The sequence below is a fragment of the Juglans microcarpa x Juglans regia genome, chromosome 1D, assembly GCF_004785595.1.
Source record: "Juglans microcarpa x Juglans regia isolate MS1-56 chromosome 1D, Jm3101_v1.0, whole genome shotgun sequence".
Classification (NCBI taxonomy): domain Eukaryota; kingdom Viridiplantae; phylum Streptophyta; class Magnoliopsida; order Fagales; family Juglandaceae; genus Juglans; species Juglans microcarpa x Juglans regia.
In genome coordinates, this window is record NC_054594.1 from 11,244,021 (window position 1) to 11,316,109 (window position 72,089).

Consider the following 72,089-nt stretch of genomic DNA (forward strand, 5'->3'; position numbering starts at 1 on the left):
TCGAGTACCCCCCCCACCCCGCGCGGGCGCGCACGTAGAGCTAACAGCAACATTCATAGGAGGGTCCTCCTCGGTCATCACCATGGGCTTTGACTATTCCTAGCTAGAAGGAATGACCAAAATCACCCATTCTTCAACTATGGGGTCTTCCAACGTCCTTGCAACGGCCAAAGGAGGAGCCACCTCAACAAATCCTTCCAAGGCTGTGGTTTATACAACCTCGACCTCAGGGCACACAAAGATGGGGGACTCCAAGATGGAGACCCTATCCTCATCAAGATCCATGACCTAAGTACGGCTTAGAGATGACCCCATATTTGAGTCAGGGTGTGAGGAAACGACTTCCTCGATGTTGCCTAAGCACGTTGTCATTTTGGCATCCCCAGCTGCTTTGAAATCCCCTGCATTGGTGGAGGTTACAAACTCTAAGGGGACCTCAGGCGGTGGAACGAAAACTTGAGAGTCCTTCAGGGGAGGTTCAAGAAAGGCCACAAAGAAGGCCATCTCTAACTCTTCTTCCCCACAGTTGAGGATTCCTGTTGACCCCATGTTGTTTAGCGGGGTGGGATCTTTGCACGCTACTGGTGAGGTGGGAGCTCGGGGTGCCATGGAGGCAGAGCCCGCTCGGCTCGAGAAGCACTGGCACTCATCGAAGGATGCAGTTGTTCATGGACGGGCTTTGTGGCTCTTGAAAAAGGAAGGGTCGTGGGAGAATTGACCCACAAGAGCATTTCTTCGAGGCGCGAAGTTGCTGCCACTGTCACCCGACCTCGATGACTTCTCCTCAACCTCAATGCGAGGTTTCTTCCCCCTTCGTCCCCAAGAAGACGATTGGCTCTCCAGTAGCCCTCTCCCGTTGAAGCAAGATTGGTCTAGGGAAGTCAGGAAGTAGTCTATATTGAACCTAATCAGCAAGGCCTCAGAGTCGACATCATATGGGTGAGCTCTTTCCCAAGTGTAGACTGCTTCTAACCAGGCTTGCTCATGCCCGATCAACTTCAGGTTGATCTCTTTATCGTCCAGTATGATGCCCCAAATGGCGTAAACAAGGAACTCTCAGTGGGCTGCCTCCTCGGCAGGAAACTCACAACCTTTGCCCATCACGAAGAATAATCGTTTGAACCAGTCCTTGATGTGTGAAAAATAGGGTTCCAAGAGAGTGACCTTGCATCTCGCCCAAGAACGGAAATTGCATAGGTTGTTGTTCAGGTGCAACACGTTGTGCGTAAATAAGAACTCCCTGGCGGTTAGGTATGGGTAGACTTCACCGAGGGGTCCTAGGACCATGTGTCAAACTATACAACAGTACAACAAGATCCTCCACATGTTGGAGTGGAGCTAGGCTAGAGCCAAGCGAAGGATGTTCAAAATCTCATGGACTAGGCGGCAGAAGGGCAACTGTAGCCCGTTGGTATACATCGAGGGTTATAGGGCCACCTTTGTGGCAAACCACTCCGAGTCCACTACCCCTTGGCAGTTTGCCAGGGCCTCGAAGTTTGTAGTGCCAACATTCCAAAGGAATTCCTGAATGACCTCAAGTCTGCGAGAGTGATTGACGAGGCCTAGTGACACCCATCAAAATGTTGGGACTCATCGTAAGCCTCAAGGAGATTTGGACCCCCAAGGACTCTTGCAGATCCCTCTGGACGGGATGAACAAGCGCTCTTGGAAGCAAAACTAAAGGTGTTCTTGAGTGCCATTGATAGGGCTTGGAGGGAGAGGAAGAAAAAGATTAGGAAAAGTTTGAGAAGGGAAGTAGACAATGGGCTCAAAGAAGTGAGGAGTGCGCAAGAAGACTGGAGAAAGAAAGTAAAAAATGAAAGGGGGGTTTAGTTTAAATAGGTGACTATGACAATAGAGTTGCCTAGACGGAGAAGTGACAAGTGTCATTTGGTGAAAAATCATGTGATTTTCTGCTGCACAGGAGAAAGTGGGGCCATGCCATTACACACAACCTCCAACGTGGGAAGGAGAATTGTCGCGCGTGACAAGTAGCCTCCCACATCAGATGTCACGACCTGCCAAAAGAAGGAAATGATTATAAAATTCTTATTATACGCGTACAGTGGGAATTGACAAGGTAACTGGAGATGATGCAAATCTTATACTTTGTTGGTCTCGAATGGGAAGGGATGCTTATATCCCACTTGAGCTGGGCAGAGTCTATGCTGAAGGCACTCCACACATCAACCCCCCTTTGTGCCCCAACCACGGGTTTTGTAAAGGATAAGCCGCCTAGAGCCTAAGGAAGAAGAAGCCCAAGGCCAGGGCCTAAGGAGAGGTGGTTCTATGGTGACGGGGCGCTGACATTCTTGACAGCACCCTGCACACGTGCATAATGATAGGGTCACACCGTCAAAAGATAAACGCCTACACTGGCAGATGTCACAGTAAGCCGACATTTCTCCCATAGTGTGCATGACACGACCCCTTGCCACTAACAGGAGCACACTGGGAGCAGCCGTGCATACCAACCCACCGCGAGTACGACCCTTTCCCTCTTACATGGGATACAAGGGACCACCTTAACTAGCAGTATAAAAGCCAACCTTCATGCTCTCTGATTTATTAAAATTCTCCTAAAAATAAAGGAACACTAACTTAGGCATCGGAGGTTACCCATACACCGAGCCACCGCCTTACTTGTATTGCAGGTAACTTGCCCAACAATAATATTATCTATAAGTCACTTCCACACCATCATTAGTAATATTACAAACCATAAATTGTTCGTCACCCAAATCAAAAGATTAGTGGTATTACAAACATTTATATCTTCTCATAGATAGGCCCCCGAACTATTCCTTAGGTTGCACTTGCTCCTCCTCTTTGTATTTGCCTTATTACTTACAACTGCATCAAAGTCTACATTTTCGAGGAGTGAAACCTTAGTGGCACTCCCATAGTGAGATTTCAAGGAAATCTCATTAAGTTATAACCCAGAAAACAACTATAAATGCAAGATGTGGAGATGAATATGAAGTAATGAATTTCAAATAAAATCGAAGAAATGATATACACACCGAGGCTCCCGTCTCTGAGCAATTAAAGTAAACATAAATCACCATAGTAATTTCAGAGCACCCAATGTCCAAAGTATCTCATAACATTTTTCGGACCCCAAGTCCAAACTCATCATGAAAACCATCAACGTTGGACTTAGGTCCATTCAATAACATGAAATCCATATCATCAACCATTTCCATTTATTAACATGCATGCTACGATCTCTCCTTTCTCATGGTCTTACGTACATCCTAGCTCTCTTTGCTACACTGCAAATAACTTCACACTTCGTACTTGATCATGGCGCCTTCTAGCCCCTGTCAGTTGAGAGACCAAGACTTTGACCCGAGAGCATTACCATCTCGGCCGAGCCAATTGTTGCCTAGCAACAACCCATGTGACATCATTTAATGCCCCAAGTAATCAAAGAAACTCCACCAAGATAATGTTTCATCTCGGCTTGGGGTCGTGATCCACTTATAGATCCAAAAAATCCTCTTAAAATAGGAAATAAGAAACTTTTTACCGGATAATATCAACTCTTTAACAAGAAAGCCAGTAAATCAAATGAAGTATCATGCATGCAGAAGAATATTAAAAGAATGGGAAACAAAAATGTAATAGATCGTAACCCGACATGCCAAAAGTCATTAACTGACATTTCTAGTGTTATCGTAGCAAAAAATCTACATGCATCGTGAGCTTTCACCAAATTTTGTTGACGATCTGGCGGCCTCCCTCTATTCAATGAGGGTTCTGGTGTCTAAAAGCGTGAAATTTTGAGCATTTCCCTCATACTCAGAGCTTGTGCCTTCACTCGAAATTTAGAGCAAACAACAAGAAGGGAGAGAGAGAGAGAGAGTTTCTCTTAGTTATGCAGAGATCCCAAAGCGTGAAGATCAAAGATGTCGACGAGACAAGGCTTTTATACCAAGTGTGTAGTCTATCACGAGTCTCACAGTTCTCAATGTGGATTGGCTGATAAATCTGTATGTCCTCCACTGTCTAGGTGTAAGTCTGCTAGAGAGGGTAACTGCAATGGAAAGAACTTGCCTCTGCGTGTCTCAAAATTTCAACCAATGAGACAAGAAGTGAAATCTGCCTGTTGTGAATATATTAACTCAATTGCATATATTATTTAATTTTCATTTTAGTTCTAAATCAATTTGAGGGATGATGTGGCTTTATAAGAATAATTTTTTCATGTAATGATAATTAAATAAATGAGCGGATAATGATGCTTCATGAGAGCAAGAAATAGTAATGCTAGAGAGAAGCCACTATAGCAGTGCGCACTTTGCACTCACTTCGTGGCTGCTTCTAGTTGATTGTTCCCACCACTCACTTGGAGAGATGTGTGGTCTACATGATGCCACATCATATGTACAAAATAGATACTCCCAATAATGGCTTCTATCTATATTTATTTCTTTAGAAATTACATGGTATTAGTCGCAGATCCACAAGAATAATTTTTTTCTGAAAAATAAATGAAAAATAATTATTTCTATAGATTAGGACTAAGCGGGTAAAAAACAATGGAACGAAAAAGAAATGCGACCAGCAGTAGGTAGTCGTAGTTTGCAAGAATTGGCGGGAATGATGATTCCTTCAAACGAGACTCCATTTCCAACCAACCCCTCCCCCACCACCCAACCAATCATCACCACCAACCATACACCTTCAAACCAAGATATTTAGACCCCTCAACAGCATTCCTTCACAGTCACATTCCGACCCCTCCCCGCTCTCTCACCACCAACCATACATGACCTTCAAACCCATGGGATATAGACTCCTCAACCGCCTCAACAACATTCCTTCACAATCACATTCCGACTTCTTGTTCTTGTAAGGCTTTGTTTCCAGAATCAACACTTCGCTAATAGTTTTCTGAATGGCAAATCTGAGATCTTGGGTTCCGAATCAACTTGTCGTTGTTGGGTTTTGTGTTTCGATTCTTGTCTTGGAGCTGAACGTTCCTGCATTAGCAGATGAGAGTGGTAACATTGGTGGTGGTGGTGGCCGTGCTGAAGTGCCGGAGCTTTGTGGGACGGATTTGAGTTTCCTTCCTACGCCATATGGAAACTTATCCCATGTCTTCTGTAAACCTATTTGGAATACTTTTGTCTTGAGGGTAAGTCCGATGCTCTAATTTAATCTTCTTAAGTTAGTGTGATTAGCATACTTTGAGGTCAGATCGATGTAGCAAGTTAATCTGTTTATGATCTTACATATGATGGTTGCCATTATATTAGTTTGGCGTGAACTTTTTCCTTGCTTGGTTCCTAGCTTTTGCCTTTGTTTCTGTTGCTGAGCGTGTCCTTTGGTTGGCTAAAATACTCAAATGTTAGGCTTTGTTGGTGAAAAACATAATCATGTTTCCAAACTTTCACACGTAATAAAAAAAATTAGCTTTTATAGAGGTCATGATTCCGATTGAGATCCTTTTCAATTTCTTAAAAGAATTGAATGGTCCAATATAAACACATAAATTAACACAACATGATATTAAATGTTCATGTGAAGTTCCTTGTGCTCGAAATCATATATGGGCAGTATTAAATATTTATTGTAAAACTTGTGTCTATGTCTCTCTAGAATTGAATAATTCAATTCGGTCAGGTAATAAGAAAGGATCTCTATTCACGTGTCCTACTAATAAAAAGTGGCCGCAGTGTCGTTTTGGTAGATCCATACTAATGTACTGACATCTTTTGCTGCAGCACTCCCAGAACGAAGATCATGTAGTAAACATTATATTGTCGGCTGTATACACCACTGGTTGGGTGGGATTGGGGTTTTCCAAGGATGGTATGATGGTTGGTTCCAGTGCCATGGTGGGATGGCTTAATAGAAAAGGTCATGCAAAAATCAAGCAATACTATTTGCAAGGTTCCAAGGAATGGCAAGTCATACCAGACAAAGGTGAATTGCCACTAACTGGTATTCCTACATATGTGGGGATTCATGGGGCCATGATTCACTTGGCATACCAGATGAAATTTGAAAATAAACTTGCTCGGCAACCAATTATATTGGCTTTTGGAAGCGCATCCCCAAAGCATTCCCACCTACCTAAGCATGATGACAAAACAACCATCATGTTTGACTTCTCTCCAGGTTTTTTCTCACTACTGTCACTTGAGTTCTTTGCGTTAGAAAAAATCTATTTACAAGCCTGCTTATTGGCACATGCACCCAATACACCATTGATGTGGAAACCTTCCACATCAACCACCGTAAAAAGTACTGGTATTTTGGCTTTTTATAACTAATGAGGTTTGTAACGAGTTCCATAGAAAGTGGTGTGTTTATATGTCAGTTCATAAGAAGCAGAACTCTGATATCAAATGTTTCCTTCTGCTTTTCTGCATGGTAAAATCCTATGTATATAGTCATTACCCTATTCACACCTCATGTGGCCCTTTTATCTTGACTTTTTAAGTACCTTTGGATGCAATCAATAACAAGTCTTGATTCTTTCTGCAGTGCAGAACACAGACTGATACTGCTTCTAACTTTCACAGGTTCTCATGCGGCCGTTGCATCCACTGATTTTGGCCCGATGAAAAAGAACCATGGGATATTGGGTATAATCGGATGGGGTCTGATCCTTCCTATTGGAGCAATCATCCCAAGATACTTCAAGCATAAGGACCCCTTATGGTACTACCTTCATTCGGTTTTTCAAGTTGTGGGGTTTGTCATCGGGCTTGCTGGCGTGGTACTCGGACGTCGACTTTATAATATGATAAAAGCTGATTTTCCAACGCATAGAGGCATAGGAATCTTTGTTCTTGTTCTCAGTATTCTTCAGGTTCAACCTCAACACTATGATTCAATCTAAGAGTTCTCTAGTATCTATTCTATTTGTTAAAAACTAACACAATGCAACTTTGAACTACTTGAAAGTAATAATTTTCAATCTCATGATTGTACTCAGTATTCTTCAGGTGCATTTTTCCTTTTTAATATATTGGTAACTTGCATATACACAACTTCTAGACGAACTCGGATATTAACTATCAGGATTCTAATGGAGAATTATGATTGATGTTCAGATTCTGGCTTTCTTTCTACGGCCGAACAGGGAGGCCAAGATTCGGAAGTTCTGGAATTGGTACCATCATTGGGTTGGAAGACTTGCCCTCTTTTTTGGAGCTTTGAACATTGTGTTGGGAATCCAGATTGGAGGTGCAGGGAACGATTGGAAAATAGGCTACGGATTTCTTCTGAGTGTAGTCATCCTCACAGTCATTGTTCTGGAAGTATTGGCGTGGATGAAAAAGTCAGAGAAGGCTACTGACATGGATCAATCCTTCCAAATGAATCCGGTTGAATAAGTTACACTCAATTACTTGGTCTAGAAGGTTTGATTTTCTCTTCACAAAAATGTTCATTTGATTATTTTATTTATGAAAGTATTCATTCTGAACTTTCATGACCACTTTACTGAAACAGGATCATTGATGCTCGATGTTGCATTTCGGACAAAGCGGTCTGAAATTATATATGTTTGTGTTGATTTCTGATCTTGAAAATGGGCAAGCTGGTTGAATCTCACTCTGGTCAATTTCCACTGCAACCTGTTCGAACTGGGTTTTTGATCCTATCTCGATTTCTTATTCTTTGCCAGATTGGACAATACCAATCAATCTCAGCTTCCCTTTCAAGGTAACTAACAAGAGTGATGAACTTCCGCTTTTTGATGTGGTCATTGTTTTCTTGATGTCAACAGAGGTTGTTCTTGATTTTGATATTTTGAGGATTTTTTGCTCTTTTTCTGTACAAAGTCTGTATATAGAACGTAATGAGCAAGCGAGAATATTGTTTTTATGAAAAAAACACCGATTCTGAGTGGAAGAGTTATAAATCATACATGTAGTAGCCACTGAGTGCTGTTCCCCCACAAGCTGTCTAATTTTTATTTTTATTTTTATTTTTTGCTTTTAAATTGGGGACAAGGGATTGTGGGTGATGGTCCTGGATAGGCAAGGCTGATGGGAGGACAGTCTTCAAAATGGTCCCAGAAATATATACTGCACGGAGACCAACTCGTGAACAGTTACAAAAATTATATTCACCATGTTGTAAATAATAGTGAGATTATTAGTTGAAATTAAATAAAATGATTTCATCTCACCTCTATATCCAAACGGACCCTTCAGAGATGAGATGAGTTGAGATTAAAGTTAAAAAGTTGAATAAAATATTATTAAAATATATTTTTTAATATTATTTTTATTTTGAGATTTAAAAAAGTTGAATTGTTTACTTTATTTTGTGTGAAAATTTGAGAAAGTTGTAATGATGAGATGAGAAGTTTTCAAAATTTTGGATTTTAGTCTTGAAAACAAGCCAACCCGCCTTATATGAGTTTACTTCCATAAATTACCACTTCAAAAGTTTGGATTTCTTTATTTTTGGGCAACATTGTTCATTGTAAAAAAAGACAGAGGAACAGCTACAAGTCAACTTTAATAAGAAGACTGCTAAAAAGTGAATACCCAACCAAGCAAAAAAAATAATGAAGTCATATATGATTGAACCAAATTAATTATCAAGTTTATTGCCCATGGGAATGGAGGGGAAATTGAAAAAAACCAAGTCCTTAGATGTTGTGACCAATTTGTTAAAATTTCCTAACCATATAAGAACCAAAATTGTCACCTCAAAAGTTGATCCATTAAAGTCCATCAAATTCCCTATTGTAAACCTGCATATCGAACAAAACCATTGATTAGCCCAAGGAAACACGTTCAATATAACAGAGAGGAAGGTCAATAGATTCTACTCTTGTACCAGTTTAAGTTTTTAACAAACCTTAACCCTATGGCACTCAAAATGACATGAATGAACTCCCAGTCTAGAATCTGACGTCACTAGGGGACATTCTCCAGATAAAATGCGAGCAAAACTCAATGATCATTCAGTAGTATGACACATTTTCTAACACTTAATGGTCGTTTTAGAGATAGATCAACAAGAAATTAACTTCCACCACAAGAGAACACCTAGCCTACAAAGATTGTCTTCACTCCAATGAGGGCAAACATATTACTAGAAAATTGAATCATTTGCCAGAGGAGTAAAGGTATAGAGATTGTAAAGATTACAATACTTACATAGGGAAACCATCCTATATTCCTTCATCACCAATTTCCTTTTGCTGATTTAAGATTAACTCAAATAAAAGCACATCTGCAAGTTTTTCCAAGCATTAATATCATCTCTTAAAACAAATCTGACACTTCTTTTTACCCATCCAGCAGTTGGTGAACAGAAAAAGATTCGGGCCACTTAATTGTGCTTAAGGATCTAACACGTGCGCACAAAAAACGAAAAAAAAACAAAAGTCACAGATGATATTTATTCGTGAGGATAAAAGAGGTAACCAAGCAAAGTAGGCCACGACAGACACGTTGTTTCCAAAGGATTTCAACTCAAAAAAAAATGTTGATATGGAGAATAGAAAAGTCACCTGAATTTTTCCAAAAGGTGGTGCAATCAAGAACCGATGAGACAAGGCACTTCATGATTATAAGAGCCAGGCTAATCCAAGACACCTTTTCCCCTTTCACGTAGCATAAATGAAGGTCTCTATCTTCTACTTTTTCTCTCAACAATCCTGCTATGCTTGACTGGTACAAAGAAGAAAAGACTGGGTTACGTAGCACTAGCTGTACAGTCATCTCTTGAAGGAAAGCTGGAAGACTTTGGGGTTTCGCTTCCCCTGAGTACTCTGTTATAAATAACTTTAAAAGACTGTGAGCCGTATGGTCGACTGAGCAAACTTATTGGCATTCGAAGGGTCTGCTTTCGATTTCTTCTCCCCCTGATCAAAATACTAAAAGTTCTTTCTCCATCAATTTTCCTTTCATCATTGTTTCCAGCATATTCGTCTGAGCTACTGCTCAAAGTTGGTTCACTAAGAGCATTTTCGACGTTAGACAGGTTTGGATGACCATTTTCCTTTGTATTCTCACTACTGCTCAAAGTTGGTTCACTAAGAGCATTTTCGACGTTAGACAGATTTGGATGACCATTTTCCTTTGTATTCTCCAACCTTATCTCAGCTACTTCATCTGCATTATGTATTTCCTCTGATGGTAGAGGATTCACTTCTTTTCCTGCCTCCCCTACATTGTTAATTTCCACTGGCAGAATTGCTGAACTTGGGCTTCCAGATTCGTCAGGCTGCAGTTTTGTCTCCAACTCAGGATCACAAATTGGCTCAACAACAGGTGGTGGGACAGAGAACACTGGATGGCATCCATGCCAAACTGTACCTGGAATAAACTCTGATACAGTTGGGTTCACATTACACTGCCATGTGAAATGAGTGGGATGAAAGGTACTACTCGTTACAGGAAATGTGCTGGTTGGAACTGCTTGGTTTTGAGTATAGGGAGGATACACAAAGGGCAATGGCGGCATCATGTTTGGGGTTGGTGGAGGTGATGGGTATGGGTGGTGAGGGGAGGAGCAGATAGGACTAACTGTGGGTAGGACAGTTGCAGGCCCAGGGTGAACATTCATGTTTACTGGCCAAGGCGCAATAGCTGGAACAGCACCAGGACCCGAAGGAAGAGTAATATTCATGGCAAGCGGCGTAGGACGTGCAATGACTGGCGAGGGATTGAATGGAGCTGCTGATGCAGACAACTTCTTATTTGGAAATCCTCGAGGATCACTTGAATTCGGAATCAAGGGTTTCTCCTTCAAATCCTCTACTGCTTGCAATATTGAGTTTGAACTTTGATGGATTTCAGAACTGATAGATGAATCCTTCCCACTCACATCCCTTTTCGGTGAACCAACAGAGTCTGGCACGCCATCAATCAATATGCTAGCCTCTACCACATCTTGAACCTCAACACTACCAGATTCAAGTCCTTCCACAATATCAGATGCTTTCAAAGAAGAGTTATTTTCGATTGTATCAGTTAACTGAGTGTCTTCCTGTTTCTCAGCAATTCCTATTTCCTCTTTCAAATGATCTGTAGAATTCAATATAGAATTCTCATTCCCTTCTGATATACTTTCAACCCCCATTTGGATGAGCTCATCGTTTCCTTTTACTTCATTAATTCCCTCTTCGTGTTTTCCAAAGCCAAGTTCCTGGTTATCTGAAAAATCACTTTGGGGCACCCAGACCTGAAATTTACCAATGGTGCCTGGTGGGGCCAATGCGACTTCCTTGTAGGAAGGAGATTTTCCAAGACCTACAATTGAATTTTTCACTGGACCAACATCATTTTGTGCAGAAGTCGTACCAGGTGATGGAGAACCTACTAGCTGCCCACTATTTCTAGGGGCATTTGTTGTAATACTTTTGGTAGATGAAGGAATTGACTTGACCCGGTATGTTACAGCTTTCACTATTCTCCGTCCAAATTTGGTAGCTTGGGCAGGGTTCACTGCTTGGTGATCTGTATAACTCCCATGAGAAATTGTCCGTTTCTTTAATAGGTAATACTTAGTATTCTTTTGAGTATTCTTAAATGGAAAATACTCCATATCAGTGTCCACATTCTTTTTCTGATAACTATAGACCCTGCCAATACTGGCACGGCGCTGCTTCAGTCGCCGAACATGTGAGCCAGCCGATCTTGGCCTTTGAACTGGTTGCCATCCATCCTCTCCTTCAGCATGCGTTTCAGAAAATATTTCATTGGCTATATTTGGATTTTCCTCTTCATTCTTTTGCACAACAGAGTTTTGGGACTCAACAGGTATGGAGCTATTCTCTTGGTTATCATCTGCACTACCTTCTGTTTCAAGCATAGGTGTCTCTTCATCTGAAACTTCTTTTGAAACCTCTTTTGGGGTTTCTTTTGGAGATTCATCAGAACCTACTAGGCTTATATTTTGATAAGATTTTCCCTTCACCTGCAAAAGAACGTGGAATTTTTTATGATGTTCATTAGATTTGAGTACAGACATATATACGCAAGATTGCTGCATGTTTGCTGACATTATGAGAATTCAAAGACTCTCTTACATGCAGTCGGAGGTTAAAATACAGGTTAGTCAGTCTGCCCAATAAATTTTCTCCTCAATCTATGATCCATCATGGCTTTCCCATTTTTAATACAACTTCAATATATATTGCAGCTCATTTAATCTAGACTGAAACATTCATGTCGTTATCTTTTTTTAGTAAAAGGGGAAAATTCTAGATATGTTTCAAAGAAAAGAATGCCTGATATGTTTGAAAGAAAAGAATGTGTCTTTGTGTTGGAAAATGCTGCCCCTCACATATGTTTGAAAGAAAAGAATGCGTCTTTGTGGAGGAAAATGTTGCCCCTCACATATTCTGGATAACTTAAAGAGAAATACTACAGCCACAATGATATCCCACAAAAATAAATCCACAATTTGACATGGCTTCATATGATACATTAGATCTACTTTACAATAAAAGTAGCTTTATAATCTAACGTATCACATCAAGCCACATTAGTTTGGGGGTTTACTTTTGTAGGATCTTTTTGTAACTAAAGCATTTCTCAAACTTAAAAGAGTTCATGGCCTGGTATAGTATAGTAGGGAACATTAATTTCGGGCTTCCAACCACTAATAAAATGTGATGGGTTTGACCAAATTTTATGGACATCATGAATATGGCTTTTTTGGTTAATTTCAGATCTTTATAATTGCTATATCCCTTTAATTGGTCTTAACCTTTCAATGAAAGACTGCCAATGGCATGACAAACAACCAATTCCTGGAAAATACCCCAGCCCATCCACACCAGAACTTGGACAGTTAATTATACACTCAGTGTGAAAAGAAAAACAAGTTCACATTTATTCCAGATATAATTGGCTCAATAATTTGGTGGGTTTGAATTTATATTGACCAACCGTGATCTAACTCCAACATACCTTTGTAATATAGCTTCTCCTCTTTACTGCCCATCTCTCCCTTTGGTGTCATCATTTGGATTGATGTAGTCAAGCAAATCCGACACACTGCCACATTTAAAAATCATCTCCATTGGTAACAAGGATATGACTTTAATAGGAAACACAATGCGTGATATGCCTGGCCTCTAGCACACAGCAGTCTAATGCAGTTGTACAATGGGGACAACACAACAGGATTCTTTGGTTAAATATTCCAGTGCATCTTGACCAGATTAATATAAATCTCAACAGTCTTATCATGCACGGAAAGACCACAAGGAGTAATGTACAGAAGAATTACATTCAACTCAATTTAAAATACTTGAGTCTGAATCATATAAGGGGAAGCAACTGACTGTTAGACTAAACCAGTAAACTTGAAACTTGCTCCTACATGACCAGATTGCATTGGTCATGTAGCCAAAAGCATCACTAGCTTACACTCCGACCAGAGTAGCATCAGAGTCATTGCAAAGCAACATTGAAGCATGAAGCTGGGCAATAGGTCCCACTACATTTTCATGTTTACATTTCCAAAGCTAAGATTTTGTAACATCAATTAATATTTCAATAACTATTGGCCAATTAAGAAAGCAACTCGACAATAGCACTACATGAAAAATATAAGAATAGCTGCATAAAGCTCCATGTTATCAAGAAATCTGACGAATAGTAATGCAACCCAATGGAGTGATTAGCCAATATACTTTTTTTATGAATATTTGGTGAAAAAAAAAGTAAATATACTACAGTTGAAACTGCATGCATCAAAACTAAACAACAATTACATGAAGGTCTAAATTATGGAGGGCAATGCTAACTTACCTTAGGTGGCCTTTGCTGGCTATGGATGCATCCGGCTTTCGAGTACCATTCCGTGCAGCTTCTTGCTGTTCAAGAGCCTTGGACTCGAAGTACTCAAGCCAAGCAGCAGCATCCTGAATGAATTTATTGCAATATCTAAAATAACTATATGTATGAAAAGCTTAAATGGGCTTTAAAGAAATTAGAAAACATACTTACCAGAGAGGAAAGGAGGGAGAAGAAAAATTATATGGAATTATATAAATTCCAACAAAAACTCAATATGAACGGTGCTAATACCATTGCTTCTATTGTAGTAGTTATGACGTGGCCATAATAGTCTACCAAAATACCTGAGTACGCAGGTCATCTGGGCCAAGCTTTGCTCGTAGAATTTGCAAGGTTGTTTGCTCATGCTGAACACTTAAAGGATATGCTTCCATCAATGACAGTGCTATTGCAATTGCATGGTAACTTGCTGCTGTCTGTATGATTAACAGAAAAAGGGGTTACTTATAAGAAGTAAAATTTGAGTGTACAATGAAATTTAATTCAGAGGTTTAGTAAAAAATTAATCATTTGCAAGCATGTAAGAAATAACAAACTTTCTACCACCTAACTTCACAGATTAGTATTTCTCTCTTGCAATTAGGGTGAATCACTTGAGTGCAATCTGCTACAAGTGATAGCCTAGTCCATCATCTCTATCAGTTTCTGTTGTTCAGTTACATAATTTTTTACAGTATCCCCAGTAGAAGGTGTTTGGCATCAGTTTGAGAACCAGAGAAATTTTTCTTCATTGACAAGAATTAAAAACAAAAATCCTAGTTAGCCTCTTAGTTTTAGTGATAAATGACACTGTGTAATTACTTCAGATTTTACTTGAAAAGATATCTGGATGGGCCACCCCCAAATGCAATAACAGTTGCCAGAAAATGCTAGTTCACGTGTTATATTTTATCTGGATTTTGAGAAATTTAATAGTTACTACTCCAAAATATTAAGGCATCAAATGAGTTTTCTCTTCTTTTAGAAAGAGCATCCCAACGTACCTGACTGAATTGGGATACCTCTTTAATAAGGGGAGGCAAGGCCTCAGCAACTATAACCCAAATGAAAGTCCGAAAACCTATGAGCAAATACCAGATTTTGCAATAATGATGATTACCTATTCATTCAATCATTTCAATATATGTCTGGCCTATGACCTTTGTGTTTGATACTTTGAAAAGAAAACCCAATTTACAGCAGGAACTAGAACTGAATATCTAGCAACCCGACCGCATTTTACCAAATAGAATAACAGTTGTACCACATTCCATTGCACCTATAACACAAAACAACAACAGTCTCTTCTAGGGCTGGGCTCCGACTCCAACGTCGGAAAGCCCAACTCCGACCTCCGACTCCAACCACAGTCAAAGACCAAGTTGGGCTCCAACTCCGACTCCGATCGGAGTTGCCGGAGTTGGAGTCAAAGGTCGGAGTTTCGATCGGAGTTGAAGGAAAGAAGAAAAGCAAAAAAAAAAAAAAAAAAGAACAGAAAAGAAAATAGCATCTTTAACCTTGTACTGTGTTGAATTAGTATTCACACCTTCACAAACAAAAAATTTAAGAATCTTACAACATGATCCCCCAACAAAAGCCACAGCAGCAGCCGAAGAAACAGAACATTTCACAAAAGTTTAACAAAGATGTTGTTCTTTTTCTTTCCTTAAAATTCTCCATTACATTTTATGTACAAAGAAATCAACAAAAGAATTTGGAACCCTAAAAATCACGTGAAAAATTGCAGCTTTCAAACAATAAAAGTACTGGAACACAGGGAAGCCATGGACCTACGTACTACTTGCTAGACTGACTTTTTTGAGAGAAATTTCTTTCCCTTTCGCTTTTGGGCTAAGCTTTTGGAACACAGAGTGCGAAGAAAAAGAAAGCAACGAGAAGAGGGAAAAATTGCAGTTTTGGAACCTGATTATCAGCTGAGGAGAAGAGAGAAAACAATGTCGGCTGAGGAAATCCATAGGAGAAAGAACTAGGGTTTTAAGATGAATATATAGGATGAGAAAAATTTCTCCTTTTCTTAAAAAAAAATTTGCAAAACAGTGTCTCAACCGTTAGGCCACTCAACTGCCTATTACTTATATTACAATATCAAAAAATATATTAAGTACAAATATCGGAGTCGGAGTTAGAAGGTTGGAGCCCATATAGGCTCCGACTCTGACTCTGACCATTTTTTCCAGAGCAACTCCCACTCCAAACTCGGCTAGTTTGGTTACACAAAACCAAACTATCTCATCTCATATAATCACTACAACTTTTCCAAACTCCCACACAAAATATAATAAAAAATTTAACTTTTTCAAATCCCAAAACAAAAATATTAAAAAATTATATTATAACAATATTTTATTCAACTTTCAACAAAACATCTCATCTCATCTTATTTGAACTGCGTAACCAAACGAGGTAAATTTTCGGACTCCACCGGAGCCGGAGTCGGAGTCAGAGTGGGTGTAAACCGGAACCCCCCCCCCCCAAAAAAAGTCCCTCCCCACCCTGTCATAAAGGAGACTTATTGGGTAAAATATATGAAGGGAATAGGGAGGGAAGCCTACCAACACCTCTTTGGGGTATAATTGCAGTAGGATAGAAAACTATAAGGTATATATAGACTGTATCATATGTACTTTAGTACAGATCGAGAAAGAAAATAACCAAAACAAAACCTGAATATGGTCTGGGCCGAGTAGCCTTTGGTTACACTTCAGAGCTTTGTGGAGATATCTGAGGGCAACATGCACATTCCCGAGGCCTTCCTCCATCATAGCCACATTGATGTATGTTGCAGCAGTGTTTGGATGAGATGGACCGCACGTGAGATGTAGAAGATACAATGCCCTCTTTACATACCTGTTCAACAACAATTATGGACTATGTAGAGAAAACCATTATAACAGCTAGAGGCCGGCTAATTACACAAGTCCAAGCAGCAAATTTATACAATAGGAGTGTGCATAAAACATAACACAAACAATGACTATTCAAACAATTACTATAGTAGTAATCAGATGTAATTAGAATAAGAAAGAAACCAGACCAATAAGGTAACCATGAAATAAAACTGGAGTCAGATACCAGATCAAACCCTGAAAAGTAGTAACCATGAAATCCTATGAAAATTTCTGCAGCCCTATTCATTAACTATCACATCAGGCAAGAATAAAGCATACTTGAGAGCCAGCTCCGTGTGTTGAAGTCTGTAATAGAATACAGCAAGATCCCCATAACTCTTCATTGTATCTGGATGATCTAGACCCAGCTCTCTCTCATTGATGTCCAAAGCTTTCTGTTGATAAACTGTAGCCTGTGATTGGGATAAATTAGCTAATTAACTTTCACTTGAAACCCTTATTACCAAGAAATGAAAACACACTGTTTTTATATTTCAGTTGTATGTAATATACCAGCCTATAGTGCAGATTTATTACATGCATTTCCTAAGAATATTGTAACATTATTTTCGAATGATAACAACAACATTATACTATCACAGAGATGCCCCAGTAATACCAATACAAAAGGAAGCACAAATAGACCTGATTAAAATCTCCAGTGTGATACAAAACAACAGCAAGGAGGCTGTAAGCTCCTGCTGTCATCCGATGGTAGGGACCACAAACTGCTACCAGCTTCGCAAGAGCCTGCAAAACCACAAAAGTAAAGCAGCTAATATATGACAAAGACCAGCTGAAAGGGACAGAGAATATCTGTTGAAGCCCTCATTACTAGATCATATGATGAAAGGATATCAAAGTCATGACTTTGGAATCCTTATACCTTTGTCCCATAGACAACAGCATCCTCAAGTTTTCCCTTATCTAAAGCTGTTTTCGACGATTCTAGGAGTTGCCTCCCATCTGCTGATGAACAGGCTGCTTGCTGCAAATAAACAGAAAATGCAGTCAAATACAAAATCTGGAGAAATAAAATCAATCTGGCACACAAAGAAAAGAACATGTGTCCATTATTCTGTCTACTTCATCACCTTATGCACTGGGACCAAACCGACAACATCTGATTTCCGAAACGGTTGTGGAGAGTCCATATCAAAATCCCTTGGAACCAGCTCTATACCAACCTGAAAGAGGGCGAAGGGACAAACAAGCTGTCACTGAGGCAGCATTGATCTTTCCTTGACGTCTATAACACCTATAATCTAAACATTACAAGTCATGGAAAATACTAGATATACCATCATAATACCAAATATTATGGTCTCTCATAGATCAAAATAAACCCACTAAGGATCTTGTTTAAAAAATCACTGCCTGACCTCCTTCGGAGGCCTTCTCCAGGGCAGAAGCCCCAACTCCTCCCTTCCCAGCCGGTACTGTACATCAGTTACCAGTCAGTCGACTTTTTTTCAGTTTTTTGAGGAACCTTCAAGCCCAAATCTATGAAACTCCACACCAAACTGCCACATATGTGCCCTATTGGGAGGTCTCCAAAAGCCCCCCATGCAACTTCCCAACTGATCTTTTTGTCTTTTTTGTCAATTGTGTGGCTACCCCCGCCTTGTTCTGCCAAAAAAAACTGATTTTTTGTGTTCTTTTTGCTAGGAGCTTCATACTACTTTCACCCACAACGTGTGCCTGAAATTCAACAGCACCTTACTGCAGTCCATCTCTGCAATGTTTCAAAAATCGTCCTGATGGTGATCTTCTTGGCATTAGGCCAAGAAACATGGGAACAACTCGACGAGCCATTTACCTATTCATGTATTTTTATTTTCTCTGCTCTTTATTAGCTGCATTAAAGTGTTTGTTGAGGTTCCCCTCCCACACCATTGTAATTTTTACCTAATTTAATATACTTCTACCTTGCCCAAAACAAAAAAGTTCCCCTGTTGTGGTTTCCCCTAGTTTGATTGCCATATCAATTTTCTTCGCAATATATACTCAACATAACAACTTATCAAACAAATATATACAAGCTACCCATTATAGAAAATTCTATGTGAAACCATTGCAATTACAAGAAAAAATAAAGTCAGGAAGGAAAAAGGGCACGCAATACATGAATCAAGGGAGACTTCGCAACCTCTTTATTACAAGGTACAAAAAAATATTGCAAAAAGCTATGAGATTAAGCAAGGATCATGAATATCATCCATTTAGAGGACACGTCCAACAATTCTATATGCATCCGAAGCATTCAGAAAGGGTAAGCAGCAAAGTAGAGAGTAGAAGACAATGATTTATCACAAAATTTAATACAATGTAATCCAAAAGTCCGGAATAGTATGAATCTTTAAGAAACTAAAGAATGCAAATTCTTAGACAAAAATATAATAGAATGCCAGCTATTCTCAAAAACATAGAATTTATGGTCTAGTATTAAATACCTTATGACATAGTCCACGTAGAATCACAAATTTTCTAACATCTTTGTGGTTCAAGCTACTAAGATCCCATTCATATCGCTTCCTCAAGAAGACCTCCAGCCACCTCCACACAAGGGAATGGGCATTGCAAGATCTATTTGATTCCTCATTTTCTGGAACCCCAAGCATCATATTCAATGCAGCAGCTATTAATACTGCTATTTTCTCCGTGTTGTCAACAACAGCAATCACTGCCTGAAGAATGTGCTTAAATGCTCGCACAATCATCTCATGAATACAGAGTGACTGGACATGCGGCAGCTTTTCTGAAAGCTTGACCTGTAGAGAAAACAAAAGGAACAAATTGTTAAATGAGGAAAAACACATACAAGTAGCAGCTTAAGATTGAAGTTGGTGCAAGTTGGATGCAGCTATAATTGAAAAGAAAATATTATGCAAACAGAACAAGGAATGAGATTCAATTCTGATACATTACAATAATGACAGGTTAGTCAATATTGTTTCAACAGTCATTAATGTATCACTAAGACATTAGTACAGTATATGACAAGGCACATCCTCTAGATTTATAAGACCTATTTTCAAAGTGAATGAGATAAATCTCATTTAGGTGAAGATAATAAAACAGTAAAGAATCAAAGGCCTGAGTCAGAAAAAACACTTACTACATGTCCCAAAGACCGCATTCGAAGACCTCTGGTATGCATGAAATCAGTAAGAGTCCGGCCATCAACTGGCGAGAGCTCCAGTGAGCCAAAATCTGCTACCTAAGTGGCATGAAAATTTCAGGAGACAGGGTCACTGACTCACTATAACCATAATAATGTGCAGATTGATTAGGAAAAAAATAGTATTCCGTAATTACCAGTTTAGGAAGAGCAACTTCAGTGTAATATTTCCGAGACAAGTCAATTAGTTCTGGCAAAGACTGTCAATCACATACTGTCAGTTAGTTCAAAATCTACCCTGCAAACAAGTACGCAAACAAGAATTTACCTTGCAATGAAGACCAGTTTCTGATTCTTTTAGTCGAGTAAAGGCTGTTTCGGACAACATCCTCTTCATTGTAAGCTCGTTTTCTTTCACATCACTCTCAAGCTGAGATTCTATCAGAGGCAAAATAGAACTTTTAACTTCCCCAATAACACCTTCTGGATGGGATATTGAGTTTTCAGACTGCACTTTCATATTGCTTCCATCTGATTTCTTCTTGTTGTTCTTAAGGTATCTGAGATTTGTCCCAAGCCCCTCAACCTTCATTTCCTTCTTTAAACCAGATGGCTTCTTATCTTTTTCTGTATTTTTTTGGTCTCGCAAATGTTGTATCCAGCAGGCTCCAAGTTCCCACCGCACAACATGGTCCGATCCTATTTCCTCTTCCTCGAGCTTAGCAAGACTTTCTTCCAAGAGTCTCTCTACAGAAGCTTGGGAAGCACTAAGCTCTTCATGCTCCAAAGTTTGGACATGTGATACTGGTTTATTGGGCTCTGAAGGTGCTGTCTTGTGGAGAAGTAATCTCAAACTGAAAGGAACAAAGTCATATTTAGAGTCTGTCAGCATAGCCAAATGACTTGAAGAGGACCGCAAACTAACAAACCATGGCATCAGGGTAACAAATTAAGGTGGAATATAAGAAACTGATAGCTCTCTAAAATTTGTATCTCATTTTTTTTTTTTTTTTCCAAGTAAGAAAAGCTTTATTTAATGAAACTAGGCAAAGCCCACATACACAGGAAGTATACAAAAGAAGCACCTAATTACATTCTAGAAACTTGAAAAGAAAACAAAAACTCATGAGCATTTCCTCCCTTGAGGACAATAGCCGAGAACCACTGCAGCAAAGTACACAAACAATTTCCAGATATCCTCAACAGTTCGCTCTTTGTCGTTGAAGCACTGCTCATTCCTTTCTATCCATAAACACCACATTATACACAAAGGGATCATCCTCCACGCTGCTGCCAACTGAGAGCTTCTGTGCCGCCTATTCCAGCATGCTAGTAAATCCACCACTCTTATTGGCATAACCCAACTCAACCCAGCTCTACTAAGAACCCCAACCCATAACTCCCTAGCCACCTCACAATGTAAAAATAAATGATCAATCGATTTGCCATTTTTCTTAAACATGAAACACCACTCCACCACAACCATACCACGTTTCCTCAAATTGTCAATCGTCAAAATCTTCTCAAGTGCAGCTGTCCAAGTGAAAAAAAACAACTTTAGATGGCACAAACGCCCTCCAAATACTCTTCCATGGAAAAGGGAATTGCTGCTGGCCATGTAACACCTTATAATAAGATTTAACAGAAAATTTTTTGCTCCTAGTGTGTTTCCACAACATTCGATCCCTCGCATTTCCTCCTAAATTCAGAGAATACAAGAAACTGAAAAAATCTGCAATCTCATCAAGTTCCCAATCCTGTACATTTCTGGTGAAAGTAACATCCCACTGCACAGTCCCATTAGCACAGCTCAACATCTCTGAGACAGCAGCTTGTTGATTTCCAGTCAAGCTGAAAGCAACCGGGAAGATAGAATGGAGGGCTCTCTCACCACACCATTCAGCAAACCAAAAACGAATTCCTGCGCCCTCTCCAACCTCAAACTTAGTATGTTTTACAAAGCTGTCCCACCCCTTTCTAATATATTTCAATAAACACACACCATAAGATCCCCTACCCTTCTTAGAGCACCATCCCCCCGATCACCTCCATAGTTTCGATCAATAACCTCTCTCCACAATGAGTCTCCTTCCATTTGATACCTTCATAGCCACTTCCCTTACAGTGCCTTATTAAAATTACTCAAGTTCCGCAACCCCAGGCCTCCATTTGCAGTCGGACAGCACACCCTATACCAACTCACAAGGTGGAATTTATTCTCCTCTCCCATAAGAATGCTCTAAACAACTTCTCAATCCGGTTTGCCACCCCAACCAGTAAAGGGAATAAGGAAAGATAATAAGTGGGAAGGTTGGAAAGGGTGCTTTTAATGAGGGTTAGTCTTCCCCCTTTCGATAAATATAGACACTTCCAACCTAACAGTCTTTTCTCAACCTTTTCTACAACACCATCCCATATGTTCTTTACTCTGAACGACGCCTCCCAACGGAAGCCCAAGATATTTCATTAAAAGAGAAGCAACTTTGCAGCCCAACAAATCCACTAAAAGGTTAATATTCCTCACATCTCCCACCGGTACCAATTCTGACTTGCCCAAATTCACCTTGAGGCCCGAGACAACTTCAAAGTACAATAAGATAGCCCTTAAAGCTTGAATCTGTCCACTGTCAGCATCACAAAAAATGAGAGTATCATCCGCAAATAACAAATGGGAGATTGAAGTAGTACCATTGTTAATATTACCCACCGAAAAACCAGAGAGAAACCCCCCCCTACAGCAGCTTCCACCATACGACTTAATGCTTCCACCACTAAAACAAAAAGGAAAAGGGATAACGGATCCCCTTGTCTCAAACCCCTCGAACTCTGAAAAAAGCCACAAGAGTTGTTATTAACTAAAACCGAGAACCGAGCGGTCGATATGCAATGTCTAACCCATCCACACCACTTATCCCCAAAGCCACATCTTCTTAGCATATAGAAGAGAAAATGTGAGCACACGTGATCATATGCCTTTTCCATATCAAGCTTGCAAAGAACCCCCGGAATACCAATCCTTATACAGCTATCCAAACACTCATTAGCAATCAGAACTGAGTCCAAAATTTGACATCCCTTAACGAAAGCGTTTTAAGGTTTGGAAATGATTTTATCCATCACCGTACTCAGGTTAGCTAACACCTTCACTATGATTTTATAGATCCCACCTTCACTCAGGTTATCCATCACCGTACCCGCATAACATCTACTTTCACTATATCCCAACATTCCTGAAAAAAAGCCATGGAGAAGCCATCCAAGCCCGGAGCTTTATCTTTACACATTCCATTCACCACCTAATGCACGTCGTTTTCGTCAAAAGGCCTCTCTAACCAGCTAACTGCACAGAAGTCTAGCTAGTCAAAATTCAAACCATCCAGCCCACTCCTCTGTCTCAATTAGAAGATCTTCATAATACTGCACTATGTGATCTTGAATCTCATTAGGGGTGTGAAGCACATTGGTACCGGAATGAAGTACCTCAATAGCATTGTTGCGTCTATGTGAATTAGCCATCCTTTTTTTTTTTATAAGTAAAAATATTGTATATATCAAAAAGAGAAACCAAGTACACTGAATGTCTACAAGAAAACACTTTGCCCAAAATGACCCAAGCCCATAAAAAAAAAAAAAAAAAAAAGCCCCAAAATACACCAAACCCAACCGCAACCCCTTGTTTCCCGTAGAACTAAAACTCTACCCGAACACCGACTCCAACCCCTTGTTTCCCGTAGTACATCTATCCCTCTTTCAACCAAAGCACCCTTGATTTTTGCCTCCAAGAAACTTCGTCCATCAACAAAACCTTCTCATTTTCAGTCACTACCTCCTTCTTCCTCAACAATAACTCCTCATTTACCTCCCCCTCCTACAAAGCATGCAACTCATCCCAAAGCAGATTTTTCTTAACTTCAGTGTACCTAAAGACTTCATTATTCCACTTCTTTAAATCAAACTTTAGAGCTTTAAGTTTGTTAAGATATAAAATAAATAATAAAATCTACATCTTCCCATCAGTTTCAACTTTTGGGACAAATGGTGATTTCACATGGTATCATAGTCAGGTTAATGTATGACCAATGATGGGCTCCTGCGACCTACCCACGATAATGGTACCAGAAATACCGGCCCACACGTGAGGGAGGGCATATTGAGAAGTCTCACACTGCTTAGAGACAAACTCATCCTGGGCTTTATAAGGAGTTACCTTACTCTTATTATGCCTTTTATGGAGAGAAATTGGTGTTTCTATATAGTATCAGAGTAGAATTCCTGAGTTCGAATCCTGACTACACTCTACTCTATTTAATTAAATATTCTACGTGTTGGGCCACCCATTGAGAGGGAGTCTGACTCACACGTGAGGAGTGTTAAGATATAAAATAAATAATAAAATCTACATCTTCCCATCAGCTTAAACTTTTGGAAAAAATTGTGATTTCACAAAGTTTACCTGCCAAAATAAAGCTAGGAGTTCCATAAAAGGAGTACAATACCCACCAGTTCGTAACCTTCTCTACAAATCCATCAACTGCAAACCACATATTCTCGAATTTAAAATAACGCCTACCCCCAAGTAAGCCACCGCAATCAAGCAAAATGGGATAATGATCAGAACAAAAACTAGGCAACCTCTCTTGACATAAATCCAGGTAGTGAGTCTCCTACGAAAGAGAGACTATAAGGCCCGGTTTGTATTCGCAATCCATCTCAACTCATCTCACTACTATTCATTACTATTCATCAACTTTAACTCACAAATCTCACTACTATTCACAACCCATCTCAACTCATCTCAACTCATCTTCGAATCCAAACGACACCTAAATCTATCCAACCTTGACCCCCCTCTACCATTAGACCAAGTATAAACCCCTCCTGCCAAAGGAAGATCCACAAGATTCAGATCAAAAATCAGCTCCGAAAACTCTTCCATAGCTACAGATAAAGTAGTTGCACCCGCCCTCTCACTGGGAAACCGAACAATATTAAAGTCCCCACACAAGCACCAAGGCACATCTTACAAATGAAACAAACCCGCCAACTCCTCCCACAAAAACCTTCTCTCCCTATCCACATTAGGGCCATACACACCCACAAGAGCCCATCGCCATCCTCAATGGTTTTAAAAGAACCAGCCACAGAATAAGTCTCAATGCGGTCCTCTACTAACTTCACCACCCTCTTATCCCACATCAACAATACACCTCCTGAAGCACCCAATAAAGCAAGACAACTCCACCCCACAACAATTTGTATCTCATGAACCAGGGGATTCTTTTTTTTTTTATCTTCTAATAAATTATTTACTCAACCATAGACAGAAGGATAGGGGGGAGAGAGAGAATATGCATATATATTAAACATGCATCAAAATCAAAATAAATCAAGATGTAAAATGTGCTTAAGGGATGTAAGAGTTTATACTTCTATATAATGCAAGAGTTGATAATAAATAACAACAAAGTATCCCGGGGCCTTAGTAGCAAGCACCACGCACATGCAGCATCAAGTAACCTACCCATGTGATGATTTCCATTTCAGGGAATCTAAAGGCAGGAAAGAAGCCTAGTTTTAATCTTTCAAGAAATTTCCTTAAAAGAAAACTAGAATATAGTTCGATCCAATGCTCTATCATTTGTACAAATAAGTAACATCAAGGCCTTGGATAGATCCTAATTAATCTTTGAATCTGTCACAATGTTTAGCAAAATAAGACCTCCAACCTTAAAATAATTATCTGAAATGCTCCACCTGTTTCTAAGAAGGATTAAATTGACCTATCAAAAACTTGACAACTGAAATGACCAACACTATTTTTTCTACTAAATCGATATTATCAATTTAAAATGAAATAGAAAGAATCTCTACTAATCGAAACATTCTAAGGGTAAATAAGTACCTATTAATATTGAGGGCATTAGCACCTCCTTCAGGCTGATCAAGGAGTTCAATGCTTTGAGATGGATTACTGGCCTTGTCATTCTCTATCTGTGCAACTTTTACTACAGCGGTGTAACCACAATATCTTACATTAACAACACCTAGAGTGGCAATGTCCTGCACTCAAATTCAACACATTTTTCAACCGTCATAGCAGAAACTACCTAAATGGTACCAATTTTACAAAGCATCATTGATCAATCACTATTTTCAGAAAGTATCTTACATGGGCTGCAGTATTTTCATCAGCAGTGATCCCTTTCAATAGGTTTCTTTCTACTAGATTCTTTTGATCCAGTCCAGTTGCTTGAATTCCATCAATTTTAGTATCTACCTTACAGCTTGCATTAGAAGCATCTTTCATGACCACGGTGCTCAAATCTCCTACTCTATCATTGTAGAGAATTTGACCATCAGAAACTGAACAATTTAACATCGGCTGTTCCATTACAAGCTGGATGGCTTTGATGGCTCTGAAAATGGCAACATCAACGAATAGACTGTGAAGAAGGAATGCCTTCCTATCTCGAACCTGCCTTTCCTCTGCCGTCTTGCAAGGCATGGATGCAAGCAACATAAACTCATTAGCCCAAGGAATAAGATCACTTTTTCCATCTATTCCTAGACCACCTCCATTTCCTCCCCAACTTTCATCTTCCACTGGCAGGGGAGGAAAAACTGAGGGTAATTGTGCTGCAACAGGAGGAACCAACCATGTGTTGGCTCTGAAGCCATAAGGAAGATTCCCAAACTGCATATAGTAGAAGAAAAATAGTTACCAAACACGAGAGCTACAGGTTGAAAGAAGTATTAGACCTGACAATGTCAGTCAAAGCAAGTATGAAACAGGAAATAAATTTCAGCACTACAATTGTTACCTTGTTACGTTCTGAAAATGCTTTCATGAGATCATTGTAAGCCTGTAAATATGAGAAACAATATCAAAAACAAAGAGTGAACTGAATAATTGCAAGTTGAAGAATAGACTATATTAGGCGAAATTCTGTGTTATGTAAATAAGAAACATACAAAACAAAATATGAAGTCAACATTCTTTTGGGATCAAATCATGCAAATTCCTGTAATGAGTTCAACATCACCCTAGACTTTCATTTTAGAAAAAGCAATGCCTTTCATCATGATTAATTAAAACTATGCAAATAATTTGATCTTGCTTATTTAGGCGCTAATAAATGAAATTTCAAGAAAAATATACTTAAGAATAAGGCACAAGAGACAAACCCTCTGGTTTGGGGAGAATACACAGTAGGGCAAATCAAGAATGTTGGAATAGCACAAAACCAAAATGTAAAAAAAAAAATAGAAATAGACAAACCAAGGCCTGTTTCAGGCCATAAATGGCTTGGTTGAACACAGGTTTTTCAGAAATCTACACCCAACATCTTGCATGTTTGTCTCAAAGTTATACTGATGGCAGAATATATTATATTGAAATTTAACAACAAGATCCAATTGAAATTTAGTTATATTTTCAAGATCCATTTTTACTTCTATATAGCAATGCAGTTTAAACATTATCAAACTGAAAAGATACAAGTTAAACCGAGCTAACATAAACAATTATTAAAATCGAGTGTTTGGGGAAATTGAAATTATCCTTTTTTCATGGGCAATAAAAAATGGTATTGATGAACAATGGGCATAGTCCACGTGCGTAGAGGGGTATACATGAGAGAGCACCTAATGAAGAAACTAACATTATCAAAAGCTCTACTAAGTTGTCGCAACAGATCAACAAGGTTGTGACAAAGGATTCGCTGCTTTCCAAAGCTAGAGAATCCCTTTCTGCAAGCTTCCACATGAACCACCTTCCCATTGCAAAGCTTCACCTGATTAATCACAAGACAGCTCCTCAATGTTTTCAAATTAACAGGAACGAATTTTGAATGAATGAGTATGGAATTGTGTCCAGGAAGGCCTTACATCTAGGGAGAACAGATGATCATCCGCTGAAATCTCATTGAAATGTCGACTTATTGCTCTCCTTATAACTGCAACATTAATGGCAAATCCACCATTGTTAACAAAAGCTTAGATTGAGAAATACTTTACTCGTCACTCTCTTGTTCCTTATGACAAAACCAAGCACTGCTGTCTCGATTTTTAGCAATGCCCAGGAAACAAAACGGTAAAACAAATCAATAAACGAAAAAAATTACTTTTGGTACAATGTTCGTGAAATTTGTGTCAAGCAACGAATTTCATTTAAAAGCAACTAACATTTTCTTGAACAACTTCATTTTCCATTCCGGACTAAAATATAACCTTAAATTTCCCTTTTTTTCTCAGGAAAGCGAGAGACAAGATAAGAAAATCCTGAACAGTGGCCAAGAAGCTAAACCACGATAATAATCAAATAGAAGAACAAAAATCCAAACATCTCCTTACACTTGTTCTCAACTATTTCCAAGAACAGTACAGCCTATTATACAAACATGCAGTACAGAAATACATAAATACACAAATCCAAACAAAACACAGATGTAAGCGTGGGAGTTTGCATATTGCGTATATACAGAGAGAGAGCGAGAGAGAGAGAGTACACTGTAGAGGAGGAGTGAGATGGGAGAGAGAGAAGAAGTCGTAGAAGGTTCCGAGCTTGGGGCACGAGTGGGTTATATCTCCTTCCCCCTCCATTGCCAGGTCCTGCTTGACCGCAGTCCCTTGAGCCTTGCTGCTGCCACCAGGGATGGCGGTGGTGGATTTCTTGGCGGCGGCCTTATCCTGCGCACCCGGCGCATTCTTACTAGCCTCGGGCTTGGAACAGTCCTTGGTCGTTGATGAAGAGCCAAAGCTGGTCGTGCAGGCGACGATGTCCAGCAACCTTCTAACGTGCGCCACCGCGCGCACTTCATCGTACTCCTCTGCAAGTGCAACAACGTCAACATGTCCACCGTGAGACTGACGGAACACCGTTAAGTATTTTGTAGACGGTTTGTAGACGGCGTCCTTTCTAGGTGTAAAAACTAAAAAGTATAGCTAATTAATTACCTTCCACCAAAGTCAGGAGGCAGGGCTTCAGTGCGGAAACGTCCACTGTGTCTTTCAAACGTGGCCCTCTTACCTGTGAAAGCTCAAGTGCATAATACCCAAATTACCCCTGCGACTAACATTATTCTAGTGAACTATTTTACAATAATATGACACATTATAGAATTATAATTATTTGATGAATTTTATATACTATGTTTATATATAGTATTATCAGAAAATTTTTTAATTTCTAGTTTTAGAAAATAAAATTATTCTAAAGATTGATAATGGAACACAATGCGATAAAAATAGAAAAATAAAAAGTGCAGTATATAACATAATTCTAATTTATTTCGAAAACAAGAGTCTATATGAACGATTGACGTTAAAAGCTATATATATCGACATCTCACTTTTATCTTACTATGTTAATATAATATTATCTGTTACTCCTTGAGTTATTTTAAAAAAATAATAATAATAAAATTGGCTTAAGGGTAACTATTGAATTGTTATTGAACATTGAAGCTTTTCAACAAATTTTTTTACCCATTCTCATTTTTTTTATCCAAACCACCTTATAATTTTAATACTAGTACTAATAAATCAGCGTTTCCTTGGAAAGAAAAATCATATTCCTATATATTTATCCATTCTAGTTGGAATTCCTAGTCATGAGATTTCCATTTAAAATAAAATTCTTCACAAACTATCGTAATATTTCTCTAAAAAAAAAATAGTTCGCATCTCAATATATATTTGACAATTCTTTTTTAATTTTTCTATTTAACTCGATTCAAAAAAATTTAAAAATAATCGATAAAAAAAGATGATAATTTTCAGTTTTTCCTTTTGTACATTTTTGTCTGTTTATCAACAAAATATGTCTGCGTCTGCGTCTGCGTCTGCGTCTGAGCCTCTTCCCATCTCCAGGATGTCTTTATTCAGATCCTTCAAACTAATAGATTTTTTTCATTATAGAGGGAACGTTTCGCTCTGACTGCCACAGATCTTGTGCTCACGGCCTGCCAGCGCCACTTGCAAAGCGCGCGCATCACGGCGTTAGAAGAGCATCTCAATCATCAGGACCACTTTGCATTTGGAGCCTTTTCATTTTCAATTTCATTACGTTTTAGCTACCAAATTCTCATACTTTTTTCAAACCAACAAAAGTCAAAAAAAATAATAAACCAAACTGTACCCTTTGGCCAAACATTTCTTGTAATATCTTTGCTCGGTTTAGATTACAAAATCACGTGAATTTTATCTCTTTTTTTTTACTTAAAAACACAAAATGGGATTCATTTCATTATCACCACAAAATAAATAATAAACATAGGGGTGTTGGTGTTTCGGGTTTTTTACCTCGTGCAATAGTGAAAAATTGGTGATGTTACACGTCTCGATGTTTACCGATAAAAGCCGACGAACATCAATTATCCTATCCGTCGATATTCCCTGTCAAACAGGAAAATTAGTATAAATTATGGAAAACAATAGTTATTTTCTAATTATTGCAAAATAATTGTTGTGTTTTATGATCAAATTAGGCAAACTTTCACAACATGTTGTTCATGCGTGCAAATTGAGCCCTCTCCGGCTACTACCAACAAAAACAGATTTGGATGCTTTTGCTAAGACAAGGGGGTGGTTTAATACCAGCAGCTGCCAATGGCCTCTGCAAGCATGGCTAAACCTTATCTCAAATGTTTAAGATGTTGGAAAATTATCAATGTTTCCATTAGACAAATGAGCAAATATACCTACATATTTTAAGAGACATACAAAGAGAGTATGTGTGTATGTATATATATATATATGAGTGGTGCTGACGACATATTTTTGTATCAATTTACTAAGAAAAATTCTATTTGCAAGCAGACTGATATTGACATATCAAATAACAAATTATACTCATCATTTTTACATCACACACTATATATAATTTTTTAATATTTTTTTTCCCTTATCAAATGTGTGTTGTATGAATGATAAATAGAATAACTCAATTAATTTAGTAAGAATAAAACAAAAAATTAAAATTAAAAGAAATATAGTGTGTGGTCTGCGGATGATAAGTAACAAAAGTTCAATAAGAAAATTCAATTTGCAAAATTTGCTGATATAACTAAGAGGAACTAGAGGCTGGACTGAAGAGGAACGAACCCTTAAAATGACACAAGTTTCGTCCGGAAGGTTTACAGTGATATCCATAACAACTGGAAGAACTGCAAAAATGACATATTCATGATATATCAGAAAAACAAGTAGAAAAGACAATAACTTCAATCTCCAAACTTCACCCTGTTCATTTTATCCATAACAGATTCATACGTACCCTTCTCTTCTTTCTTCTTCTTCTCTCCTTTCGCCTTTCCACGATTGTTTCTGGGTGCCATTTTCGACCTGTGTTGGAACCTTATCAGTACACCAATGCTCAAAAAGTTTATTCCTTGTCATATGCAATTACATGTTATTCCTTAAATTGAAGATTGTATAACGACCATTCCAATAACAAAGAACAAAGCTTAAGGCACAACCCAGAGAGCTTTTCTTCTTTAAGAAATGGTTCGAATTTCGGGAACAAAGTAAGGTTTATTCAAGAAAATAGCATAGAAAATAGCTCAAACGCTAAAAGGGAAAACTATATATATAAGAGGAAGTCTCTGTCAAGAGCTGTGGAGCTTTAGAATAATTACCAGATAGCAAAACAGAAAGTCTCAAGAGCTTTTATGTATTGAACAAGGGAGAGTAAAGGTTCCGAGGAAAAAGAAGCAATAGCTCGAGCAACTGAGCTACAACAAAACAATGTGGAAAATACAAAGTAAAAACGTAAAAGCTGCAACTGATGGTTTTTCCGAGAGGTACAAGGGTTCAGCAGAGATTATCATGAAGAGGGCAAAGCCATTGAAGGGGTTTTGGAAACGGAGCTACCTATCTCATCCACCGAAGGAAAGATTAAAGAAAACGGGAGAGGAAGAGATATAGGGAGACATGGGTGTGTGATAAGGAAGCAGAGGTGGAGATTTAACGCAGCAAATTATACACGGCATTTTACGACAGTTTCTGGCGTATATGCAGAGTGATTATCATTTCGTGGGATATTATATTTTATTTTAATTCCACCATAAAAAAAAATTATATATATATATATATATATATATATATTTGTAATAAACAATATTATTTGAATGAGAAATGATAGGGTACTGCTCTTCACAACTCTTGTCCAATTGTCTTACTTGACATAATAAAATATATATTAATAAAAATTGTTGGAGTTTTATGGATTGGAAATATATATATATATATATATATATATAAATTAATTAACCTTTTGCTCTCGTTCCTGATTATGTTTATTCACTTATTCGAGATTTTCCATCCACATGTGTTATTTGATAAAACAGGACAATTTACACAAAAATTTTATAAAAATAAATTTACACATAATTTAATATAATACGTTAGTCTTATTTTAAAATAAAAACTTATTTTAGATTTAGCATATCATATCATATCATATCAATTTATAAATATGTTGTTATAAGATTAAATATTTGTGTAAACCAAATATTTCACTTGACAAAACGCACATAAAGTTCCTACACACATGATATGTTGTGCGATGAAATGAAATGTTATGTGTTACTAAATGCACGCGGCGGTTTGAAAAGATTGAAATGCACACAAGTAATGTGATAAAATGCACATCATGAGTTGTTTGTAAAACAAAGTCCTGATCAGTCCTCCTGAGTAGTACCCTTGTGTTTTTCGTTTTTAGCCAGTCCAGAACTACTGCATGCAACCTTCTAATTAATATCCATAGCGGCAACTCCATTCATGCAAATCACATGTCCGAAATGTTTGACTTGCTTCTATGTGAGAAGCGATACTTCTCCCATTTAACAAATAATTTATGATTCTATGTTTTTAAAAAAAAAAAACAAAAACACTGATGATCCTTAAATATAGTAAAAATAGGCTTACTGCAAATGATCCTCCTTCTCTCCAAAAATAAAACAAAATGTAGATGCACCAGAAACAATTGCTATCCTAAAAATCTCACGAATTTATGCAATCAACTCAAAATGACCTCCTAACCCAAAAGCACTACGAAATTGCAGATGTTTTTATCTTTTTTTTTTTCAAATCTTGGTCATGACTATCCAATATTACTAAAAACGCGAGCAATTAAGTTGGTTTTGGTGTGTGAAAAGAAAGTTCTAAAACTAAAGATGAGGAGAGAGTAAGATACTTGACTCTTGCATGTGTTCGGCATGGCACATAAAGAAGTGGACATCTAATATTATTAAGCCAGCTGTAATGGAGAGAATAGGATGTGATAAATATGCAATTGCAAGTACTGATGAGGGGAAACTTTGTCTGATGTCGTGCTTGCATACACATCATTCCTTAAAGGCCAGCCAAAGCAAGGTATTTTAAATGCCATGTATCATGTAAGTTCGATCCAAATGTGAAGAGAGACCTTGAAATAAATGATACGGCCAATATCAAACATTTGAGTAATAACTAAAACTCCAAGATTGCTGTTGAGTTAAAGGATTTGAGTTTAAGGAATTCTCCACACACCAATTGGTGAGGAGTTCATTTGTATTTATAGACATATTTTACATAGCATTAGTATCCTATTTGAATTGCATTTTTAGTATCTTATTAGAATTGTCTAACTCTATACTCATCAAAAGTCTTATCATAATCATATCTTCTTGTCTTCATCCTTATGTGTTTGAGTTTTGGTTTCATCTGAGTTCACATGCAACTCAATCTCTTCTATATACACCTGCAAGTTGAACAGATGTGGTTCTACATGAAGCTTGGAGCAGAGAAATGCAAACCTGGTAGACACTAACAATTTAGTGAATACATTAGCTGCCCGATCCTTACTTGAGATAAACCAAACATCGAAAGTACGTTGGGAGACACGCTCACGAACAAAATAGAAATCAAGCTCAACATGCTTGGTTCGTGCATGAAATATTGGATTTGAAGTGAGATACATAGCATCCACATTATCAAACCATAGAATTGAAGCATGCTCCTGAAAAATACCAAGTTCTTTTAATAATGACTTAATCCCAATTAGTTCAGTTGTGGTATTGGCGACAGCTTGGTATTCAGCCTCCGTGCTTGACTGTGCCGCCGTCGACTCTTTCTTTGAGCTCCAAGAAATTAAACTATTACCATAGAATAAGCAAAAAGCACTCATGGTGCGTCTGTCATCCGAAGACCCAATTCAGTCAGCATCTGAGTAGGCTATCAATAGATATTTAATGCTCGATTTAAAGAGAAGGTCGTGATGAATAGAAAACTTCAAGCAGCAGAGGATATGTTTCACATCTTGCCAATGGAGAGTAGATAGTCTATACATAAATTGCACACTTTGTTGACTGCATATAAGATGTCTAGTCAAGTGAACAAGAGATACTAGAGAGCCCCCACCGTGCTACAATATAATGTCTCGTCCTCAAATGGAGCACTATCAAACAAATATAGATTATGTGAGGCTGCCATGGAGAAGTCACAAGTTCGTCATAAACCATATTTGTCTTCTTAAGAAGGTTAATAATATACCTTTGTTGAGCAAGAAACAAGCCTTCTTGGATGAAGTGTGTTTCTATACCAAGGAAGTAGTGCACTATGCCCAAATCCTTAAGAGCAAATTCAGAACCAAGGGAGTTAATAACCGAAGTAATAGCACAAGTATCTGACCCCGTGATGATGATATCATCCACATAAATGAGTGTTAAAAATGTAACACCAGAATGATAAAGGATAAACAAGGATGTATATGCTTTGGAGTTAACAAAACCAAGCTCCAAGAGCTTGTCACTTAGTCGAGAATACCATGCTCTAGACGCCTGTTTAAGGCCATATAGAGCGCGATGTAATTTGTATACATAGTCTTATTTATAGGGATGAATAAACCCAAATGGTTGTAACATATAAACATCCTCATGGAGAAACTCGTGGAGAAAGGCATTGTGGACATCTAACTGATGGATCGGCCACTTGTTTGTAACTGATGGATCGGCCACTTGTTTGAGACGCCATGGGCAAGAATTAGTCATATGGTGGTTGGTTTTACTATGGGACTGTAGGTGTCCCAAAAGTTGATACTTGGTTGTTGATGTTAGCCCTTGGCTACTAGCTGCGCATTGTAACAGTCTAGAGAAGTGTTAGCCTTGTGTTTGACTTTGAACACCCACCAACAACCAAGAATATTCACGGAGGCAATAGGTTTGACTAGGGTCCATGTGCCTTTTTTTAGTAAAGCATTGAACTCCAAAAACATGGCATCACGGAACTTTGCATGTTTTATGGTATGGGAAAAGCAGGTAGGCTCGAGCAAGGAAGAGGGAGTTGTAGGCAAGAGAGCTTTGGGCAATGGATATCTGATTGTGCAATCAATGAATTTTTATTGGTTGAAGGATGTTATCTTGCTGGCGAGTGCGCATGAGATGGACTCTAGTTGGAGGTGGCGCTGCTACTATAGTAGAGACTTCATGTTCAAGGGGGGAGGGGAGGAGAGAGGTGTAGTGGAGACGTGGGAAGGCGCAAGAGAAGCGCATGATTGGAATTAAAGGTGACAGGGGATATATTAGAGTTGGACACTCGTAATGTTGGAGGCAATGGAGTAAGAGAGGTATAAGGGGCCGGGTTGGACAAGCTATAAGTTGCAAACGAGAAGCTAGACTCTTTAAAAATCAAATTGCGAAAGAGATAGACATAACCGGAACTAGGTTCATGACACTTATAGCCACGATAGTGAGGGTTGAAGCCAAGAAAGACACAATGCTGGGACCTAAATTGCATTTTGTAAGGATGAAACAAGTGAAGATATGAGCAATAGTTACACCCAAAAACACGGAAAATGGTGTAGTCAGTGATGCGGTGAAATAGTTTTTCGAATGATGAGACACAAAAATGGAACGCTAATTAAGATTTACTGGTAGGAACGATAAGAGTAAAACAAAAATGGAATCAATCACACGTGACACACAAAATTTACAGAGTTCGGCAACGTGCTTAGGTCCACAGAGCTATAGAGGACTTTATTTCAAATGAAAATCGAATACACAGTGTGGTAGTACGACAGCCATACGGGAATAGTACACACATATATATAGTAAATCTTAATTAGCGGCCTTAAGGGTTTAATACAATATCTAGTAAACCTAGTTAGAGGGTTGGTTTCCAACCCCAAGAGGTTTGTGCCCAAGCCTCATTGAAAATCTACCAAAAACATTTCTTCAAAACATTTATTGATTAACAATAGTGATATTAGTGATGTTAATACTATCTAATAGCTCTAAGATTAACTTAATATCAGAGATGAAACTATTATATCAAAAGGGGGGAGAGAGAGAGAGAGAGACATGGATGGGGGGTTGTGCTCAATGCAAGGGGGCTCAGACCTTTATGGCGCAAGGGCCTGGCATAGGTGGCCGCTGTGAACGGCAATGCAACAAGAGTGAGGGACCAGAGACGAGCTGGCAAACCGAGAAAGTGAGAGATGCATATGAAGAGAGAGAAAAGAGAGATAGATGAAAGGGATGGACAGAGACTTATTGGTGTGACGTAGATGCTACCGGCAACGGTGAGGGACCACAGCGGTGCAAGGAGAGAGAGAGAGAGAGAGAGAACGAACAGAGGATCTAGGGCAAGAGAGACGTCAGGGGGTGGGGATTCAAAAGGGGTAAAGAAGAAAGGAAAAAGGATTTAAACTTTAGGGATTAGAGCTTTCTCCCTTTTTCGTTTTTAATTGTGATCTTTTTGCCGAGATTTATTATTATTGCAACTAGTTAAAAAATTGTTGCAAATAGATAAATATCATCCAATACAATTAGTGGCAAAATAATATTGCCATAAAATACACCAAAGGTATTGAAATTGAGTTTTTCCGTCTAAATTAATTGCAACGATATAATTGAAGCCGCAAAAAATATTTTGTGACTAATTCCTAATCGCTACAATAAAACGACGCAAATGAGAAAAATGACTTTTTGTGACCAAAATTCCTACCACCACAAAAGAATTGGCTACAAAATATCATGTCTTATAACATGCATTTTCTGGCAATTTAACTTCACCGCAAAAGGAAAATGTAACTAATAAAAGTGACGGCGTCCTAGCTGCAAAAGGAATCTTGATTTCGAGTTTTTTTCGTTGATTTTATTTGCGGCGATTTTTATTACCACAAAAATTGGTTTTTAGCCTCAACTTTTTGTTCTCCGAAAATAAAGGAATTGAAATGTTGAAAATTGAGTTTTTGCGTCAAAATTTGAATCACTGCAAATAAAATTGATCGTAAAATGTATTTTTTACAGTGATTCCATTTGCGTTGAGTAAATTTTGCCAGAATTCTTCTGGTGATTCAACCACTCATCGGAGATGAAGCCTTGCAATAGTAATTATTGACTTATTGTGACAAAATACTAGTCGCCGGAAATAATTTTGGCCGCAAAAAAATTTATTTCTTGTAGTGTTATATATCCAAATAATTTTTTCTTTTTGAAGAATTAATAATACTACTAATCATGATAACTCAAGTGATCATCTGCACAAAGTTATTTGTTATCAGCACAATATCAAAGGTGACATACTAAGGCACTATTTAATTTTGAGCATTAGCTTTTTCCTTTCAAATATGATAAAAATATATATGACGAACGCACATAAGTAAAATTATTTTGACCGCGAGTTAATAACAAAAAACTGTTTAAAAGATGAAAACTACAAATTAAGAAGCTTATGAAGAGAGAAATCACGTATGAATTAATAGAGCTGTGAATACTGAAAACAACCTAAGAGCAAAGGAAATTAACTTTAAAAAAATATTCAGAATATTATCCAAATTCGGGGTTAGATAAAGAAACTCATTAATTGTTATAAAAAAAATTTTAAAAAAGAAAAATCTCAAGTATCACATACACTTACAGTTTTACTTACAGTACTTTTACTTATAACAAGATTCATTTTGTCAGTTTTCTTTTAAAATTAAATTTTAAATTTCAATTTTTATGATTTTTAGCATATCAATAACTGATATCATATGGAAAAGTAAGTTTTTTGTTAGTTTTTCTTAAATACATTTAGCATTTTTTTTTCCTGATAGTCGTAGCATGTACAGTGATCTTCCTTCTCAAGGTATTCCAACGCTGCTAATGTCAAATATGGCAGCTCTACCTCTTAAGATCCCCTAAACCAAAATACTTGTAAACCCAATAAATACAAAAGATTCTTAGTGGAAGACAAATTTATTGGTGCAGATAGAAGGAACTAGAAAATAAACAATGATAATGACATTATTTTGGCAAATTAGCTGACCAAAGTACGTACTTTAGTGGCCCTTTGATGAATTTGGTTGTTGCGTAACACGCTTCTCTTGCATTTTCTTTTTCATAACAAATTTCTTGGTTATTTATGTGACTCATAATTATTGTACAACAATATCTAGGCAAAAATATAAAGAATTTTTTGTTAATTTCGATCTGATTATGATCCCCCACGCACTGATCCATCTTCTTTGGAATTTATTTTGTAATTTTCCCTTTCTGATATGACACTTGTTTTACATACTTATGTACTTATGCTCGTTCGTGCACTTCTCATGCATGAATCGACATCAAAAAGATGAAGATGATGATGATAGTCATACTCGACAAAAAGAACTTTGAAATTATATATATATATATATATATATATATATATATATATATATATGGCCGGACATAGATAACCGAATTTATTAGAACGATCAAGCTTCTTACCAATATATAATATATGTATAGTACCACAGATTTTCATGAATCAAAAGATCACAATTGCAGGCAAGAATTCTCAGATGACGGCATATGGAGATATTCACTGTATATCATGTAATCTTGGTGATTTATTCTGAACATGATCAAATGATAATTTATATGTCAATTAAAGTTATAGTCTTAAATGTGCAAACCTTATCTTGTACTCTATCTGAAAAAATATGATAAATATGTGATCCACGTAAAAAAAATTATTTTTAATGGTGGCACATGGACGGTCCCATGCACATTGTTTTTTCAAAATAGTGCGTAGGTCTAAAATTATATTTAGCATTACTGTTAAAGTACAATAAAATGGTTCAGAAGTTTATTTTCATTATTAATTAATTACTCGAATATTCATTGGCGGCATTAATTAAACTAGCTATTAATTATATTATTCTAAAGTACTACTTATTCCCAACAAATTAATAAAATTTAGGAGCAGAGCATTAACTTGATTATCGGTTCCACGTACTTTAATTTCAAGGTCACAACATGATTCAGGTCATGATGATCATGATCATCAGCTAGCTAATTAATTCTTTAGTTTCCTCTTATATATACAGATAAATCTTTTTCATTATTTTAATTAACCAAAGTTTAGGCTAACATTAATTTAATTTTAGAGATTTATTAAACTTTTTCTTGGAACGTACGGTAATAGCTTTTGCATAAAACTAAATACTACGAAGATGATTGGGCAGATTACAAAGATTAATGGAGCGACGTTAATATGTATATATTTAATAAAATAACACGATATATATAAATTAAAGTGCCTATAAGCTCATCACAAGCAAGCTAGCAATCATTATTAATGTTTGAGCCTAAATTAAATATATATGTTTTAAATAAATAAAAGCAATGCACTCGAGCTACTGATCTATAATAATTCCCAGCAGTAGTGGCCATGCACTAAATAAATATTCGTAGCTAGGGTTTTGGGCAGGATCATCTTGGCCACCACCTTGTTACAAAAACGAGTGGGGCGGTATTATGGTGTGTTTTTTCTTTCTATAATTACTATAAATCATACATTAAAGAAGCTTTTAGACTAATTTATTTGTTCTTTTTGTATGCCAATGTCAACCCATTTTGTCCATAAATATATATATATATATATATATATATATATATAGTGTCCATCTTTCCAGCGTACGTATGACATGACATGATATGATGCTGTTGATCATCAAATAACATTGTTTATCATATCTGCATTAATATTATTGGAGAGAAGTTTTCTCGAAACTTTGAGCAATTTCAAGACAGTGATTGGTCGGAACACGCCAATCAAATAAACTGTCATTTGTGGGGGGGAAAAAAAAACAATAAACGAATCCCAAAAGTTAAGCCAACTTCAAGAATTTTTGTCTTTGTTTTTGTTTTTTTTTTTTTTTTTTTTTTTTTTGGTTTAATTCTTAATTAAATGAATGCTAGAATATGGGAGTGATCAGAATTCATGACTCTGATTGGGACCAACCACACTCAGATTTAGTACTCATGAGTTTGGTGTGGTTTCCCTCCTTTTGTCTTCAATCTCATATACTTGTTTTGTTTTTCTCTTTTGATCTCCTATTCAACAGTACTGATCATGGGAAATTCATGAATTAGTTAAATAACCACAGTTTCTTTGTGCTTAATTCCAATGCTACTGCATTTAATCAATTAAGTATTGTATTGAGTTATAATATACAAGTAATTAAACTTGGATATTCGATTTACCTGTTCTCCGATCCGACCAATTTGTCTTGGATATCTGAATTGGATATGAGAAATGGATGGAATATGTATATCATGTAACTAAGAACATGACCACATTCCAATCGACACGGTCATGACAATAGATCATGTATAACTCCTTCAAGTTACCTTAATTTAACAAACTTACAAAAAAAAAAGTTGTTAATTACTTCTTTTGGCCTATATTATATATATATATATATATATATATATAATTTAATGGTGAGGAGTTTGTCAAAATTTTGACCAGGACAAGACTATGATTGCTCGGACCAACCCAATAAAATGCACTGTAAATTGTGGAGAATACCAATAAACTGAGACCTAAATGAATGTACGCAAAGACAAGTGAGCAGAGAATGTCTCGATCGAGAGTCCTAAACGCAAGAACATGATGGTCCTGATTGAGACCGACCACGCTCATTTGAGTGGGACGCGTTCGGAATCTCTCTCCTTTGTCTTTAATCTTAATCTCATCGTAAATAAAATAAAAAAAAATCTTAATCTCATCCGCATTAATTAACGTCATAAAATATTATTATTTTCAACATGATAATTAGGACAAGAGAAATGATTTAATCACAAAATAATTTTATAAAAATAAATTTATGAACTTGATACGTAAATCTAATATTATATATGTATATATGAAATCACATGCAACTTGAACTCCTTGACACCTCCTCTTCTTTTTTTAATTTTTTTAGGTCATATCAATCACATGCAACTGGAAATCCTTGAAACCCTTCCTTTTTTTCTTTTTTGGTCAGATCAATGTCGTCGGAAAAAGTCTTATACACATTACTAACCAATTAAAAAAAATATTACCTTAATATATATATATATATATATATATGTGTGTGTGTGTGTGTGTGTGTGTTGACCAAACATTTGAAATGCCCTTCGTGCACTTAGCATCAATTCAGTCAAGAGATTCAAATCTCGTTGAAAAAATGTGGAATGCGTAATCATGATTAAGGATATAAATTTAAACTGAAAAACCAGATCGGACCGGACCAGTTGGACTGGTTTTGAACCAGTCCAGTCCGAGACCGATTCTTGTAATGTAAAAACTGGCCGGTACCAATCCAGTTCCGGTTTTATAATTTCCTAGACCGGACCGAACCAGTTGATAAAAAAATAATATTTTATATATAAGTTTTATACAAAATTAATATCATACAAATATTTTATATATATAATTTTTATATATAATCTATAATTATATGTGGAATTTTTATATATAATTATATATTATATACGAAATAATTTCATATTATAATTTATAAATTTTAGCATAAAATGTTAATTTTAAATGTAAACATTTGTAATTTGTTTGATCATATGCTATTAATATAATTGTATATAAGTTAATGTTATTATAAAATAAAAGTTTAATCTTAAAAATGAAAATTTAATTGATCATTATTATATAGCTATACTAATGTATAAATTTATAACTAATACTAATAGTCTAATATAGACTATAGTTATACTTATAATTAATATAGTTATACTAAATAACTAAAAGTTAATAACTAATACTAATATATAGTTTATAACTAATACTAATATATAACTATACTAATAGTCTAATATTAATACTATTATATAGTCTAATATATTATATAGCTACACTAATATATAAGTCTATAACTATTTAACTAATACTAATAGTTTAATATAGACTATAGTTATACTTATACTAATATAGTTATACTAAATCACTAAAAGTTTATAACTAATACTAATATATAACTACACTAATAGTCAAATATTAATACTATTATATAGTCTAATATATTATATAGCTATACTATTATATAAGTCTACAACTATTTAACTAATACTAATAGTTTAATATAGACTATAGTTATACTAAATCACTATCACTAATACCAATATATAACTATATTAATAGTCTAATATTAATTCTATTATATAGTCTAATATATTAGACTATAGTACATTAAATGTATTACAAATATATATATCAATTATTCAATATATATATATTATATAGTCTATATATATATTACAAATATAATATAGACTATAGTTATACTTATAATTAATATAGTTATACTAAATCACTAAAAGTTTATAACTAATAGTAATATATAGTTTATAACTAATACTAATATATAACTATACTAATAGTCTAATATTAATACTATTATATAATCTAATATATTATATAGCCATACTAATATATAAGTCTACAACTATTTAACTAATACCAATATTTTAATATAGATTAAAGTTATACTTATACTAATATAGTTATACTAAATCACTAAAAGTTTATAACTAATACTAATATATAACTATAGTTACTATACTAATAGTCTAATATTATAATATTATATAGCCTAATATATTATATAGCTATACTAATATATAAGTCTATAACTATTTAACTAATACTAATGGACTAATAGTTTATTGTAGACTATAGTTATACGTATACTAATATAGTTATACTAAATCATTCTAACTAATATTAACATATAACTATACTAATAGTCTAATATTAATAGTTAATATTATTATATAGTCTAATATATTAGACTATAGTATATTAAATCAATTTTCCAGACCATCAAAAAAAGTTTTAGTTACCATTTAAAAAAAAAATACATTGAAAATATTAACTCAATAGGAAACCACGTCGTTTCCCCTATAACTAAACCCTAATTCTTAAAGTCTTATTCTCCCTCCCATCTCGTTCTGCGTCACTCTCTCTCTCGTCCGCTCACGGCTCACTCTCTCGTTTGCGTCTCTGCCTCGCAACCTCGCCCCTTCTCACTCTCGAGTCTTTCGTCTCTCAACTCTCAACTCTCTTGTCTCTCAACTCTCTCATCTCTCACTCTCTCTTCTCTCAACTCTCTCTTCCGCTCACTCTCTAGTATGCGTCTCTGCCTCGCGGCCTCACCCCTTCTCACTCTCGAGTCTCTCGTCTCTCAACTCTCTCGTCTCTCACTTTCTCTTCTCTCAACTCTCTCGTCCCTCACTCTCTCTTCTCTCAAGTCTCAACTCTCTCAGCCTCACTCTGTCTCTCTACCGAGTCTGCCCAGTGTCCCTTCAAAGGTAATTTTTTTTTTTTGAAAATTACATACTAGGCTTTTTGTGATTGAGTTTTGTGATATTAGGGTTTTTATTATTGGGTTTTGTGATATTGGAAATTTTTTGATTGGGTTTTGTGATATTAAGGTTTTTGAATTCGAAATTTAGGATTTTTTTTGTGATTGTATTTATTATTCTGTTTGTGATATTAGGGTTTTATGATTGAGATTGTGAAATTACTTTGAAATTATGATAGACGATATTTGTGATATTAGGGTTTTTTGAATCTGAAATTTACTTTGATTGGGTTTTGTGATTGGGTTCGTAAAATTGTGTTTTGTGATTGGGATTGTGAAATTACATTGATAGGGTTTTGTAATTTTCTACTTGAATAACATCTTCTTGTTTAATGTTTATCAATTGGGGTTAAGGATTTGAACAAACTGTAAAGGCCCAACAATTAAACCAGTTTTTTTGTTTTCTTATAAACATATTTTTAATGATAAACTGTCTAAATTTCAATTCAAAAAATCAAAAAATGGACCAAATCGAAAACCGGTAAAACCGGAAGTACCGGTTTATAAGGGTAACCGGTGCGTAATCGATTTTGAAAAATGTAAAACCGATACATAGTGGTTCAATCCTTGATTTGGTCCAAAACTGGACCGAACCGGACCCGTTACACCCCTAATCATGACTAATTGGCAATCAAGATAGATAGTCACATGAAAAGATAAAAATTAACCTTCTAATTATCACCATATTTAGTAACCTAAAAGTTAGTTATTGCCTACAAATTAATTATAATAGCCAATACGGGAATCTCGTCTACATATTTGTATGAGCTATATTTCTATATACAGCTTCATATCATCACAACGGGAAAGCAATTTGCTACAAAGCAAAGAGAACAGAGATTGTAAACTAGAAATTTTAAAAAAATAATAATAATAATGCAAAACGAATCATGTAGCAGGCTAGAAACACCCTTTTTTTCTTTTTTAAGTAATGCTACCATGATCCCTAATTTATACCACATTTGCTCCTTGATGTTGCACCACAATACATATCATGTGGCTTATTAAAAATAATTTAAAAATATATATTCAAAACAAAATAGATTCTAAATAAAAAAAGGCTGTAAACTTAGATTATCTCTATCCTTTTATGTTAGCGTTTTAATTTTTTTTAACTTTTTATACAAGCAACATGGCACCACATTATGATGTCACATCAAGGGGACAAAGTGAGTTATATAAATTAGGGACATAGTAGCATTTTTTGCATTCCCATCCTACCATTTACAGCAATCCTCCCACAAAAATTATCCTTTTGCGATGACTAAATCTCACCGCAAAAAAATTGGTTAACCCAACTTATTAGTATTACTTTGTATTTTTTTTGCGGCAACTTTATATTGCCGCTAGAGGTCCCACTTTATATCTAATTGTTGCGTTGACATAAGTGGTTGCAAAAGATAATTGTATAAATATTTAACACTGATTTTTTTCTCCTATATAATCTTTCCCCTACTTTGCCTCCCCCTATACCAATGTGCTCTCTCTTTGTCCAACCCGATACCCTCCTTCTATTCTCTGAGTTTTCTATCACTAATCCCATCATTGTCTGCCTTTTGCCGTGCTGTCACTACCTCGCCTAGCTAGTGAGTCTCTCTTTCCTTCTCTCTCCCCTTCTTTCTCTCTCTCTACAACTCATTCAACTTCTCTCTCTCTCTCTCTCTCTCTCCCTCCCGCCATGAATAGGATGCCCCATCGTCGTGTTGTCGCAGTCCAAGGTATTCCACAATCTACTCCAACTCGGTCTCCATTTCAGTAAGCTCTCTCCCTCTCTCTTTTCTCTATCTCCATATGTTTCCTTCCTCTCCCTCTCTCTTGCGATTTCCCTAGATTGTGCATTAAATTTTTCTACGGACACGTTGAGGTAATAAATTAGAATCTCTTGATCTCTCACGTCCTTTAATAGAGGAGCATACAAAGGTATCTCAGGATACAAGAAGAAATAGAAAGAGCATTTTATCTCTTGGCCTAAAAGGCAATAGTTACCTGGGAGTCACGTGTCGATTAAAAGGTACGTACTAGAGGTGGTAAGTAGGATGGTGGAGTTGAACATTAAGAGACTCTTGGTCAAGCACATGAGCAGTGACGACTAATACTCAAGCAAAGATTTGAGATTGAAAACTACTAAAAAATCTCAAATCTTAGGAAAGTTTTGGCATAGCCAAATATTAAAATTTATAGAACAAAAATGGGTGTGTTTTTGGCAAAATGGTATAACACTCCTGTTAGGGTATTTGTCCCACAAGTTGGTGATAGACAGAGCAGTTTCAAGTACCTGAATAGTGCACAAATGGTCTCTATTTATAGACCACAAGGCACCTGTTGGCGAGGAGCACAACCATTAGCAAGTGACACAATTATTTAACCAAATCAAGTAGTTATGTCTCTTGACACTTCCTTAGCCAACACTCCCATGGAAACCATCACCATGGAGAGTGTGTATTCCAAGGGATACACCATTTGGTGTGATCACATTCCTTAGAATTACATCTCTCACTTGAACTCACAAAAATGGTAATGAATCCAGTTGAGTATTTTATCTTGATATCAATATAAGATTTCCACAACTCAACTCTCTTCTGCAAACTCCTACAGATCGGCATCAGAGCATGACATGCCTCTACATGTGCATACTTTTTTCATTTCCTTATCTGACTGCACCATCTACCATATGTGCTCCAACTGATCATATATTAGGAATAACTTCATTTTATTAAAACTTTAGTAAACAATATCAATTCTCCATGACTGAATTAATATTTTTGTCACAATTATCAACATGTGCTGAATTTTTGTTAAGTACTTTCTCTAAAAGCTATTCCAGATGTTTTTTCCAATCACCTTATTAGGGACTTTATAAATGATTAACTAGTTAAATGGTTAATTAGCCTACACTAAAATTTTATTAAACACTCACTCCAAGATCAATCCAAATGTTTCCCATAATCATCTTATCAGTGAATTTACAAATGACCAAATTTGTTATTTGGGTAAATCACCATAACTCTATTTATCTAGGCGTCCTTAGAATTTTCTGAATTATGCATGTTGACAATGAGGTTACTTTATCTAGGTATCTCTTAGCCCAAATTTAGTTATATGTTCTCTTCTAGAAACAATCCCTTGGTCATTGGATCTACTACCATCTCGGTCGAGGAAATAAAATTAACATTAACATCTCTTCTTTTAATTATATTCAAAGTATAGTCATAATGCACATTAATGTGTTTTCCTTTGAGACTCTATACTCCATTTTTTTATCAATGAGATAAAAAACTGATTATCACGAAATGCATTGATTGTCTATGTGGATGTACATAAATTTAAACTTTCAATAAAGTGTTTCATCCACACCGCATTAGTCACTGCAATACTACATGCACATATTCTAATTTTATAGTAGACTTAGCAGCACAACTCTATTTCTAGCTCAACCAAGAAACTGTTATTCTAGCAAATTTAAATATATATCCACTTGTAGATTTTATATCATCTACATCATTTCCAAAATTAGTATCACTATAGCCAATTAATTCTAGATAACTAATCCCAATATACGTGTTACTACTTGTCAATATTCCTTACCTAAATTGGATTGATATTTACGTACCAATTCTATTGCATAACAAATGTCTAGTCTCGTACTTGTCATTGTATACATAAGGTTTCCCACAATTTAAGCATATGGAACTATAAGCATTTTGTTTATTTCCTCCTTATCTTTTGATACTTACTTTTATTTAAAGCATGACCTTTACAAACTGGTATAGTTAAGGGTTTATACTTTTCCATACCAAATCTTTTAAGTACTTTTTCTAGATATTTTTTTTTATCTAAATATAATTTTTTTAATTTCTATCTCTTGAAATTCTCATATCAAGAACATAAGTAGTTTTACCCAATCTTCCATTTCAAATTTATATTTCAAAAATTCTTTTTTCGTATCGATCATATCTAAACAATTACTTACTAGTAATACATCATAATAATATAATAATAATATTAATAATAATAATATAACTTTATTATCATTTTTTATATGTATACACAGTGATCTAGTGGACTCATTTAATATCCAATTTCTAAAATAGTTAGGTGAAACTTCAAGTACCAATGTTTTTCTCTTCATGTCACTCAATTTGGAATCATTCTGATTGAATCAAAAGATGTCCTCTTTTAAATCATCATTAAGAAAAGTCGTCTTTATATCTAACTAATGTAATTCTAAATTCATATTGGCAACAATAGATATGATAGTTCTTACAAATGTGAACTTTGCTATAGGCAAATACATGTCCACAAAGTCTACTCTTGGTTGTTGAGTGTATTCTTTGTCCACTAATTTTGTTTATATATTTCCAAATTTCCATCAACTTTAATTTTTCTTCTGAGAACCTACTTGTAACCAATAGCTTTTCTATATTTTGGAATATTTGTTAACTCTTAAACATTGCTTTTATTTATCAATTCTAATACATATCTCATGGCCTCAAGCCATTTATCTGAGTCGATACTAGTGATTGTCTGAAAAGAAATCTTAAGATCATTTTCTAAATATTTTAAAATAGTATTCAGAGAATAATGATCTCAAAATAGAACTGATGGTAATCTAGTTCTTTTACTCCCACTATCTCCAACTTCAATACCTGAATATTGATTTTTATCTGAGTTTTTTTTATTTCCATTATTCTATGTGTGTAACGTCAAGATATTTATTGTCAAATTCTATAGATATCTACTCATTTTCTAAATCATGTAATAAATCTTTCTGATCAACTAAAGTAATTAGGTCTGTATTTTTCAAGAAAACGGCATCTGTACTTTTTATCAATCCTCTATCGATGTGATAAAATCTATAGCCACTTCCATTTTCTACATACTCGATAAACTTGCATTCCCAGATTTTACTTTTCAACTTTTCTCGTAGTTGCCTTGGGATTAGTACTTGTGCCTTACAACTCCATGCTTTGAGTTTACTTAAGTCTGATTTAAGTCTTGTTCATATCTCATAAGGTGAGAGAGGTTTTGCTTTGATTTCAATTCTATTTAATATATATGCTACAATCGATAATGATTCACCCTAAAAATATGTTGGTAGATCAACATATGACATCATTGATCTCATCATATCCAATATAGTTCTATTTCTTCTTTTTGCAATATCATTTTGAGGCTTAAATAACATAGTATAAATATGTCTTATTCAATTAGATTCGCAGAAATTATCCAAAACTTCAAATTCAGCTCATCTATCACCATTCAAACCTTTAATGGGCCTACCCAACTGGGTTTCTACTTTTGCTTTATATTCTTTAAATTTCTCAATTGCCTTAGATTTGTGTTTGATTAAGTAGATATATTCATATCTTGAATAGTCATCAGTTAAAGTAATAAAGTATTCAATTTTCTTGCGGGCTTTTGTTTTAAAAAGTTCCACAAACATCAGGAAGTACAATTTCAAATAAATATGTGGAATTCCAATTATTGGAAAAATATTTATTACTCATTTTTCCTTTGATACATGGTTCACATATATCAAAATTATCTGAGTTTTTTTATGGTATTAATTCACTTTTATACATTCTAATCATCTTATTTTTATTTATGAGGCATAATCTTAAATGACATAAGTATGCTCAATCAGTAGACACATTCAAATAATTAGAAATAAATACTTTATTAATATCAATATCCAGTAGATAGATATTGTGGCTTTTCACGCCTTTCACTGATAAATCACCCTTACTGATAACAATTGTTCTAGACTTAAGCTTAACTGCATAGCCTTTCTAATCTAGAATAAGCATTGATACTAAATTCTTAGGAACAATAAGTGCGTATAATACACCACTAAGCAAAATAAAGAAACCATTCACTTTAAATTTACATGTACCTTACCCTAAGATATCGCAGTATGTGTTGTTGCTAATATACACTCTATGCAGTTTGCTCACCTGTTTGCTTCTCTTCAAAATTGGTAAACAACTCTCTGTTTCTGTATATATGTCTTGTTGTTGTAGATTCAACACACCATAAATCTGACGCTAATTTCACGAACATTACTTCTGAAACTATCATCACAAGATGAAGGAAGAGTATTCAGCATTACTGGAAGCGATGTCATTGTTATTTCATTTTCACTACATGTTAAAAAAATAATAATATGATCCCAACATGAAGGAAGACTATTCAATAATGTTTTAACTTGCATTTTATCAGTGAAAAGATGACCAGTATCGTATAATTTTTTTGTAATAAATTATGTTTGGAGTATATGATGGCCTATGTCATCGCATGTCTAGGGAGGCCCCTGTTTTCCCTCACTGGAAATAGAGTATAACATCGTCCCCATGAGCACACACTGCCCACCTTTAGGCCACCCCCTCAAGGCGCTACATCTCGCAGGAAGCCACCAGTACTACCACAGAAACCGTCGTCCTCCTCACGATAAGCCGCTGTTGTCTCCTCCACACCCATACTTTGAAAATTTTCCAAAAATATCACTGATTTTATGTGGCCTATCTTTCCTTTATATATTAAGCTATTGTATGGACTTTGTTTTAAATACAAATTTTCATAAAGAAAATAAATGATTTTTAAATTGCATTATTTAGTAGTAAATTATTTTTAAAGTTTAATTTTAAAAATAAATAGTAAATACGCAATTTTATTTTTGAGTACTTAAATTTGATTATGATTTATTTTTATTAAACAGAATTTTTGCTAATTACTTTAATCGATTTTGCTATATTATTACAGTAAGTGAATATCGAGGTACTTGAGAATTTATGATATTTTAGGGTTTCGAAAAATTTAGATTCTTAGGAAAATAGGTAATAGGTTACTTAGCGTTTTAGGTTTAAGTATTGAAAAATGTGTTAATTTTGGGATATTTATGGAAATTACATGATTAGTTTTATAAATGATGATTGATTTTCATTCAGTACTGTTGCAAATAAATTTTGAAAAGTTAAAAAGTCCAAGTAAGCAAGGTTCCTATGCTAGGTTTTACACGAATTATTGAGACTGAGGTTGAGTTTCTGAAAATTTTTCATGTTTTGTTATGAAATGAGAACTTGGAAAAAATAACATCGGTCGTTTATTTGCATTACTCATGAAATTTGTATGAAAGAGGAAAAATATTTTCTGACGTGCATTGTATAGACATGAGCTTTATTTTGTCATGTTGTCTCTAAAATGTGAAAAATAACGATATTTAAAATCTAAAAATTTATGCATTGATTAGAAATATGCTCTGGCTTTTGTTTCCAGTATATGAGAATGATCTGAATATATTTCGATACTATGTTTTGTTTTGATATAGCATCTAAAAAACCTTTGGCATTTTGTACTGATTTTGTATCTGACTCTGTCTCTGCTCTGTTTGTGTTGATACAAACTTCTTTGTCTCTGAGTGCACCCACTTTGGAAACATAATGATTTTTACGTGGTCTTTCTTATGTGCACACTCAGGACTCCGAGAATAATAAAGAGAAGATTTCTCCTCTGTGTCTGCCTAGTGTAGCCACTGAGGATAACACAGCCATACGACGGAGGTTAAATATGGTCTTTACTTTGTGAGATGCTCTGCTTTGATATGATGATGATGCTCAGTTTTGTTTTGCCAAAGTACTCAGGTTTTATGTGTCTTAAAATCATCACTCTATTATGTTTGAAAACATATTTTGTTCTGCATGATAACCCTAAAAAATATTCTGTTCTGCATATTATACTTTGTAAACGTTCATATTTGCACACTAGTATATGTCCTCTGCTTGCTGAGTTGTTGATAACTCACCCCTTATCTCCACAATATTTTTCAGATATTTTTTATGTTTCAACTGAGAATGAAGAGTACAAAGCATGTATAAGGCCACGTGATCTTAGTGAAATAAGTACAAGAGGGTACTTTGGTTATTTGAGAATTGTGTTCAATAGTTTTGTCTACTCTGTTGACTTTTTTTTTTTAACGATATTGTTTATTTCGAGACTTAGTGGGGTTTACAGTTAATTATTTTGGGAGTAGGAGATTTAAACATTGAGATTCATGTATAATTGAGAAGTTAGAGTTTATATCTAAATTGTGATTTATGATTTTAAGTGACAAGAAGTAACTCTCTAACCCAACTGGGACCTAGGCGTGATAGACGTAGCCCTCACTCTAACTTTCCACTTTACTTGACACCCTTAGTCTAGACTCTAATAGCTAAATTTTCACTTCAACTGACACCCTTGAGTCTACAATACTCAAACACGAAATACCCTCACTCTAACTCTAGACTTTAGTGATCTGACATGCTACTAAGTACTAACAGAACATAATTTAAATTTGAACAATTTTGACAATGACAATTACACAAGCTTCATAGCTTTCGGCGTGGGATTATTCTGAAAATTACAATTTACACGGTTACTCTATCCATCAATCCATCACCGATATCTCTCTCTTTCTCTACTACACAACGTCTCTTTAAGTTTTATTTTCTTTCTCTACAACACAAACGCTGAAGCCAAAGCACAGCTGCATAGACCATAGTTTCTGGTTGATTTTCTCCTCAAGTAGTCTCCACTAGTAACACTAGATTTACAACTTCAGGTATATTAATCTAAACACGTATAGTGTACTAATGTACATTATTATTATTTACTTGCAAGAACAACTCTATTTTATTTCCTTTCATCTTCGTTGTTAATGTTCAAAATCCATGAATCTAGAAGTTTATGAATTATAATGATTATAATTTATCTTGAGCCTAACTCTGAGATCCTTAATTTTCATGGGTTTTAATTCCCTTTTTTTATTTATTTAAATGGGTTATTTTATTTTATTTATGTTTTATTAATTTATTTTGGGGCATTTTCAGTTTAGGCTTTTGAATTGTAGTGTTTTTATTTTATTTTATTGGGCTGTGTGTGTGTGTTTTAGATAAACCCAGCCGTGTTTTGAATCCAACCCGTATGAACTTTGGTCCAACCCGTGTGCAATAAGAGCCCAACCCGTATATTTTAAGTGACTCAACCCCTTATTTTTCAAAACGGTGCCATTTTGGATAGCAACCTAGGGCTCCATCGTTTTCCCTTTGGCGCCGCACTGCTCTTCTTCTTCCTTCTTCTATTTTTTCTTCTTCTTTTCTTCTAGTTTCTTCATTTTCTAGCAGCTGCCAATGCCGATTTCTTCCTCCAATCTTAGCACGGCAATGCAAAAATATTTCTTTCCCCATCACCGGCCACCAACACCTTCACTTCCACCTCCTTCTTTCACTTTCTTCTCGGTGTCATTCAGTAGTGGACCTCGGGCGGTTGCTGTCAAGCCGTCGCTCCACTCAACCACCTCCATCTTCCATGAGCAGCTCCGTGTCGACCGGTAGTGAACTCCCAGTTGCGTTGTCAGCCACCACGCCACACCTCCACACTAAATCCCTTCTCTCCTCCATGGCTTGTGCTGCCGGTTTCATTTTCTCTACCCGTGAGGCACGCAGCCGTTTGCTACCGCCATACTCGGCCTATAAATAGGTCTAGTTTCTCCAGTTATTTTTTAGATCTAAAATCTGTTGTTTTCTCTCTCTCCAACTCAAAATCTTAGTTTCCAATTTTGGTAGTTGTTGTCCCAAAGGCTTTTGCCTTTTTTCCGTGTGCACCGTCGCAAACCATCGCACACAATGCTTTTCCCTTGGTTGTTTGACCACCTCCCGAGAGCTACCCGTGTGAATCTACTTGTAATTTAGCCAACCCGTGAGTTGAGAGCCCTTTTTGGCACTACTCTGCCATGAGCTCCGCCATATGCTGCCACTTTTGGCAACACCTCCATTCGCGCAATCTTCCAGAAATTTTTCATCTTCGTGTGAGTAATTTTCCATCGCAACTGTGAGATTTAATTTGACATTATAATTTACATTTATTTGTAAATTGTTGGTTTGTTGGAATTGGATCATGGGTCGTTGAAGTGTTGGGTTATAATTGCAGTTGAGGTTGGATTTAGGCCTTGGGCAGGATTCGAGGATGAGATTATGCTTGTAGTTGGTTGTGAAACTGTATATTTGTAAATTGTTGAGATTTTATATAAATGAGATATTTAATTTATCATCCAATAATTGTTGTCATGCACATTTATCGTCTTAAATAAATTGTGCTATGAAGTCACGTTGTCTATTTTGAAAATTGGGACTGATGGTATTAATCATGTTGGTGCGTGTATCACGATCCCAAGTTGAGATGGGGCATTATCTCGATGGATCTTCTTTGGTCACTCAAGAGCGTAACAGACTAACGTGACGTCTCCTGAGTTGTCACAGGACGATGATGGGAATGGACGAGATGGTAATGCTCTCGTACCGATTCCATGACCTTTTGGCTGGCGAGGTTAGGGGATGCTTGGCCATGTATGTACTGGGCATCACTCGTTACGAAGTCTCATGCACGGACGTTACCTGTGGTGTGACGATGAGAGCCAGGGTGTGCAGATGGTCCATAGGGAAGACCGTAGTGAATGCATAATAACATAATGGATATGATTAGGTCAAGTGAGATTTTTGGCGTGAGTGATTAAAAGTATATTTTTGAGAAAAAGGAAATATGGATTTGTTTCCTTCATATTTAACCGTATGTAGACGTGTGATCGTATAAATGTATTTTTAGATCTCTTGGATGTTTTTTTGTTTAATTACTTGCTGAGATGTCATAATCTCATTGTGGTCTATTACCCTACAGTTCCGTCTTATGATATCGTAGATTTTGACACAAAGCTCGAGTATGAGCCTGAGGGACCGGCTCTGCCTGAGGCATAACTTGTTGATATGCTTATCAAAGTTATGAAACTTGTTTCCCTTATGTTATTTCTTTTCTTTAAATATTATATCGGATGATTGTATAAATCTTGTAAAGATATTTTACTGTTTTTGAACAATTCTGCTACTTAATAAAGAAATATATTTTTATTTTCTCTGCTGCGAATATTATATTGTACACTTATTGCATGTTGTACACACTCTGAGCACTGGTCGTTGGAGTGCGTGATCCGTGTGATCATCATCCCGGTATCACAAACTCCACAAAAATAACACGTGGGGATCGAGGGCGCTACAGGTGGTATCAGAGTGATCTGGCTTTGGGTAAAACCATAAAAATACCTAGGTGCAGTACCAAAAAATTTTATTGTATTTTAAACTATTTATTTAAATTAAATATCGATTTTTAAAAGACGTATTTTAGCAGAAAAATGGACTGACCAAGAATGCCACATCCTGAACTTGAGGACGACTTGTCTCATATTGATGGGAATCTCGCCATGGCTAGAGCCTTAACTCGTATAACAGAATTTCTTCAACAAAATTTTCCTCCACAAAGGGAGCAGCAGAATGGTTGTCTGTATGAACGTTTTTTAGCTCATAGTACCCCTACTTTTTCAGGACAAGGAGATCCACTTCGTGCTGGGAGATTGATCAGTGATCTCGAGAAGATATTCGAGATCTGTGGGTGTACTGAAACCCAAAAAGTGTTATACGCAAGTTACCTGCTGCAAGGTGATGCAACTGCTTGGTGGGGAACCAAGCGGGAGCTTCCTAAAATGGAGTTGGGATCAATTGCAACAATATCTTGGCCGCGTTTTAAAAAGGAATTCAATAATCGTTTCTTCTTGACCACTATGAGGAAACAAAAGGCCCGAGAATTTAACAATCTAGTGCAAGGGGAGATGAGGGTAGAGCAGTATGCCCGGAAGTTTATTGAACTTGGAAAGTTTGCAACGCATTTACTTGCTACAGAAGAAATGCGGATTGAGCGATTTCAAGAGGGTCTTCGGAGAGAGATCCGTAGAAAGGTCGCTTGTTTGCAAATCCCGACCTTCCAGCAGCTAATGGAGGTCACTACAATTGCAGAGCGGGAGTTTATTAACCCTATTGCCGCTCCAATTGGCCAAAAGAGAGAAGGTTTCGGGGAAGGAAGTAGTTTCGGGTCTGCACCTAGGTTTACTACTCAGACTGGGGCCTGACCGCAGATGGCCACCAGAGTACGTATGGGAGGACGAGCTCCAGTATGTGGCAAATGCAATAGGTTGCATGAAGGAGAGTGTCGTCTGTCTGGAATTCATTGTTTCAGATGCAAACAAATGAGACATCTTGCTCGCAATTGCCCTACCATGATCCAAGCAAATCGAGGCGGTTACCGAGGTGGCAAGACTACCCCAAGATCAACTGTTCAAGCTAGGGTGTACGCAGTGACCTCTGGCAAGGTTGATGATAAAGCTCCGGAAACCCAGAATGCTGGAGTCATCATAAGTATAGATTTCTATCCAATCATTTGAAATTACTATACCGTGTGATTTGATTTATAGATTTCATCAGTAATTTTAATCTCTCTAGATAGAGTTCGATTGTATGCTTGCACCTTGTTTGATTTGGGAGCATCTCAGTCATTCATATCTACCACTTTTGCACGGATCTGCAACTTGGTCTTTAAACCTTTATTGCAATCTTTGGTTGTGAAATTACCAAATGGAGAGACTATGTGGTGTTCAAAGGTTACCCTAGAATGTAGGGCTGAACAAAAATCCGACAATCCGACTTCGAATCCGACTCCGCTCCGGCTCCGCTCCGAGTTCGCTCCGACTCCGACAAGTCGGAGTCGGAGTCGGAGTCGGAGTTTTTTCCCTATTGGAAGTCGGAGTCGGAGTCATTGAAGAACCGACTCCGACTCCGCTCCGATCCGCCTCCGACAATCCGCCTCCGCCTCCGCCTCCGACTTGGTCATCCGACTCCGCCTCCGATTTTATACATATTTTATAAAAAATATATGTGTTTTTCTATATATTAATCATTTAAATTTTATACAACTATATCTTATATAGTTAGTTAAACTCAATAATATACTGGTTAAATAATATATTTATACTATAATATATAGACGAAATTGAGTAATAAATAATAATAGTTTAGTATATGACTATATGTAAATATCATACTATTAAAATATCATACTATTACAAATTTATAATATTACTACCATGTTACATGTAAGTTGTAACACTAAATTACTAATGTATAAATATAATAACATGTAATACTAATGTATATATAATATACTATAAACACTAAGATGCATAATAACATCAACATGTAATACTAATGGATAAACACTAATCTATAAATTTAGAATAACATATAATACTAATGAATAATAACTAAAGTATTATTCATATAAATTTTATATAACAATATCTTGTATTAATTATATTTTTTGACTTAATAAATTCTCAACATATTCCTTTTGATAAATATATTAGTAATACTAATATACATTAGTATATTAATTAGATTTATGGTCTAATACTAATACTATTAGTAATCCACTTTAACTAATACTAATATTTATACTAATACTATTATAGACTATAGTTATAACTTATAGTATTATACCTACACTAAATCACTGATTCACTATAACTTATACTAATATAGTTATGTTAAATCACTATAACTAAAACTAATGTAGTTATACTAATCATTATAACTATATATAGTATTAATATCACTATTAGTATAATATATAGTATTAATAATAACTAATACTAATATAACTATTAGTATAACTAATGTCACTACTAGTATAACTAATACTAATATTAATATACTAATACTATTAGTGTATTACTAATATTTATATATATTAATATATATATATATCAAGTATAAAAGATTAGAGATTTAATATATATAATATTAAATCACTAATATACTAATAGTATGATACTATAGTATTAGTAATTATACTATAAGATATAGTAATAGACTAATAGTATAATATATTAATACTATATTATATATAAAATAGTAATACTATATTTTGAATCTTCATTTCATATACGGTGCCTTTTTTTTTAATATTCATATATAATAATATATATCATATATATAATATAATTAAAAATAGATTCATAGTAATTATAATAGTATACTATAGTAACTATACGGTGCGCTTTTTTTAATCTTCATTTCGTATATGGTGCCTTTGTTTATTGTAGTGATTAGTTGGATGTGGATATGGAATCATGGACAATGGGAGTACATGTAAAAATATGACTTTCTTTTTATTTTTTGAATGTATGTTAGTATGTTACTTGTTTTATTTAGTTGTATTTTTTATTATAAGCAAAAGTTTAATAAGTTTGGATTGTAATTTTGAAAAAATTGAAATTTGAAAGACCACAATTTTTTTTTTAAAGTGGGTCAAATATGAAGTTCAAAAAAAATTTAAAAAAAAAGTCAAAAAATCCGACTCCGATCCGACAAGTCGAAGTCGGATCGGAGTCGGATTCTCTACATGTCGGAGTCGGAGTCGGAGGTCAGATTCGACCTCCGACAAAGTCGGAGTCGGAGTCGGAGGTTGGGCCCTCCGACTCCGAAACTGTCGGTGCTCAGCCCTACTAGAATGTCTTTAATATGTCATCCAATAATTATTGTCATGCACATTTATCGTCGTAAATAAATTGTGCTATGAAGTCACGTTGTCTGTTTTGAAAATTGGGAATGATGATATTAATCATGTTGGTGCGTGTGTATCACGACCCTAAGTCGAGATGAGGCATTATCTCGGTGGAGCTCCTCTGGTCATTTGGGAGCGTAACAGACTGACGTGACGTCCCCTGAGTTGTCGAAGGGCAACAACAGGAACGAACGAGACGGTAACGCTCTAGTACCGATTCCGTGACCTTTTGGCTGGCAAGGTCAGAGGATGCTTGGCCATGTACACGCTGGGCACGGAACTGGACATCGCTCGTTACGAAGTTTCATGCATGGACGTTACCCGTGGTGTGCTGATGAGAGCCAGGGTATACGAACGGCCCATAGGGGAGACCGTGGTGCATGCATAATAAAATAATGGATATGATTGGGTCAAATGGGATTTTTTGCGTGAGTGATTAAAAGTGTATTTTTGAGAAAAATGAAATGTGGATTTGTTTCCTTCATATTTGACCATATGTGGACGTGTGATTGTATTAATGTGTTTTTAAATTTTTTGGATTTTGTTTTGGTTAATTACTTGCTGAGATGTCATAATCTCATTGTAGTGTATTACCATACGGTTACGTCTTATGGTACCGTATATTCTGAGGCAGAGCCCGAGTATGAGCCCGAGGGACTAGCTCTGCCTAAGGCATGACTTGCTGATATGTTGATTAGCTTTATGAGACTTGTTTCCCTTATGTTATTTCTTTTCTTTAAATTATCTGTCGGATGATTGTATAAATCTTGTAAAGATATTTTACTATTTTTGAACAATTATTGTACTTAATAAAGAAAGACATTTTTATTTCTCCGCTACGAATACTATATTGTACACTTATTGCATGTTGTACACACTCTGAGCACTAGTCGTTGGGGTGAGTGATCCGTGTGGTCATCATCTCGGTATCCTGAACTCCACAAAAATAACACGTGAGGATCAAGGACGCCACACTAAAGACTCACATAGTCACATTTTTTTTTATCACTTACTTTTTTGAAATTTATTTGTTATTCACATTTTTTTTGCTCACTTAGTAATAAATACAAACTATACAAAACAAATCTAACAATTTTATATCATTACTTATTAGGTATTTCTCAAGTTTATTCTTGATCTATAAATTTTTCTTAAAGAATAAAAAAATATAAGCAAGCCAAGAACAATTGATTCTTTTTTAAAAAAGAAAGACATGGACAATTCGGAGAGCAATATACGTTTAGAGAGCTCAGTAACAACGAAACATGATGCTTCTATCACTAATGAGCGTCCATCTAAAACTTCAAGAATCCAACCTGAAGAGATGGATTCTACCTTCTTAGAACGTGATCCAAGATTACGTTCACAAACATGAGAATTTCATACTGACCTACAAGATGAGATCCGACATGCCTATCTTAAAGTTGGTCTATATCAACCTAAACTTTCAGAATATCCATTTTCATGAATAGGCAATCAACGTTGCCGATTTCAATTTTCTTTGTTTCAAATATATTTAAATTGGTTGGAGTACTCACCATCAAAAAATGTTGTATTTTATCTTTCATGTTACATTTTTGCTAAAAAATCAATGGGCCATCCAAGATCAGATGCATTTACCAATAAAGGTTTTTACAATTGGAAAAAGTGAATGACAGAATGAATTGTCCTGTAATAAGACATGTGGGGAGAGATCCAAATTCACCACATAAAAATAATGTTAAATGTTGTGATGATCTAATGAATCAGTGAAGATATATTGACAAGTTAGTTGAAAAACAAGTATCACAAGAGATGAAGAAGAATCGGTAACGACTCAAAACTTTGATAGATAGTGTTCGATGGCTTACGTTCCAAGCTTGTGCCTTTAAAGGTCATGATGAAAGCTCTGACTCAAAAAATCAAGATAACTTCATTTAATTAATAAAACTTCAGGCAAGTTATAATGATCAAGTTGATGGAGCTATCATGGAAAATGCTCCACAAAATGCCAAATATACATCACCCAAAATTCAACATATATTTGCAAATAACGTGCAAAATGTGATTCACGGAGAAATCGAGAATGCCAAATTTTATATTCTTGTTGACAAAGCTCAAAATGAGTCTAAAAGAGAACAAATGGCTATCATTTTGAGATTTGATGATAAAGATGGTCTTATTAGAGAGTAATTTTTTCATATTGTGCATGTCAAAAATACTATATTACTAATTCTAAAAAATGATATATGTGTTCTTCTTTCTCGTTATAACTTTCAAATTGAGAATATTCGTGGTCAGGGATATGATAGAGGAAGTAATATACGTGGTGAATGGAATTGATTACAAACTTTATTTCATAAAGATTGTCCATTTGCATATTATGTGCATTGTTGGGGTCATAAACTACAATTAGCTTTAGTTGCAGCCTCTAGAGAAGCCAAACATGTTCATCAGTCCTGTGTCTATTTGACATCCATTATCAATTTGTTGTTGGTTCTTCTAAACGTAATGATGAATTACAATCTGCTCAAACTGTTGAAATTAAAAGTTTGATTGCTTCCAATGAGATTGAGACTTGAAAATTGGCAAATCAAATTGGTACACAACAACGACCTGGAGATATTAGATGGGGATCTCATTTTCAATCCGTTTGTAGCTTGATAAGGATGTTCGGTGCTACCTGCTCAGTTAACAATACTATCTCAAATGAGGGATCAAATTATTCTTAACATGGTGATGCTGAAGCGGCTTACATGCTATTAACATCTTTTGAATTTATTCTAATATTATATATGATGAAAAAAATCATGAGAATCACTAATGCACTTTGCCAATTTTTGCAACAAAATTTTCAAGATATTGTAAATGTCATGAGTCTAGTTTTAACCACAAAAGTACTCAATCAAAAGCTAAGAGATGATGGGTGGGAGTCTTTGCTTACTGATGTTAAATCATTTTGTACAAAACACCAAATTGATATTCCTGATATGAATGACTAATATACTAGAGCTCGAAGCAAATCTCGTCGTCAAGTTGACAAGTCATTGACAACAATGGAGAAGTTTTATCCGCAGAATTTTACTAAGCAAGAGAAATTCCTTTTGAGAATTCAATTGCAACATTATAAACTTGATGTGCTTAAGTATCTAGATTTTCAAGATATGTCTACATTATCTGAGCTATGCAGAGGACTAGCAATTTCAGAAAAATCAAAGATTTATTATTTGATTGACAAATTAATTCGTCTAGTATTAACTCTTCATGTTTCTACTGCTACTACTAAGCGAGTATTTTCTATCATGAAACTATAAAAACTAGATTGCGTACTCGAATGGAAGATGAGTTTCTTGCAGATCATTTGCTAGTTTATATTGAGAAAGAAATTGTCAAGAATTTCACTTCAGAAATGATAATAGATGAATTTTATTCCAAGAAAGATCATTATCGAGCTTAATTAGAAGGAAAAATCCTAAGTTGATATTTTATTTTCTTTTCTTTTTGTAATGGTCTCTAGCAAACTACGAAAATTCTAAAGAAATTTATCTTATAAGATGATTTATAGATATGTATTTCTTGTATACAATTTTATGACGCATGATTATTGTTTTTATATAGTCGCGTACAAAAAACACATATTACTTATACTCACACGTACCACACACTTTGTCAATCGCCCCCCGAAACACTAAATCCTAGTTCTACTCCTGCGTGCACTTCTTTTAAAAAAAGTAGATAAGTCTATAATCAACATGAAAATTTTATTTTTTTAATAGTAAACTTCATTTTTTTTTTCAAAATGAATACGTAGCGCTTGCACACCTTAAAATTATATCTAGCATTACTCACATATCTATTAATTAATAGTGTTGGCATCTTTCTTTGGCAAGAATATTTTTTTTTTTTTTTTTATTTTGGCAGAGCATGTGATTCTATAATATAGGGAATACATTAGAAGTAAATTCGATAAATTCTTGTTCTTATAATAAGGATTGTGTGTAATATAATTTTGTGTGATTAAAGTAAGATTATCTTAAATTTTCTTATTATTAAGTAGAGAAGCACATGTTCTCCACCAGGGTTGTAAGACTATCAGAACGAACCGATAGTCTTATTGGTCAGTCTCGATTTCAACATGTAAAAAAATTCGATAATTGGTCCAATCCCAGGGTATGATTTTTTTAGGCCAAACCGGACTGAAACCTACCGAATATATATATATATATAAATATTTTTTTATATTTAATATATTATTTTATAAAGTAGTTGTATAAATTAATTATGTAATTTTCATACTAATAATCACTAATAACCATATAAAATGTTAAATAATATATAATATCAATTAACTAATAGATTATGTGATAGATCATATTATTATATGTAGATACATACTCTACCATCTACAACTAATTAAAGTAATTAGATAATTTTTTTTTAAGATACCTAAGTTGCAAGTAAGCATGAGGAATATATAATTAGTTCATTTTTTTTAAGATACTTAAGTTGCAAGTAAGCATGAGGAATATAATATATATACAATGAAATTATTTAATATTCATTAACTATATATAAAGAGTCGGGCTACTCTGGGCGGCAGCAGAGTAGCCCGCTTTAATTGACCAACAGTTGCATTTTGTAACTTTCTTTTTCATTTTTTTATTCACATTTTTTTAATATATTTAAATATTTTTAAAAAAAAATACACCAATACACTTAAAATTACTTCTTTAATCATTTAGTTAAAAAAAAAAAAAATCCAAGCGGTCAAGTAGGGCAGTCACATTCGGTGGGCAAACTAGCTTTTTCCATATATAAAATGTTAATATGCTACCCATTAACTAATATATCATATGATGAATAATGTTATTATATGTAGATACATACACATACTCTACTATCTACACATAATTAAAGTAATTAGATAATTTATTTTAAGATGCATAATTTGCACATTAGCATGGAGAATCTATGGACAATGAAATTAATTAATATTCATTAACCATATGTAAAATGTTAAAGTCTTAATATATGCCATCATGAATACTAAGTTAGTAAGTTAATAACTATTAACATCATAAATTGATAAATATAATTATAATTAATTATTTTTTTAATGAGTTAGTTACATAATCCATGTTAAAGTTTACTTAATTTTAATTTTACTTCTTTAATGATTTTTGGTATTAATTCTTCTGTCTAAAAAAGAAAAAAATGATCATGAATCGAAAGAGACTGATTAGATGAACCGAATTGATAACTAACAGTCCGATCCAGTCCGGAAAATATATGGACCAAATTTTTTGATCCATGACCCCGCCTAACCAGATCGATTACAACCCTTCGACATATTTTTATTTTTATTTTTGGATAAAAGAAATTTGACATGTGGCATGTAGCATGGGATTTATTTCTAATAAAATTCACGAGCCGAATCTCAAACAAGGTAAGCCACATGGATGGATGCCCCCTAAGAAGCAGGTTGTAGTCCATGGGCCTGCTGGGCTTAGTCCTTCTAAAACCTTAGAATGTCTTTTCAGTTGTTGGGCCAATATTCCAATATTGGAATGCTAGCTTTAATTTACTATAAATACTTCTGTTTGAGTTCACCAACATGAGAATGGAAATCACACAATCACAAAACATCGATCAGAAAATAACCTGCATCCACGAATGGTCTGACTGAGTATAACCTCATAGCCTAGATGGCTAACATATTCCTTCCAATGAGGGATTCTTGGCCACCTGATGCCCAACTTTTCTTTCTTTGATCGTTCCTTTTAAGCAATGGTTAGAAGGGTTGTTAGCTTGTTACTTATGTGTCAAAGTTTGGTTTTAGATTTTATCTTTTTATGTTGGATGCTATTGTGAGTGCTGCATTGGAAGAGATATTTTGGGTATATTACAAGTATATATACATATGTTGATGCATTTTTGGGTCACGGTTAAATGCCCACAGTATATATTGACAGATCACTTCCACAAATCAAGCAAAGATCTCTTCCATATTTGCAACAACATGATTTTAAGAAATTAGCCATTAATTTTGTAATTGTAAATTCATATCATACTCAATCAGTTACCATGGATAGATTAATTCCTTGTATCTATTTATTTAACCATTTTCCTCAATGTAAAAGTTGAGTTTTAGAAATACAAAAATTGAATTCTTGACATGGTATCAGCCTAACCAGTCTTCTATCTCACATTCCCATGTCCTCTTCCTCAAACCCTCCTTCCTCCCCATATCTCCTCCATCCCTTCTACTCTTCTAGCCTCCAACTCTCCATAGTCGAATTATCCTCTCCTCTAATGTGGTAATGGTGTGGCAGTGATGTACAAGGAACACTCGTTCATGGCTTGCTTAAGAATAAAAGATTAATCATAGGAATAAAGAAGACCAATATTTATGCAGTTTGGCACTAAGGCCTACGTCCATAGTCTGGAGTGTCAAATCCACTATAAGCTGAGATTAACACAAGCTCTCTATCGTCACTAAGCTCTCTACAAGTCGACCCCTCTTCTCTCATCCTCCTCTTCTTCTAGTCTATCTCTCAACTTTATGTCGCTTCCTTACATTATGTCTTCCCTTCCCGGTAATATAGTGGATTTCAATCTTCTATAGGCTTTTGGTGGGCTTGCACAAGGTTCATTTTACCCCAACAACATACATAATAACAACTGAATCATTGAAATCTCAATTTCTTGATCACAATGTTAGTGAGACGAGAGTCATACTCATTGTCCTTTATCTATCGGGCTAGTACTAATTTACCTTAGTGAGGTTGAGGTAAGACTATGACTAGTTGAATACCAAATTAATTTGGCATAAGAAGACCACAGTAAATAATTATCGGGTAATCTCGAGATATGAAAACATGTTTCTATTAATCTATTACATAATAGCTCATTATTTATTTCGAGATCATCTAATGATTAGCAGAAAGAGTTATATCTTAGGTATTCCAAATACAAACAAAACACTCAGGTTCAGCCCATTGTGCATAAGGGATAAGAGATTGCAATGATATAAAGGAAAAGGAAAATTATAGCAACAATGCTCATATAAGTGGATTTTGTCTCTGTCACACAGCTTGAGTCCACCACTATTAAAAGTAAAGCAGATGATTTTGCTTTGCACTTTGGACAGCCTAACACCACCGAACAGTTGCCTTGACATGTTGTTGCTGTTGGTGGCCTCCTTTTTGATTCACTGCTCCCGACATCTACTTTTTCTATTTTTATATATATTAGAATATATATATATATATGAATAATATTACTATGTCCCTCGTTTTATCTTTTTATTTTGACCACTCATATATTTATTTTTTTAAAAAAAAATCCTAATGATTAAATAAGTGACTATTAGTGTATTGATATTTTTTTTAAAAATGTTTAAAAAATATTTGAAATAAAAAGCAAAAAAAAAAAAGGTACATTTTGCACTGGGCGGCACACCTAGTAGGCACATAGAGGCGGCAGAGTAGCATCACTCTATAATATATATTATATATATATGGGGGGATCAAGTGTCATCTGGTTGCAAATAACACATGATCTTGCATTCCAAGCCTTTTAACATATAAACTTTTATGTCACTAAGATTTAATTTATACTCCGATTACGGAAATTCGGAATATTAACATTCATCATTGGTTTAAGAAGACATGGGGCATATGTCAGTTGGCAAAGCCAGGATTCCTCTTCCTGCCTACATAGGATACAAGTCAAATCTACTAACATACCATGCTTGCAAAGCACATCCTTGGTAGGGAGCCTCTCCAAGGTAGCCTGTTGAAGTCGTGTTTCACAGTCTGGATAACTCTATGCTGAAAGTGTTCAGATAGGTGTTATTTGGAGCCCTGGCAGTGTTCCGGTATAGTTGTATAGTGGCGGTTCGTACGTCTATGGCAGTAAATAGAAAATAAGTGCAGGAAAAGTAAAGAGAAATGAACACCAAGAATTATGTAGTTTAGCAACAGGTCTGCGTCCACTGAGGTTTGGGGAGGGGAGTATCCACTATAATATATCTGTTTACAGCCACTCATGGTTCCTCATATCTTACTGTATAGAAAATGTTGGAACTCTTCCTATTGGAAGTGTTGTCTTCCTTGAGAGACTGCTTGAAGAAGAAGACCTAATTGAGAGAGAGTTGAGTCGGTGTTAGAAGTCGTTGTATATCCTTTCATCTAGTTGTATGCTTTCCATATATATCCCTTTGTTGTGTGTGTCAGCTTCCCTCTTCAGCCTACTTTCTCTTTGGCATACTCTAAAGTTTTCTGCTATGATATGACTTGTCCCTTGGCGTGTCTGACTTGCTCTCCTTGATCTCTGGCACTTGCATGCTCGTCTGTCTCTTTTTATTTCTTCCTTGTTTTTTATGGGGGTCTGGTGGGCTGGGCTCAATTTATAAGCTATGGACATTTTACCCCTTCACATAGCCAACTAGAAGATAAAATCATGACGAGGAGGGACAAGGAATAGCTTTGTGCCAAACAAGCTTATGCTAGAAAACAGAAGCAAACCGGGGGTGGAGGAGAGCCAGGAGACTATCCCAAGCAGATACAAAGGAAAAGGAGTCATAGTCCTAGTTGGCAATGGGGAATACCATATTAACAAAGTGAGTGCAATTGAATGACACACTAAAAAAAAAAGAAAAGAAAAGAAAATGAACCTTGATTGTACAGTAAATAGGTGCCAACAAAAATCATTATCATGATCGAGAAATAAAGTTGATTCAACACTTTACATAAGCCATGTGCTTAACCTCCCACCCCTCTGATCGTACGCTTTTTTGTTCACCATTTTGTGCCAACCAAGTTGCTTCCCACCGCTTTCCCCCCATCAATGCATTACTGCTGGTCACTGCTTTTTCCACTTATTTCTCTCTACCGCTGATGGATACTTCCCACTTCCTGCCTTCACAAAGTGAGAGAGATATAAATAATTATTTATTCAATATTTAAGGTAAATTATTTATTACTGCCCGATCAATTCACACACGTTTTAAGTTTTAGAGTTCAATGAAAAAACACACAAAAATAATAATAATAAATGTTGTAGAGGAAAGTTTACTGATTCATTAGAATCAATCCCAAGACACCTAACTTATCTAAAACTCACCCTAGCCTGATTTGGTTTTATAAAATTTTAAAATAATCTCATCTTAATATATAAATATTATTTAAAATTAAAAGATAAATTATTTATACAAATTCCAAATAGACAAATATCATACAGACCCTTATAAAAAATGAATCACACCTTAAAAAAGTAAAAAAAAAAAATTATTTTTTATTAGTAAGACCCACTTTTTTACAAAGAGCTTTTATGAGGCTTGTATATTTGAAACTTGTACCTAGATTACCGTTTTTTAATTTCAAATTTTTATCTGTTTCATCTAATCATTATATTATAATTATAACTTTCACAAATTTTCAAATAAAACACAAAAAATAATTCACTTTTTCAAATCTCAAAATAAAAGTTATACAAAAAATTATATTTTAATCCTCTTTTAACTTTATAATTTTTTTTATTCAACATTTTTTTTCTAATTTTCTAAAATTCCATAAAAATCTTAACCCAAACTATTTCACTATTATTTATAAATTATCTCACTACTATTAACAAATTTTGCATCTTATATGTATAACCAAACAATTCCTTGATATCTATGATATCCATCATGTTTGATCGTGGTTCTACCCTATACCTAGGACTACAAACTAGGGTCTTGTTTGTGGCCTCAGATCAGACACAAAATTTTCATCCCATTTTATCCATGAGATGAGATCAAATATCCAAACGGTCATTCGCACAATAACCCAACCAAGATACTTTTGTCTCAAAATTTCTAAACACTATTCACCGACATGAGTATTCACAGACTAAACAGTGTCTGTTGTCCCTCCTCTGATCGTACTTTCCTCTAGCCATTACTTTGGTCTACCTTCTTTCAAACACCCTCCTCCGTGTGGTCGTGAAGCTCCCGTTCCCTTTTCATGCACAACTTCTTTGAAGAAGCCATCCATCACAATGTCGTGGATTTTGTTTGCCCCAAACCAAAAATTCCTTCATGCTCTAATTGTTGGAATATGCTCATCTGAAAGCCAAATCGCATCTCTGTAGGGGAGTATGACATCGTTTGCTTTCCCATTCCCTTGAAGGCACTGTGCTTGAAGCCATTCCAACCTCAAGACATCCTGCACATTGCCCTGCAAACCTCTGGCCCTAACCTGTGCGTTGCCAGCGTAATCTTGACCCTGACCCAGCCAAATCTCTGGCCCTAATGCATAGCCTATGTTGTGCAACCTTCAGATGAAGAGAAGTGACCTCTGCATACATAACTAGGTACGCCTGGTTTAAAATAGTGGAGTGGCAATCTTGTGTATTGAGCTCGGCTGTCTCATTGCCTTGCAAAATGGTCAATAAAGTCATAGTGCCCAACCCAACGAAAGGCACCCCAATGAAGCGTTGCAAATCTTGCACCGCTATCCCCAAATATCGCAATAGATGACGGACCCTCCATAACTCGACCACCACGAGTCCTAAGACACACTCCTACCAGGTTATTTTACTGAGCCCCCTATTTCAATTCCGATTTCGATTACTTTTTAGTATGTGAATTTTTCCATGTAAGGTTTTTAGAGATGTAAATTTTCCCAATGTCAATCAATTTGCAACATTTGCATGTTGCAAATTTCATGAATTGTTGCATGTTCTGTACCTTTGTTCCATTTCTATTTTCAGAATGTTTGGGAATTTATAATGCATGCTCTGTTTGATTCAAGATTATACGTACTAATATTAGATGACCATCGTAGCCAGATGAACTTGAATATTTTATCACTAGAATTAACTACATAATCAGTCCTTGAATTTTACGACTTCATTTTCTAGCTTTTCATATTTTTATTATGTTTTATAAGATTCTTTATTTAATATTTCTAGTTTGATCTTTGGAATTGTAATTTTTTTCAATAATATATGTGTATATATATATATATATGATCACAGCACAAAGGCACTGTGACCATCCCTAGGTGTTACTTATTTATGCTCTGTTCTGCACTACTTGGGACTAGTTTGTTCGTGCCCTCGACAACTTCTGGTGTTTGGTTGAATAATTCGAAGCAATGACTCTAAAAGAAGAAAGTAATAAATCTCGGTTGCCAACAATTTTGATCACCAAAACCTTTTTCCATCTTATTTTCTCTGTTGCTCTTAATTTGATGTTTTTGTTATATTTTGTATTTAATTGGTTGTATCATTGGTCCTATGATTGTGTAAGAACTACACTTTACACTTTTCTCTCGATAGGTTTGAAGTATAGCAAAGGAAGTTTTGAACTAAAAACTTCTATACATTATGTCTAATATAATTTGACATTATGTTAGCAACCCCAAGACCTAGTCTGATATTATCTAGCATTAAGTTAACAAGATGCTTGAGGAGGAGATGCAAAACCATGGTCGACCAGTGGCTAATCATGAAGGGGGTCCAACGCGAGTAGCTAGTATGAATGTATCCATGCAATTAGAGAGACCCTTCTCCACCTCCTACAATAGTGGATCTCCCCGGAGACGAAGGGGAGGGTCTTCCCAGTCCATTGCCCTTGAAGAGCAATTTAGTGAATGTCTAGAGGAAATTAATTGTAGTGCTGAAGCTAGGCAGAAGGCTACTGAGGACGAGAGGTATGGGAGCATGTCCGTGAAGTGCAGCAAAGGGGCGAATAGCATAGAGTCTGATGGCGTGTTTGATCTCCAAGCCAATTGTATGAGGTTGCTGGAAGAACAATGATGGTATTCAGAATGAACAATGATGGTAGTTCCGATGATGCCCATTCGATGGAAGTGAACAACAAGAATGAAAAGATAAGCTCAAGTATTTATCGCAACAACGAGACAGACAAGGGAATGGGGATATATAATTCAAGTGGAGATGAATAGGTCCTACAGGAGACGAACTTAGTTTTTATGATGTGGATGACATGCCAAAATTTTGGAGGTTGGTTTCGAATGCCCCAACACAATATAGGCATCCGGGGGGATCAATATATTCATGAAGTTTTGAATGGACATCCCCAAAATTGCCTCAAAATGTTTCGCATGGAGGTGCCTACATTTTATTATGTATGTGATGTGTTACAGCAAGCAATGATTATGGACCCTATAGAGATAGTCTCGGTGGAGGAATCATTAGGCATGTTTTGTCTTCTTATTGGCCATGCACATGGTCAATGTATCATTGGAGACAACATTCAACCAAAACTATTAACCGATACGTAAGGACATTTATACAAGCGCTGCATGAGTTAGGAAGGACTGTGATAAGGCCAACACACACAACTGGAGTCCATCCTCACATTGCGGGAAACCTCCACAATTATCTATGATTTGAGGTAATGACTTTCCGAGATTTGAACTCTATCATTTCAGTTTTTTAGTTTCATGTTATAATTATAATTTTTATAATTGAGACATGTTATATGATAATGGTTTTATAGAAATGTCTTGGTGCGATGGATGACACTATGATTTCAGTTGTTGTACCCGCTCATCTAAGTAACGCATATAGAAATTGTTAAAATTGAATTGCACAAAATGTCTTGTGCTTATGTGACTTTAATATGAAGTTCACGTATGTGTATACTGGATGGGAGGGAATAGCCCATGGTGCACGCGTTTTCGTGGATGCATTGAGTCGAACTTGGAATCGATTTCCATGGCCACCCGCAGGTAAATTTTATATAAATACTAATAGGAAAACACTATCTTTTGAATTTTGCGTCAAATTATTTATTTGGCAAATAACAAAATTTGTTTATTTATAACTGTGTTCAGGTTATTATTATCTTGTTGATGCAGCTTTTTCTTGCATAAAAATGTTTATGCCTCCCTATCCAAGAGAAATATATCACTGGTCTGATCGTTATAGTGGGCGTCGATTTTGAAGATACAAAGATTATTTCAATTATCGTCATTCATCCTTACAAAACGTTATTGAATGCACATTCATTTTATTGAAAACCCAATTTCAAATATTGGATGATATGCCTCAATATCGTCCAGTCAAGCAAGGCATGATCGTTACTGTATGTTGTACACTACACAACATGATTAAAATGATGACGCCCAATGATTAGTACATTCAGGATGTATTGAATCATTAGGCTTCAATGGCAAATATGGTTGCGGATGATGATGCGGGTGAATCCTCTCATGTGGTAGATCTGTTTAATGAATTGGCTCAAGTTATGGCTGCTATAAGGGATGGGATTACGTTATTGATGTGGCAAATAGGACTGGGCAATGAACGTGTAATTGAGAATAATAATTCTTCATTTTGTCAAGAATAATCAACTTCTTGTGTTTCATATGTGCATGTATTATTAATTTTCTCATAAATAATAGTTGCTGAATTATTAAAATTTCTAATTATATTTTGAATTTCGGAAAAAATGAAGTTTGAAACTTTGGAAGGACATGTCAGAAATTGTAATTGTGCAACCTCAGGCCATTAAGAAATTACTTTGCATACTTCTTGGAAAAAAATATGCCTTGTTGATATTACAAAAAATAGAATTAAAAATGTTTTGGTATTTTATATTTTATGACAGTTCGAACTATATATATTTGTTTCCATATATGTACCAAGAAAATGCATTAGTAATGTTTGGTCTGATTTTTTTAAAATTAAAAATCCATGGAATTTATTTTTAGAATTATTATATACATTATAATATAAGTAAGAAGAAATTTTCGTATATTCAAGTATTCTCATAAAAACAAATTATTATAGATATTATTTTTCAAATGTATTCGAAATTATTTGATACAGTAAAACATAGGAAGCAATTTTGTAATTAATAACATAACTTCCGTTTTAGTTTCCTTTATGAACCAAATTCATTTATACATTATTTTATAAACCAAACAAATTTTCGAATTGATATTGTAATTTATAAATGCAAGTTCTATATTTTCGAAATTATTATATACATTCAAATATAAATATAACATATTTTCTAATTAATAGTGTCATTTCCATTATATTCTGCATTATTTTTTCAAATTTCTCGAATTCATAAGGTACTTTTCAAATTATTTTTCTAAATTTTAGAAATTAATTTATACATCAAAAATATAAATCCATAATTATAAAAACTTTCATCC

General features: G+C 35.5%; 2 protein-coding genes and 1 long non-coding RNA gene across 3 annotated transcripts; 1 reads left to right on the forward strand and 2 right to left on the reverse strand.

Annotated features, from left to right (window-relative positions):
* Positions 1-2,972: 2,972 nt before the first annotated feature.
* LOC121234927 lies at positions 2,973-4,172 on the reverse strand. Its single transcript, XR_005934471.1, has 2 exons — positions 3,697-4,172; positions 2,973-3,503 (listed from the first exon to the last, which is right to left on the reverse strand). It is a non-coding gene; the product is annotated as an uncharacterized LOC121234927 (long non-coding RNA).
* A 567-nt stretch (positions 4,173-4,739) lies between these two features.
* Positions 4,740-7,918, forward strand: LOC121234917 (cytochrome b561 and DOMON domain-containing protein At3g61750-like). Its single transcript, XM_041131063.1, has 5 exons — positions 4,740-5,143; positions 5,733-6,129; positions 6,537-6,826; positions 7,071-7,382; positions 7,471-7,918. Exons 1-4 carry the CDS (start codon positions 4,904-4,906, stop codon positions 7,350-7,352), a joined length of 1,209 nt encoding a protein of 402 aa, XP_040986997.1. The 5' UTR covers positions 4,740-4,903; the 3' UTR covers positions 7,353-7,382; positions 7,471-7,918.
* A 1,437-nt stretch (positions 7,919-9,355) lies between these two features.
* On the reverse strand, positions 9,356-31,751 carry LOC121234906 (protein TSS). Its single transcript, XM_041131052.1, is given in 26 exon segments — positions 9,356-9,926; positions 9,981-11,901; positions 12,900-12,931; positions 12,934-12,986; positions 13,746-13,858; positions 14,078-14,209; positions 16,457-16,640; positions 16,961-17,094; positions 17,327-17,431; positions 17,568-17,669; positions 17,776-17,868; positions 19,135-19,452; positions 19,800-19,901; positions 20,000-20,062; positions 20,131-20,656; positions 25,705-25,862; positions 25,972-26,496; positions 26,624-26,665; positions 27,464-27,595; positions 27,690-27,757; positions 28,310-28,630; positions 28,758-28,830; positions 30,105-30,197; positions 30,906-30,967; positions 31,078-31,145; positions 31,439-31,751. Coding segments are annotated over 25 exon segments (5,664 nt in total). The 5' UTR covers positions 31,139-31,145; positions 31,439-31,751; the 3' UTR covers positions 9,356-9,675.
* Between the last annotated feature and the right edge of the window lie 40,338 nt (positions 31,752-72,089).

Coding starts and splice junctions, on each gene's coding strand:
- LOC121234917 (XM_041131063.1), top strand. CDS start 4,904: ATGGCAAATCTGAGATCTTGGGTTCCGAATCAACTTGTCGTTGTTGGG. Junction 6,130..6,536: donor CATGTTTGACTTCTCTCCAG/GTTTTTTCTCAC, acceptor TAACTTTCACAG/GTTCTCATGCGGCCGTTGCA. Junction 6,827..7,070: donor TTGTTCTCAGTATTCTTCAG/GTTCAACCTCAA, acceptor ATTGATGTTCAG/ATTCTGGCTTTCTTTCTACG.